The 71,271-nt window shown below is 34.6% G+C and overlaps 8 protein-coding genes across 9 annotated transcripts; 4 read left to right on the top strand and 4 right to left on the bottom strand.

Annotated features, from left to right (window-relative positions):
- Positions 1–781: 781 nt before the first annotated feature.
- On the top strand, positions 782–9,439 carry LOC143920667 (integrin alpha-PS3-like). The gene is made up of 20 exons (XM_077443593.1): positions 782–1,094; positions 1,261–1,379; positions 3,095–3,186; positions 3,269–3,398; positions 3,481–3,578; positions 3,694–3,818; positions 3,923–4,094; positions 4,235–4,432; positions 5,071–5,191; positions 5,300–5,491; positions 5,569–5,748; positions 5,844–5,986; positions 6,563–6,671; positions 6,755–6,893; positions 6,973–7,177; positions 7,277–7,446; positions 7,515–8,143; positions 8,221–8,429; positions 8,660–8,716; positions 8,804–9,439. Exons 1-20 carry the CDS (start codon positions 898–900, stop codon positions 8,897–8,899), a joined length of 3,381 nt encoding a protein of 1,126 aa, XP_077299719.1. The 5' UTR covers positions 782–897; the 3' UTR covers positions 8,900–9,439.
- Positions 9,440–25,398: 15,959 nt separating this feature from the next.
- On the bottom strand, positions 25,399–38,352 carry LOC143921051 (splicing regulator SDE2-like). Of its 2 annotated transcripts, XR_013261388.1 has the most exons (5): positions 38,173–38,290; positions 29,275–29,579; positions 29,041–29,202; positions 28,675–28,966; positions 25,399–27,387 (listed from the first exon to the last, which is right to left on the bottom strand). XR_013261388.1 is itself a non-coding variant. In XM_077444153.1 (4 exons), exons 1-4 carry the CDS (start codon positions 38,233–38,235, stop codon positions 28,813–28,815), a joined length of 684 nt encoding a protein of 227 aa, XP_077300279.1. In that variant the 5' UTR covers positions 38,236–38,352; the 3' UTR covers positions 28,509–28,812. The 2 variants fall into 2 exon arrangements, 1 of the variants encoding a protein (XP_077300279.1); XM_077444153.1 differs by lacking the exon at positions 25,399–27,387 and having other exon boundaries at positions 28,509–28,966; positions 38,173–38,352.
- An 831-nt stretch (positions 38,353–39,183) lies between these two features.
- Trax (Translin associated factor X) lies at positions 39,184–41,362 on the top strand. The gene is made up of 5 exons (XM_077443591.1): positions 39,184–39,378; positions 39,485–39,647; positions 39,724–39,973; positions 40,824–41,001; positions 41,078–41,362. The coding sequence occupies exons 1-5, from the start codon at positions 39,351–39,353 to the stop codon at positions 41,185–41,187; spliced, it is 729 nt and encodes a 242-aa protein (XP_077299717.1). The 5' UTR covers positions 39,184–39,350; the 3' UTR covers positions 41,188–41,362.
- ATPsynF (ATP synthase, subunit F) lies at positions 41,338–43,541 on the bottom strand. Its single transcript, XM_077443592.1, has 4 exons — positions 43,292–43,541; positions 41,829–41,927; positions 41,633–41,749; positions 41,338–41,548 (listed from the first exon to the last, which is right to left on the bottom strand). Exons 1-4 carry the CDS (start codon positions 43,368–43,370, stop codon positions 41,520–41,522), a joined length of 324 nt encoding a protein of 107 aa, XP_077299718.1. The 5' UTR covers positions 43,371–43,541; the 3' UTR covers positions 41,338–41,519.
- A 982-nt stretch (positions 43,542–44,523) lies between these two features.
- LOC143921337 (uncharacterized) lies at positions 44,524–48,435 on the top strand. The gene is made up of 9 exons (XM_077444586.1): positions 44,524–44,647; positions 44,732–45,757; positions 45,833–45,912; positions 46,011–46,202; positions 46,285–46,466; positions 46,550–46,695; positions 46,777–47,059; positions 47,951–48,099; positions 48,177–48,435. Exons 2-9 carry the CDS (start codon positions 44,755–44,757, stop codon positions 48,317–48,319), a joined length of 2,178 nt encoding a protein of 725 aa, XP_077300712.1. The 5' UTR covers positions 44,524–44,647; positions 44,732–44,754; the 3' UTR covers positions 48,320–48,435.
- Pngl (N-glycanase Pngl) lies at positions 48,312–51,068 on the bottom strand. Its single transcript, XM_077444588.1, has 9 exons — positions 50,820–51,068; positions 50,685–50,744; positions 50,436–50,601; positions 50,143–50,321; positions 49,887–50,069; positions 49,488–49,810; positions 49,057–49,334; positions 48,695–48,859; positions 48,312–48,617 (listed from the first exon to the last, which is right to left on the bottom strand). Exons 2-9 carry the CDS (start codon positions 50,730–50,732, stop codon positions 48,445–48,447), a joined length of 1,515 nt encoding a protein of 504 aa, XP_077300714.1. The 5' UTR covers positions 50,733–50,744; positions 50,820–51,068; the 3' UTR covers positions 48,312–48,444.
- Positions 51,069–52,521: 1,453 nt separating this feature from the next.
- Positions 52,522–54,132, top strand: LOC143921340 (deoxyribonuclease TATDN1). Its single transcript, XM_077444589.1, has 6 exons — positions 52,522–52,637; positions 52,820–52,999; positions 53,074–53,257; positions 53,333–53,536; positions 53,622–53,825; positions 53,901–54,132. The coding sequence occupies exons 1-6, from the start codon at positions 52,592–52,594 to the stop codon at positions 54,001–54,003; spliced, it is 921 nt and encodes a 306-aa protein (XP_077300715.1). The 5' UTR covers positions 52,522–52,591; the 3' UTR covers positions 54,004–54,132.
- On the bottom strand, positions 54,006–69,403 carry Tmem214 (Transmembrane protein 214). The gene is made up of 10 exons (XM_077444587.1): positions 69,164–69,403; positions 68,021–68,190; positions 67,604–67,856; positions 67,334–67,522; positions 65,508–65,734; positions 65,172–65,403; positions 64,952–65,094; positions 56,488–56,611; positions 54,849–55,239; positions 54,006–54,767 (listed from the first exon to the last, which is right to left on the bottom strand). Exons 1-10 carry the CDS (start codon positions 69,357–69,359, stop codon positions 54,644–54,646), a joined length of 2,049 nt encoding a protein of 682 aa, XP_077300713.1. The 5' UTR covers positions 69,360–69,403; the 3' UTR covers positions 54,006–54,643.
- Positions 69,404–71,271: the final 1,868 nt, after the last annotated feature.

Here is a 71,271-nt window from a genome sequence, read left to right as displayed (position 1 = left end):
GCGTCGGCGCAAGTGGATGATGGTAACATTGTTTGAATACTAATTGGCTAATAGTTTTAAAAAAGTTCTCAGAGCCTTTATAAACGATTGGACAGATGTTGCAGGTATAATTTTGATTCAAATTTATCACATAATCAGTGATCAAACCAACAGAAATGTTAAGAGTACACCTAGATATATAAAAATGTAGCAGGTTAACCGTTTTAAATAAATGCGGTTTCATATTATCAGCTATCTGATGTCATAGTGACGTGATAAAAACTCACATTGAAATTTTTGAAGGAGTTTTCATATACATAGGTATACAATTGGTCGTTTTTGCGGTTTCTTTTCCGGAGCTTGGTCAGTTATAATGTTAAATATTTATTATCGCATTAAAATATTGACACTATTTTATCTTAATATGTCACTTTTAGTTGAAGAAGATGAGTCATTGGTGTCATCATTATTGAACATATCGAATGGGAACTTCTTTATTGCTGTTATGCTTGAATTAAAATAATCGTAATACAATGTGTGAAAAAAAAGAAAATAGTGACTTGTTTTCGATTTTTTTATTAATATTTCTAATTGTCGCCGAGTTGGTCAGTTCCGAACCACTCGGCCAGTGATAGACCTCATTCTACTATTTGTAATTGCAGATAAATTTAGAGATAAAATGTTTCGTAGAGCAAAAATTAGGCCGCACCACAGCTACATAGGATAATTGTATATTATTCATTTAATTTCGAATACGAAATGGTCAAGTAATAAAGGCCCCAGGGGAAGTGCATAAACCGCAGATAAAAAAAGTAATAATAATATTCGTCGTGCCGATATGTTAAACGTTGTCGCGCAAGTTCTTCGTCGAACCTTTGCAAATAAATCAATCGAAAGTGTATTTGTCTGAAAGAGAAGATGGACACATCGACCATCTTTATCTTGGTGCGATTCATTTGCGCAACTTGGTGCCTTACGACATTACGGTGTGTAGAGTCTTTCACTCTGGATATGAACTTCCCTTTGGTTTATGAAGATCCACAAATCAAAGAAGCACAGAGACCTACTTATTTTGGGTACTCATTGTTGGCCTACTCGCGCGACGGTTATACATGGTGAGTTTAAAATTCGTTCAAAAATTATAATTCAACTTTCTCTTGTTTTTTTTTTTTTGACGATGGTTTTCATACATCTATTTTTAATTATATTTTTTTTATTCATTCTCTTTTATAAAATACATATATGTAGTAGAAATTATGAAATGTGAAACGCTTGTTTTAGGATACAAATAGCTGCACCGCGTGCTAATGACACCAAACATCCTAAAATTACAGAACCGGGTCTAATCTATCGATGCAGTTTAGGAGATCAATGTGAACCTTATGTCTTTGATCAAACTGGTATTTAACGTTTTTGTTCAAACATTTATTTTATTTTATTTTATCTTTAATTTATACCAGGAAGGCCTAACAGGTAGCCCCAATGCGCCTTCCTGGCCAGAAACATTGTACATTTGATACAAATTTATTTATTTATTTAAATAGGCACACATACAGAATAAAATATAAAAAGAAAGTTGTATAGTGAGACAAAAAATAATAATAAACACAAATATAATATTCCATTTACAGTGAGCACCACATGGTAATATAAAAAAGTAAAATAGTAAGTGAAACGTAAAGGAGGTATGTAATAATAATAAAAAAGAAACAGATAAAGTAAAAAAGAAAAGAAAGACAATGAAGGTGAAGAAGTAAATCAACCACAGATTATTTTCTTCACCTTCGTCCTAAAAATACTAAAAGAATCACTATAATATTATCAATATTATAAAAAGTACATAAATACATATCAATTAATATCCACAGAGACATCTATGGTCAAATTTGCAGCATGTTTAAACAATTCAGCGAAATTCAGTAAATACATAGCAATCATCCACAGAGACATTTATGGTCAAATTTGTAAATTTGCAGCATTTTATACAATTCAGCAAAATTCGAGATTGCTGAAAACTTGAGATTTTGCAAAAAAAATGGGTAAGGTTGTCAATTTGTTGGAACCGTTTCAATGAAAATCAGATAAATTCGCAAATTCTGATAGGAAACGATCGACTGGGAGTCACAAATCTCATTCTAATTCGGTAATTTTTTTTAAATTGAAAATAAATATACAGTCACATACTGTTACCGATTACTAATGATCGACGTTGTGAAGATGCGAGGTTCTCATTAATGTTATATTTTTACTTTAAAATTACAATGGCCGACATAAATAGTCCGATTACTCTAATCTCTCCCCTACCAATAAAAGGTTATCTAATAATCTTAAAATATCGCTGCAAGTTGGGAACCGTTTCTGCAAACTTATAAATTATACATAATTTTAGCCATAAAATAATTAAATTTTAAATTTCAAGTTAGTGTAAGGCAGGGAAGGTATGTTGACCGTATCCCGGCCTAACGAAACACATGTTGTGTAGTTTGTAAGAGGATCATTTATTTTTGTTCAATTGTTACAATGGTTATTGTATGTACGAAGAGGTTGAGCTTCGGAGAAGTGAGCTGGTTGACCTCCAGAGGTTCACTCTGGTGTTGGGAGCTGGTACATCGCTTTATATACGTTCTGGCTTGAAGCGTGCCGTGTGCAGATGCTTTGTCTTCGTTTCCAGGACACGTGTTGACCTGTTTTCGAGGCACGTGTCTTCGGTACACGTGTGGTTTATAGCTATGAGGTCAGCGCCAGGACGTCGTTCGTTTGAGAATGGGTTCGTGTGCCACGCGTAAACGACTTTTTAGGACACGTGTTACAGTTTCCTGATGACATCACTGTTGGGTTTCGTTCATTTTACGATCGAGCGATGAATTCTTTCTTCTGAAATGGTCGAAGGGGACGTTGCCCTTGAGTTATGCATGTTTGTACAGGAGCGACGATGATTGGTGTGAAATGTATGAGATCACAGGTTTTGATTCGTAATAGCACAAGTTGTGCTAGATTCCTACATTAGTTTAAAAACACATAAAGCTATCGAATTATTGGTAATTCCAAAAGCCATAACCGTTCATAATTTTCAACTGATCATTTTATTTTTTTGTATTAACCCTTGTGATTTCAGGAAATGAAGAAGCCTTTGAATATCGCGATAGAAAAGACAATGCTTGGTTGGGAGCCACGATGGTATTGCATCAAAAGGCTGATTTGTTAGCGGTTACTTTTTAATTTAATAGGTGTTTTATGGTTTTCTTATAATCTTTTACAAAATATCAATGATTTTTAAAATCACAAATAGGTTTGCGCGCCAAGATGGAAAAACACCAAAAGTTTATCAGAATGGATGATCCCAGGTGCATGCTACAGTGTTCCAGCAAGCAATAATGATCACAAATCAGGATCAGCTTATAAAATATTACCACTTTTAGGTAAATAGAAAATTAAAGCATTTTACGCTCGTTTTTTATATAAATATTATACCTAAAATAAATCCATCGAATACTTGCATAGGTTACGACACATATACCCAATTAAGTTGGGGTAACAAATCAGTGTATGACTACGCCATGGGTCAAGCTGGCATGTCAGCATGTTTTCCAGACGATAAGGTAGAATAGAATCAGCACATCTTTATAAAATCGTGCCAGTTTTTAATATTCAAAGTGAGATTTTTCAAGTTAGACACGTTTCCAACTCAACTTTCAATTAAAAATCTATCTTTAGGGGAAGGATCCAATTGAATTGGTACTGGGAGCTCCTGGTATTATGAATTGGATGGGCTCTACAATATTAATGAAAGACAATGGCCCTTTACCGGGTCTCGTCAATAGGCGTGCTGCTCCTGTTGGGTATATTACAATTCTTATAAGAAAACTAAATCAAGTGTTGTTGTATTATACCATAACTTGTACATACATAACGGCTTCAAACATTTAAAGTTTTGAACTTACAGAACCGGAATGATGAGCCAGGGTATAGTTCCAATGATGATAACAGGAGCAAAAAATGAGAAATTTAAAAGTGGTGACTATTTTGGATATGCTGTAGCTGCAGGTTACTTTTTCTCAACTACGAAAAGATTGTACGTGTCATCGGCGCCGCGCGCTAATAATTTTCGAGGAAGGGTAAATTAATGTTGCAATAATATTCAGACCTTAAAATAGTATACTGTGGCAACCCCCGATATTAGAGAATTTTTATCTCTACTAAGAGCAGCTGAACCTTGATTTGATATTCCAAATATTTTCAACCATTTTTGTTTTAGGTGATGTTGTATGAGTTTCCAACAAGGACAAGGGTAAACATCAATTTATTGCAGACTTTGAATGGTGATCGTGGTGCTGGTTATTTCGGTGCCACTATGACGGTAGCAGATCTGAACAATGACTCATTTGACGATCTCCTGGTATCATCACCTATGCTGAAAGAACCAAAAGTTCACATATTCGTTGGAAGTCGAAGGGTTTGTTTCTCTACGATCAAATAGTTATGTTGTATCCACGACACTCTCACAAAAGCTATCTACACATATACCCTCCTCTATTATAATTAAAATATATATTTATATATTCTCTGGCGATGCGATGCAAACGATCGACAAGCGCCTAGACAGACTGAACCACAGATTAACGACACGTGTACCTTATGCGTGCGCACTGCTCGCACTTACACTAAGCGAAATCTACCCGAATTCTCGACATACCTACCCTGTATACGTTCTGTGCTTCTGATACTTTAGTTCCGAATTTTGCCTTATTAAACTCACCAGAAAGATCCAACTCAATTTTAATAATTACCATTTTAATAATTGCATCTGTGCACATCGAAAGGTTACTCGTCATCTGATGTGCAATCTATCATTCGTGAAGTCGACAATTGCGTTTAAAGCAGCCATTCAGTTAATCTGTGGTTCAGTCTGTCTGGCGCTTGTCGATCGTTTGCACCAAACCCATTCTCTGGTTGATATTTGCTTTGACAATGTTACGAAAAATAACAAGTATAGAGGAAAGATACAAACAACTTCTAGTATTTAGATCATTTTTATTTACAAATGAAAACATTACATGGCTTATTGTTATTCAAGTTGATTATTTTCTCCAGGGATCACTCATTGCACCTACTTCAGGTTTGACTGAACTTGTGGGAAACTCCATAATGAAGGGCAACAGTCGTTTTGGATTAGCTTTGGTTGCAGCCGATCTAGATATTGATGGTTATAAGGGTACATGCATATGTATATTCACTAGGAAATTCAATGATTAGAGTCGATTATTTCGTGTGGGTTATGGTGTTATTTATACAAATAAAATCGTTGATAATTGAATTACAGAAGTACTGGTTGGTGCGCCATTCGCCGAAGAAGGACGTGGAGCAATTGCGATTTGGCGCGGAGGAGCAACGGGACTGAAAGGAACTGGAGCACCGGCTTTAATATTGCGTCCTTCCGACTTCAATCCAATGTTTCGTGGGTTCGGCATGTCCATTGCTCCTCCAGTGGACCTTGATGGAAATTATTTCCCTGGTGAGACTGTACTTCTAGCCTAGGTTAATTCAATTATTTTTGTCATTTCTTTTCCAAACTATCTATGACTTTTACAGAAGTGGTAATCGGTTCGTTCATGAGCTCTCACGCCATCGTTCTACGTGGTAGACCTGTAGCCAAATTGGGTGTAATTTTTGGTGGACCTGATGTCACCAGACTGGTGCAAACATCGACCTCTCTAGAAGTTCCAATGTGTTTGACTTATTCAGCTTACGCAGTAAAACTTACCCCAATAAGTAAATGCGAATATATATTTTAACTTTTACAATTTTAAACATTGGTGTAGATATTTATGTGTATAAAACGTGTAACATGAAATTCAAAATTTCAGATGTAATTATGGTTACTGTCATCGACAACACTTTCAAGAGAGCTTATCTGAAGGGTCAGCCACAAACTTCTCACGTTAATAAAGAAAAATTCTCATTGAGAGAAACGTCTAAGTGTGACAAAAAAATACAAATTGTATTAAAGGTATGAATTATGTAGATTCAAATATAATAATTTATGGTTGTGGCTATTTGCAGGTACTATATCTGCGACAGGCGCAAAGCCTTCTGCGCATGCGCATCCGATTATAATTTCTAATATTTAATGTATGCCAGACTTGTTTAATCAATCGTTCATTATACATGAGGCAAATAAATTTCGCACGTTATTATAATAGATTTATATAATTTAGCTAGTTCGCGGCTTGTACTTGTATGTAGGTATTATACGTTGTATATGATAATAATTTTCTAAAAATTAATAATATTAACTAATTTGAATTATATGTTTTACTCTACATCACTTTACGAGTTCGAACTAAATTGTAAGAGGCTTAAAACAAAATTTTAACAGAAAACACGCTGACAGTGACAGTTCACGCGCATGCGGAGAAGGCTTTGCGCTTGTCGCAGATATAGTATCTGCAAATAGCCAATAATTCTCAGATACAGTACCTGCAAATAGCCAATAATTTGCGGATATAGTACCTGCAAATTGCCACAACCATAATTTATAGCACAGGTTACAGGATTAATAGAACAAACTGATATATTATTACAGAAAGGAATAAAGAATTTCCTGGATCCAATAGAAATCACTGTGAATCTCACCATAGAAGATTACACAGCTGAAATGAAAATGATTTATATCACCAAAGACGGAATAGAAGGTAATATCTACATGTATTTATGAATATGTTTGGCAAAAAGGGAAATGTGTTTATACATAGCAACTATATTTTATGATTTATAGGACAGGATGGTTTCAACAAATTGTATCCTACAGCCGAGGTAGCATTCGCTAAACTCAATATACCCTTCGAAACAGATTGTGGAACTGACAATATTTGTAACGCCGACCTTAACATTGCAATCGCAACTGAAGGGCATTTGTTAGTAGACTAATGAGTTTTTAACCAATAAATTTAATACTATCCATCATATAAGAATGATTGCCTTCTCTATTGTTAGGAGCAAATTTGTGCTAGGTTCTTTGGACACGTTACGTTTGGAAATAGCTGTAGCTAATAAGGGAGAGCCAGCATATTTGACACAAATAAAATTGTACTTACAATCTCCTGCCACTTTAGCACGTTTACCACCAGCTTGCTTAGCTCAAGCGAACTCTTCTATTCTTTGCGATTTGGAAAATCCGCTAAGAGAGGGTATTCCAAAGGTTATTTATATATTTATTTCGAATTTTAATTAGACCATATTGATATTACTGGCCACGCCAATACGTCAATGAGATAAAGATAATTTATTATAATTATAGAGTTTGTGGATTGAAGTGGACATGCGCGATGTAAGTGCTACCTTTAAAGACAAAGATATTTTAATGTTTACTGCGCAAGCTTTAACTAAGAGTGTAGACATGAATGAGAATAATAATGAAGTTAATTTAACTTTGTCGTTGGCCATTGACGCTACTGTTGGAATCGTTGGGTATGTAATTATTGTTATAAAATATATTTATTACATATTTTGTTTGTAATGATTAATTTCGTCTGCAGAAAATCTTCTCAAGACAAATTTTCTTATGTGAAAACCGAAGAAGGTGCATCCAAAGATTTGGTAGTGTTCAAACATCTCTACGAAGTGCAAAAATTTGGCAACAGTCCTGTCGAACAAGCTCTAATTAAAGTGAAAATTCCTTATGCTTATAAAGCAAAAGAGGGCCCCATTAAATTTGTATCCATTTACTATCCCGAAGCTTATCAATCTGGTCAACCGTTTTCTTGTATACCGACTGACTTCTCTTTCGATTATGATACATCATCCGACGAAAGTATAGCGGAAGATTACACAGAAATAGAAGTTGCACAAAATCGTAGCAAAAGACATGCAAATAAACAGATCATCAGTGCAAAGAATGAATATTTTTACCCATTGTTCACGTCCACAGTGGATATAAACGAAATTCAAAGTAAAACAAGAGTCAAGCGATCTGATCAAAGCAATATTAGAAGTAATAAAAACAAGACTGAATCTGTTTTGCCATCCAATCGAACGGTCATAATTGATTGCGATCATAAAGATATTATTTGCGTAGATGTTCAATGCTTAGCAGGACCCTTTCGACGGACCCAAGTTGTCAGCCGTCTCCGTCTCACAATGAAAATTAATTTTTCAGTAATACAAGGTGCGATTTAATTTTTTGATTAGACGATCAAATTAAAATCTTAAGCCAACAATTATTATATGCAATATTTTTTTCAGATACCATTATGAAAAAGAAAGATATCTTAGTGTTGGATACTAAAGGGTCAGCAATGATAGTTGATTCTAACTATGATGAAGTTGTGGCTGTGGTCTCGTCGGTGTTTGTTAACTCTCCTGCGAATGAGTCGATTGCAATGTGGCTCATTATTCTTTCCGTAATACTCGGTTTGATACTATTGACGTTGATCGTTGTCGGACTCGTTAAGGTTTGTTTCACAAAATACTAAAAATCTATAATTTTTCACATTATCTATGAAAGTTGTCATTTTAAAAATGCATTCTCTTTTCTTCGAAATAATTTCGATAAAACTCGACAGAAACAGATTCAATATATGCTTTTAAAATGATAACTTTAAGAGCAAACTTGCTTTTACTATTAATGTCACAACAATCTATTACTATTATGTCTTATACATATATGTATGTAAACTTTCAGGCTGGATTTTTCGAACGTAAGAAAAAAGACGAATTGGAAAGGCTTAAGAATGCCGAAGTGAGTATTTATTGTGAAGTATATTTAAAATTATTTCGTATATTTCATAAATAAAATTCTTTTCATTCATTGGTAATTTGTTTCTAGTGTGTCGAACCAATTGATCCTGATGCCGACTTTTTTGAAGAGAATCTTCAATATGAAGATACTGATTTTGCTCTAGATGAAAAGGATCCCCGCTAATATTCTCATTAAAAAAATCAAATGCCACCCAATCATTATTTTAATTGAATTTTCCACAGAAGTATTGTTTGCTCTTTAATGTCGGTGAACTTTAGATAAAATGTGGTTGAACAGATGATAAATAATTACAAGAAGACAAGATTCTAGGAACAATACTTACAATACAATATTACTGCAGTGGTGTCACACTCCAATTTGGGAACAACGGTTTTTTTTTTGTCCAAGGCACTATTTATTACATCAAAGTTCATTAAATTTTCAAGATTTGTTTAAGTTTTGACAAAAATTATATGATTTTTTAGATAAAAATAACTGGGTTCCAGAACCCCATGGAAACCATTAGGGTGACACCACTGAATATCAGGCTCCATACTTAACCAATCTTGAAGTTTATTGAATGTTGCTGAGTTATGATAGATAAATATATTATAAAACCTAACAAATAGTTTGCCATCATTAATATCTATTTTTAGTAATACTATTTATTTTATGATGTTGATTCGAAAAATTGTTATGTGGAATAAAAATATATAATTATTTAAGTTTTTATTTATTGGAAAATGGAAAACATACATACATGACACCAGGGCCACCCGAGTTTTGGGCCTGTGACAAGTCTGTTCCCACCCCTACATTTTTTTTTTCTTTGTCAAATTTTTATTATTAGAAATAAAAAGTTTAATTTAAATTTGATTTGTTATATCTCCGACCAGAGCTGGCTCTAGAACTTTTGAGATACATGTTATCCATAGCCACAAATAGACTGCATAAAAAGTCTGATACATGATCACTCAGGCGGTAATTGTCAGTAAATTAAAATCAAAAAATAAACTCAAATGTAGATAACGTATTATTTATTTACACAAAAGAATTACATGGCTTTACAATATGTAACCAAGTAACCATATAAACAAACAAAATAAAAAAAATATTAAACGATTATATCATATATGTTTATATATATAATTATAGATTAAAATAAATAAAATCTACAATTTAATAATAATCCAACTACATAGATCAGCATATCAATGTATGCCAAGTCATGGACAAAAAAAGAGAACATTTAACAAAAAACTGTTTATTTTTTTACATACCTCCTTTACGTTTTTACAATTTTCATTATAATTGTGCCGGTTATTATTAAAGTGAAATAAGTCATTTAAGGTACCAAAAATACCATTATTTTACAAGGTAATCGTAAAATTCCACCAGTACAGGAAAGATTATATCCATAAGGCTAAGAATCATAATGTATACATATATTTTTATGTAATATCAAAATAATATTTAAAACAAATTTACGCAAATCTAAATATCTCAAACGAAATATTATGACTTCCATAATAACCGGAACATATGTACATACATAAGGAACATGAAAAGTGCCCTTAAAAATTAATCGTTGAATTTAATCATCTTCATTCTCACTCTTAATTTCATCATCTCTGTTGCTATATTTATCTACACTGCTAATTTGGTGCAAAAGTTTCAAATTTTCTTTTATTTCTTTATACAATTCGAACCATGAAATATTTTTGTAATTATATACTACGTTTAAAATACCTCGGACAGTGGAAATTTTCAACTCATTTCTTTCTTGTCCGCTGACTACTTTCTACATTGGCATTTTGGCCAGGTATTGCAAAAGCCACTCCATTCACGTTATATCTTGAGAAAATAGTATATATAGTACAGACTGCGTGAAATTGTCAAAATTGAAAAAGAGGACATTGTAGGTATAATATAAAAAAGATAGAGAGACCTGTTGCAAACCTAGTCACATTTAAAATGTATATTTAAGTTGGCAGGGGATGTAAAATTTCAATTCTGCAAGAATGTGAGGATTGTTCACCAAACCAACAAGCCGTTTATAGAAATACTACACGAGAAAGATTCATCGTCAATTTAGCAGTTCAAGGACGTTATTTTGGCCCTTCACTTACACCAATACCTAATTTGGGTGGAAGCTCTCAAAAAAAAAAAAAAAATCAGTCATTTAGAACTAGAAGTCATATTAGTGCTAAGGTAGCGTAATTAGTGATTCAAGGAACTCATTCTACCTAGATTCAAGGAACTCATTCATAGAATGGGTCGCAGCGGGCCGCCCTTCCACAGAAGAAGTTGCCGACCGACGTCGTCATGGTCGACATTTTTTTAAAAAAGCTCTGAAGGTGAACGAGGTCAGTCGTTTCATATCAGAATTTGTCAATTTTTCTGATTTGAAACGATTCCTGTGAAATTGGCATTATTATCCAATTTTCTGTTGCGAAAAAACCTAGAGTTAATATTATTATCTCCTAGGTTTCGCCAGATTTTCTCCATAGATGTCTCTGTGGATGATTATTGAGTATTGTTACATGAATAAGTTATTCATTGTTATTTATCGTACGATGTTTGTAATATCTGACCATACGATGTCAGATATTGTTCAGATTTACATGTATTAATCAATATGTGAACCAGGAAGGCGCATTTTGGGGTTTACCTGTTAAGCCTTCCTGGTATATGTTTGTATATATGTATGTATGTATGTCAACGCAACGCTAACCAAAGTGTTATGGATAAGATAGCTCTACATCAACTAAATAAAGACTTCAAGCAATTTTGGAATGCCACAAATGCTATTTTAGCAGTAAATAATAGTATTCCGGTACATATTAACGGAATTTACAACCATCGGAGTATTGCCAATATATTTAGCAAGCATTTCAAAGAGTGTGTTTCGGATTTGATGGGCATGGCTGATGTGGTTATGTCTAAATAAGAAGATTCGCTTTGTGTCATAACTGGCGATGAAGTTGAATCTGCGTTAAGGTCAATGTCTAGAGGGACAGCATCAGCACAGTCTCTCCGCCAACAAACTATTTGTTATAGTTTGACAGATTTATTTATATATTTGTAATATGTATGTTTAAAATGAATAAATTTCTTTAAAAAAAAAGAATTTCTTGAAAGGAAAGGAGAAAAGACTGCACATTCATATTAGCAAGAAAAAACATTGTTAACTAACAAAATGCTAGCATATAGTTCATTAGAAAACTTAATTTTAAATCGATGTGCAGTCCTACAATCTCTTCAATCTAATTCTACCAAATCAAGTATTCGAAACAATAGTTATTCGCCAAGAACACACACACAAGTCAGGGTTCGAATTCTAGAGCTATCCGAAAATTGTTTTGTACTTTCTGTCAAGACAACCATTACACAAATCAATGTGCAATGTTAATGCGACAAGTACCTTCCGAGAGAAAACGATTAGTAATCGCAAAGGGATTATGTTCAAATTGTCTAAAGCGCGGTCTAACAGGATTAACAGGTCTTTAGCAGGATTGATCGATTTGTAAATAATCTTCCCAGTCGTATAAAACTGTCAGACGAATCATGTCAAGTCTTTGATTTATTATTAGGTGCACAAATTGCATGGAGAGTAATAAGGTCTCACAAATTCGATTTGGGACAGAACCAACCGACACTCATTGAATCCGACTTCTTTGATCACGTTGCTGCATCCCTCAAACCACACCGTTCATAGGTTAAATGAACCGGTCTACCCTTATTCAAGAAATATACAGTCCACTTGCCATTGAAAACTACCCCCGAGCTTGACGAGCCCATGGAAGTCAGAGGAACGAAGGATCTGACCCTCCATCGACAGCCGGATTTTATCTGGTTCACTGCGACGCGGAGCTGTCTGTTCACGGAGTCCAGTGCGAGCCAGTGACGACAAAGAAGAAACCTCAAGATTCCACGTGGTCCAGCCAAAGCCGAAATTGCAGCGGCAGAGATGAGAGGAGCAAGGTGAAAAGGCCAGTCTATCAATTTCTAAAAATCTTTTCTTCCTTTCCTTTTCAGCTAAGCATAGATCAATTTCAAATTCATGTATTTTCAAGGTAAATTTGCGATCGACGCAACTGCGAAAATTGTTGCAAAAGTCGGTCGGAAGAAAAAACCGCGTTCGTGCATTGTCACAAATAAACTCAAAGGTGGGCGAATTAGCGGCGGTACATATATTCGCGCAACGCGTGTTTTATTATGCGATTACACGAAATATTTCAGTAATTAAAATAATAATTGAACATGAATCGATTATCAGCTACCTGGGTTTGATGCGCTTCATCACAGATTGAGAATCACGACGCGCAACTATTTTATATAGGACACATGCGGTCGCATTTTTTCCACTGTTTTTTAAATATATATTTTTAAATACATATAAATTCCTACGTCAACCGGAAACTCACCGGAATGTCATTTCTCCGGAGTCCATTTGAACGAGCAAGTCCAAGCGCTGTGGCAACTAGATGAAGTTCCCGTGCGGCTACATTGTTCACCGGAAGAAACGAAATGTGAAGAACACTTCGTAAAAAATGTAATAAAGCTAGAATCCGGAAAATTTTGCGTGGCGCTGCCATTCAAAACGAATCCAAACATCTTAGGCGCATCGGTCACCATGGCCGAAAGGCGATTTCATTACTTGGAAAAAAGATTCAACAAAAATCCTAAATTAAAAGAAGAATATTCAAAGGTGATGAACGAGTACTGCACCCTAGGACACATGGACAAATGTCAGCCACCAAGTTCGAATCAACTGCACTGCTATCTCCCGCATCATGCGGTCATTAAAGAATCGAGCCTCACTACAAAATGCAGAGTAGTCTTCGACGCTTCAGCTAAAACGTCAACTAGTACATCATTAAACGATGTACTTATGATCGGTCCGACTGTCCAATCGGACTTATTTTCGATTCTACTAAACTTTCGCTCTCATAGATAGCGGATATTGAGAAAATGTACCATCAATTCGTAATCTCGCCAAAGGACCGAGAATTCCAACGAATACTATGGAGAAATCACCCAACTGAACCATTGAAGCATTTTACCCTGAATACCGTCACCTTCGGAATGGCATCAATCCCTTTTCTAGCCACAAGATGTCTGATTAAATTGGCCGACGACAATCAAGAAACTCATCCCGAAGCATGTGAAGCGATTCGAAGACATTTCTACGTGGATGATCTTCTAACAGGGGCGAACTCAATAGAAAAATGCAAAAGCATCAAAAACCAAATAACTTAAATTCTGAAAAGCGCTGGTCTGTCACTGTCAAAATGGGCATCAAACCACGAAGATATCACTCCACAACCAGAACAGGAGCAGATAGCAGACTTCAACTTTGGGGTTGTTCTGGAAACCTAAATCGGATGTATTCTCTTTCCAGTTTCAATTAAAACCCAAATCTAATCCGTTTACGAAACGACAATTCTTGTCCGAAATCAGTCAGATTTTTGACCCTTTAGGGCTGCTCGCCCCACTATTGATAACGCATAAAATACTAATGCAAAAAATATGGAAACAAACGTTAGCATGGGACGACCCCATTCCGGGCACCATACAAACGGAATGGCATCAGCACATAAATAAATTAAACGACACTATTCCTTACGAAATTCCGCGGTGCACTGTAATCCACAATTCAGTCAGTCATCAACACACGGGTTCTGCGACGCCTCCGAGCAAGCATACGGAGCATGTGTTTATCTCAGATCTACAGATAGCATGGGAAGAGTAGTGTCAACTATTATGTTCACGATCCAAAGTCGCGCCTCTCAAGCATGTGACAATTCCAAGACTGGAATTATGCGCGGCACTGTTACTGGCCAAATTAATGCAGTACGTAAAAGAGAATCTGAATGTAAAAATCTCAGAAATCGTGTATTGGACCGATTCAACAATCGCGCTCCATTGGATCAAAGGCAATTCATGCCGGTGGACCACATTTGTGGCCAATAGAGTAGCAGAAATTCAAGATCACTCCATACCATCGGCATGGCATCACGTCGGGACAGCAGACAACCCCGCAGATTTAACCTCTCGCGGAATGGACCCAGACCAACTGGTCACCGAAAAATTATGGTGGAACGGTCCGGAACGGTTGGGATTAGAACAAGCAACCTGGCCCCACCAAACTTATAAAGATCCCGAGAACATACCTGAGATAAAAGTAAAATTGCTAACTAACCTAACTACGATTGTAACCAATCCGTGGTTCAATAAGTGGTCAAAAATTAAAAAGCAACAGTGAATTAAACATTTTAAAAAGGGGTGTAAATAAGAATGAAAATAATTTAAGTTATGCAAATGCACTTAAAAATAATAATAATTCAAGAAACGGACAAAACAAAAGAAGAGTGCAAAAATGTAATAAAACCCAAGGAACTAAAAATTCGCTGGTGTAAAAGTTTTACGAGGAACGATATCGCCACGAAATAGCATCACTAGATGGTGTCATCTATTTAATTAAAAGGTTGAACGACAAAGGATTATTCCGAAATCGCATCACTAGATGGTGTCATCTATTTAATCGGAGGGAAGAACGACAAAGGATTATTCCCAAATACAATGGAGGTATTCAATATGGAACGGAATAAATGGACGACCGCTCCGCCGATGACTGAGAAGAGAGCACGGTTTTCTGTAAGTATTGGCGATTTTTTTCTGAAATGATGTCTACATAACTAGTAGTACGATTTCAATACAAGAAGTTGGACCTTTTTAACGCATATGTTGGAGGAACGATATCGCCACGAAATAGCATCACTAGATGGTGTCATCTATTTAATTGGAAGGTTGAACGACAAAGGATTATTCCGAAATAGCATCACTAGATGGTGTCATCTATTTAATCGGAGGGAAGAACGACAAAGGATTATTCCCAAATACAATGGAGGTATTCAATATGGAACGGAATAAATGGACGACCGCTCCGCCGATGACTGAGAAGAGAGCACGGTTTTCTGTAAGTATTGGCGATTTTTTTTCTGAAATGATGTCTACATAACTAGTAGTACGATTTCAATACAAGAAGTTGGACCTTTTTAACGCATATGTTGGAGGAACGATATCGCCACGAAATAGCATCACTAGATGGTGTCATCTATTTAATTGGAAGGTTGAACGACAAAGGATTATTCCGAAATAGCATCACTAGATGGTGTCATCTATTTAATCGGAGGGAAGAACGACAAAGGATTATTCCCAAATACAATGGAGGTATTCAATATGGAACGGAATAAATGGACGACCGCTCCGCCGATGACTGAGAAGAGAGCACGGTTTTCTGTAAGTATTGGCGATTTTTTTCTGAAATGATGTCTACATAACTAGTAGTACGATTTCAATACAAGAAGTTGGACCTTTTTAACGCATATGTTGGAGGAACGATATCGCCACGAAATAGCATCACTAGATGGTGTCATCTATTTAATTGGAAGGTTGAACGACAAAGGATTATTCCGAAATAGCATCACTAGATGGTGTCATCTATTTAATCGGAGGGAAGAACGACAAAGGATTATTCCCAAATACAATGGAGGTATTCAATATGGAACGGAATAAATGGACGACCGCTCCGCCGATGACTGAGAAGAGAGCACGGTTTTCTGTAAGTATTGGCGATTTTTTTCTGAAATGATGTCTACATAACTAGTAGTACGATTTCAATACAAGAAGTTGGACCTTTTTAACGCATATGTTGGAGGAACGATATCGCCACGAAATAGCATCACTAGATGGTGTCATCTATTTAATTGGAAGGTTGAACGACAAAGGATTATTCCGAAATAGCATCACTAGATGGTGTCATCTATTTAATCGGAGGGAAGAACGACAAAGGATTATTCCCAAATACAATGGAGGTATTCAATATGGAACGGAATAAATGGACGACCGCTCCGCCGATGACTGAGAAGAGAGCACGGTTTTCTGTAAGTATTGGCGATTTTTTTCTGAAATGATGTCTACATAACTAGTAGTACGATTTCAATACAAGAAGTTGGACCTTTTTAACGCATATGTTGGAGGAACGATATCGCCACGAAATAGCATCACTAGATGGTGTCATCTATTTAATTGGAAGGTTGAACGACAAAGGATTATTCCGAAATAGCATCACTAGATGGTGTCATCTATTTAATCGGAGGGAAGAACGACAAAGGATTATTCCCAAATACAATGGAGGTATTCAATATGGAACGGAATAAATGGACGACCGCTCCGCCGATGACTGAGAAGAGAGCACGGTTTTCTGTAAGTATTGGCGATTTTTTTCTGAAATGATGTCTACATAACTAGTAGTACGATTTCAATACAAGAAGCTGGACCTTTTTAACGCATATGTTGGAGGAACGATATCGCCACGAAATAGCATCACTAGATGGTGTCATCTATTTAATCGGAGGGAAGAACGACAAAGGATTATTCCCAAATACAATGGAGGTATTCAATATGGAACCGAATAAATGGACGACCACTCCGCCGATGACTGAGAAGAGAGCATGGTTTTCTGTAAGTATTGGCGATTTTTTTCTGAAATGATGTCTACATAACTAGTAGTACGATTTCAATACAAGAAGCTGGACCTTTTTAACGCATATGTTGGAGGAACGATATCGCCACGAAATAGCATCACTAGATGGTGTCATCTATTTAATCGGAGGGAAGAACGACAAAGGATTATTCCCAAATACAATGGAGGTATTCAATATGGAACGGAATAAATGGACGACCGCTCCGCCGATGACTGAGAAGAGAGCACGGTTTTCTGTAAGTATTGGCGATTTTTTTCTGAAATGATGTCTACATAACTAGTAGTACGATTTCAATACAAGAAGCTGGACCTTTTTAACGCATATGTTGGAGGAACGATATCGCCACGAAATAGCATCACTAGATGGTGTCATCTATTTAATCGGAGGGAAGAACGACAAAGGATTATTCCCAAATACAATGGAGGTATTCAATATGGAACCGAATAAATGGACGACCACTCCGCCGATGACTGAGAAGAGAGCATGGTTTTCTGTAAGTATTGGCGATTTTTTTCTGAAATGATGTCTACATAACTAGTAGTACGATTTCAATACAAGAAGTTGGACCTTTTTAACGCATATGTTGGAGGAACGATATCGCCACGAAATAGCATCACTAGATGGTGTCATCTATTTAATTGGAAGGTTGAACGACAAAGGATTATTCCGAAATAGCATCACTAGATGGTGTCATCTATTTAATCGGAGGGAAGAACGACAAAGGATTATTCCCAAATACAATGGAGGTATTCAATATGGAACGGAATAAATGGACGACCGCTCCGCCGATGACTGAGAAGAGAGCACGGTTTTCTGTAAGTATTGGCGATTTTTTTCTGAAATGATGTCTACATAACTAGTAGTACGATTTCAATACAAGAAGCTGGACCTTTTTAACGCATATGTTGGAGGAACGATATCGCCACGAAATAGCATCACTAGATGGTGTCATCTATTTAATCGGAGGGAAGAACGACAAAGGATTATTCCCAAATACAATGGAGGTATTCAATATGGAACCGAATAAATGGACGACCACTCCGCCGATGACTGAGAAGAGAGCATGGTTTTCTGTAAGTATTGGCGATTTTTTTCTGAAATGATGTCTACATAACTAGTAGTACGATTTCAATACAAGAAGCTGGACCTTTTTAACGCATATGTTGGAGGAACGATATCGCCACGAAATAGCATCACTAGATGGTGTCATCTATTTAATCGGAGGGAAGAACGACAAAGGATTATTCCCAAATACAATGGAGGTATTCAATATGGAACGGAATAAATGGACGACCGCTCCGCCGATGACTGAGAAGAGAGCACGGTTTTCTGTAAGTATTGGCGATTTTTTTCTGAAATGATGTCTACATAACTAGTAGTACGATTTCAATACAAGAAGCTGGACCTTTTTAACGCATATGTTGGAGGAACGATATCGCCACGAAATAGCATCACTAGATGGTGTCATCTATTTAATCGGAGGGAAGAACGACAAAGGATTATTCCCAAATACAATGGAGGTATTCAATATGGAACCGAATAAATGGACGACCACTCCGCCGATGACTGAGAAGAGAGCATGGTTTTCTGTAAGTATTGGCGATTTTTTTCTGAAATGATGTCTACGTAACTAGTAGTACGATTTCAATACAAGAAGCTGGACCTTTTTAACGCATATGTTGGAGGAACGATATCGCCACGAAATAGCATCACTAGATGGTGTCATCTATTTAATCGGAGGGAAGAACGACAAAGGATTATTCCCAAATACAATGGAGGTATTCAATATGGAACCGAATAAATGGACGACCACTCCGCCGATGACTGAGAAGAGAGCATGGTTTTCTGTAAGTATTGGCGATTTTTTTCTGAAATGATGTCTACATAACTAGTAGTACGATTTCAATACAAGAAGCTGGACCTTTTTAACGCATATGTTGGAGGAACGATATCGCCACGAAATAGCATCACTAGATGGTGTCATCTATTTAATCGGAGGGAAGAACGACAAAGGATTATTCCCAAATACAATGGAGGTATTCAATATGGAACCGAATAAATGGACGACCACTCCGCCGATGACTGAAAAGAGAGCATGGTTTTCTGTAAGTATTGGCGATTTTTTTCTGAAATGATGTCTACATAACTAGTAGTACGATTTCAATACAAGTTGGACCTTTTTAACGCATATGTTGGAGGAACGATATCGCCACGAAATAGCATCACTAGATGGTGTCATCTATTTAATCGGAGGGAAGAACGACAAAGGATTATTCCCAAATACAATGGAAGTATTCAATATGGAACGGAATAAATGGAAGACCGCTCCGCCGATGACTGAGAAGAGAGCACGGTTTTCTGTAAGTATAGGCGATTTTTTTCTGAAATGATGTCTACATAACTAGTTTTAACTTTTCATTCGCGTTTCGGTGTTTTCCGTGCGTGGGTGTCTATAGTGTTGGTGCTGGTTGTGGTTGGTGCTGGTTGTGGTTGGTGCTGGTGGCTGGCGGCTGGTTTTGATTGATCCTGTGCCTTTTCTGGTGCTGGTGTCAATTTCGCAAGCTGTGTTGTTATTTATTTTATTTTTTTATCTATTTTTCGATCTACAAGTGATGGTCGCTTATCTGTGAGTATTGTTGTAATTTATTATCGTCGGTGCGAGACCGTCGTTTAACTGCGGTATTGTTTCTTTTCATTTATATACATATATGTATATATTGTTTATTCATTTTTTTTTACATTACTTATTGCTATTGATGTTGATCTTTTGACGGGCTGTTGTTTGTTTGTTTTTGTTAAAATAAATTTTTGGTCAATGGAGAAATCGGTCTCCGTTGATCTTGATGGACTCCTGGTCGCCACTCACAGGGCATTGAATGAAATTTCTGTTGGGTTATGGACCGCTAAGCTGAACAATGAATTCAGAGAGAAGGTGATTGCTTCCTCGACTATCGTCAGGGATGCGATTTCTCGCCTTGCGTTGCGTGCGTCCAGATGCGATGCTTTGGAGCGCGAGTGTGCCGAATTGCGCTCTCGCGTAAATAATGCGAGTGTTGAGGGTGCGCGCTCGTTCGCCAGGGTCGCTGCTGGTCCTCCTCCAATATCTAGGCCAGGAGTTAGCGATCGGAGTTTGCCTGCGAGACCACCTAGACCTGCTGTATTGGTATACCCTAAGGAGACAACTTCGCCTTCGAGTTCCGAAGTTACCAAGAGTTTGTTAACCTCTGCGGTCAATTTGACCAATGAGGGTATAGGCGTTTGGTCAGTGCGTCCGATCAAAAGCGCTGGCATCGCGGTTTATCCACGTACGGCTCTAGAAGCCTCTAAAATGGCTTCTTCGATCACCTCAAATAGCAATTTGCGGTAAAAGGCCTCGGTACCTTCCGCCAGGAAGCCGCGTATCGAGATATTGGAGGTTCCAGGTGATATGTCTGACGGCGACTTGGTCTCGGAGTTGTTGAGGGTTAACGCTGTTGACTTCAGTGGCTCTGATGTCAGAGTCGTTAGAAGGGTAAAGCCTGGTACCAGAGGCACTGGTAGAGCGATACTGGAAGTTGTTCCTGCGTTGCGACATTTGCTGATCGCCGCCAAACGCATATTTTTGGGTTGGTCTTCTTGCCGTGTTAGGGACCATATAAGAGACTTTAGATGCTACAAGTGTCACGCATATGGCCATTTTTCTGCAAGATGCACTGAGAAAACCTGTACCTGTTCTCATTGCGCCAATACTGGACACGAGAGAAAAGATTGTCCTAAACTAGCTGATAAACCGACTTGTGCCTCTTGTACGCGTCTCAAACGTGAATCCAAACATAGGACTGGTGGATCGGATTGTCCTCTGTTCCGACGCTTTATGGATATGGAGAATGCTCGTACTGACTATGGCGCATAATTACAATTTTCGTTTCGGGCAAATAAACTTGCGAAGATCTCGTGCAGCTACAGCTCTTATCTCGCAGGTGTGTTTGGATCATCATATTGATATTTTGCTCATCCAGGAGCCTTATTCTACTGAGGGTAATATTCGTGGTCTGGGGCGACACGTTCGTGTTGTCACTGGACACAAATCTACGGAGTACCCTTGGGCAGCTGTTGCTTTGTTTTCTCCTAATATCTCTGTTCTCTCTTTAGACCACCTGTCTGGATCACATTGTGTTTGTGTAGAGCTGTCTCTCAATGGTTCTTCTTTTTATTCTATTTCGTCTTATTTCCAACCATCCATCCCTGTTGATATCCATATTCAGACATTAGATAATATTTTGTGTCATCTGCGGCCTACTTCTAAAAAGATCATCATTGGTGGTGATCTTAATTCTTACTCCCCACTTTGGGATCCTTGCCCCACAAATAATAGGAGGAGATGCGTTTGGGGTAGCGCCCTTGAAGACTTTATCTGTCAAAACGATCTATATATCCACAACAACAGAGATGATATTCCGACGTTTGAAAGTCCTGCTGGCTCTTCTTATATTGATGTCACTTTGTCTTTGGGTTTAGATGCAGGTGATATGAAAGATTGGAGGGTTCATTCGGGAGAAACTCTGAGTGACCATAGCTTAATTACTTTCGATGTAAACTTTGATAGTCCTATTAATTTTGTGTCTGGTTTGCCCTTACCTTTTCGTAACGGCACCAATCTATCTTGGATAAATTTCAAAACTCGTCTCTGTAATTTCTTTGACATATATTCTGCTGCAAACAGTTGCCCTGATTTTTGTGCTCCCGATTTGTGTGCTTCTGCAATTAACCTTGCCACTATTAATATAGCACAAGATGTCTTTGGTAGAGTTGGTGCTGTAGGTAGGCGCTCTACTCCTTGGTGGAATGACTACCTGGCATCCCTTAAATCCTTAGTCAAAAGGGCTATACGTAAATTACGCTCGGCTAAGCGTCGTGGTGTTGGTCCAGATTTGTTAATGCCCCTTGGTATCGAGGTTAGAAGAGCTTCTGCACTTTTTAAGAGTCAAATTTTGGTGTCCAAAAAAAAGTCTTGGGAGAATTTTGTTAGCTCGCAAGCAGGGTCAGGACCTTGGGGACCAGCTTATAAGGCCATCACTAGGGACCCCGCTTTTATTATGTGTGGAGTTCGTAGTCCTCTTGATGGTCACCTTGCTTTATCTAGTAGTGAAGCGGTTAATAATCTTGTGAATGCACTTATCCCTGTTGATCGTTTTGACAATGATCTACCTGCTCACGTTCTTATACGTAATATTGCTTCTTATGTTACTGAACTTAGTTGCTATGAAGACCTTCCGACTTCGGAGGAAGTTAGTGCGATTTTTAATAACCTGGCTAGGGGTAAGGCTCCTGGAGTTGATATGATAGGCGGAGATATTGCCAGAGTTGTTTGGTCGGTGGGTAATTTTGAACTTCTCAATGTTTATAGAAATTGTTTTAAATTTGGAACCTTCCCTAGTTGCTGGAAGGTTGGAAAATTGTTTGTCATTAAAAAGCACAATACTGATAGACTGGCTAGTGACCCTAAGGCTTATCGCCCTATCAGTTTGTTGCATATTCTTGGGAAGGTCCTAGAGAGGTTAATTTCGAGTCGGCTCAATAGTTTCCTTGACGATAACTCTGTTTTATCCGGTGGTCAATTTGGATTTAGATCGGGAAAGTCTACTGTTGATGCAATTCGCTGTGTCTTGAGGGAGTCTTCGGACTCTCCATCCAATTATGTAGTTGCTGTTTTGTTGGACGTTGCTGGAGCGTTTGATAATGCCTGGTGGCCCATGCTATTGATCAAGTTGCGTCTGCTGGGACTGCATCCGAATTTACTATGCTTACTGCAGAGCTACTTGTCGGATAGGAAATTGGTTTTCGAACTCGGAGGACAGGTTGGTTTCAGGGATCTCTCTATTGGATGTCTACAGGGCTCCGTTTTGGGACCTATCCTTTGGAACATTCTCGTCAATGACCTCTTTACAATCAATTTGCCGGAGGGTTGCAGGTTGGTTGCGTATGCTGATGACATCGTGTTGTTAACGCACGCAAAGTCCCGTGTTGAGATGGAATGTAGAGCTACTACGGCACTTCACCTTCTAGACGATTGGGCCATAATTAACAAACTTTCTTTCTCGCCCTCTAAGTCCAAGTGCTTACTATTAAAAGGTTCTCTTGTTAGAGCCCCTAATATCAAACTCGGAGACTGTAAGATCAAATTCGTCAACGAGTACACGTATTTAGGTGTTGTTCTCGATGTCGGGCTTACATTCAATGGTCATATTAGGAAAGCATTAGATAAAGCTAAGGTTTCCTTTGGTCGTATTGGTCGCCTTTGTGGTCGCTCTTGGGGTTTGGGTTTCCATGAAAAACGCTTGGTATACGATGCTGCGTTTGTGAACTCTTTGACGTATGCATCTAGCATTTGGGGTCATCGTGTCGAATTAAAGACGGTCCGTCGTACATTAAATAGTGGTCAGCGTTTTCCTCTGATCGCTCTTACCCAGGCTTATCGCACTGCGTCTACTGACTCACTACAGATTCTTGCGGGTACATTGCCACTTGACTTGGTCGTCCAAATAAGAGCTGCTCGAGAAAAACTTCGTGGTGGGTTAGATGCTTCCGTCTCAGGCGTCCTTTCCCGTGCTCCTAATCAGTCACAGTGCGATGATCCTCGATTCTGGCAAAGTTTGAAGTCTGTTATTTTAAATTGTGCTATTTCGGCTTGGCAACTTAGATGGGATTGTTCCTCTAAAGGTAGACAAACCTATTTGTTTTTTCCGAGGGTCACTTCGCGCCTTGAGCGTGATTGGCTGTCGCCTAGTTTTTGGACCAGTCAATTTTTAACTGGTCATGGCCACTTTAACGGCAAGCTCGCATCTATGGGCTTGGTATCTGAATCCTTTTGTCCGTGTTCTTTTCCGGAGCAGGATGCAGATCATATTCTGTGGTCCTGTCCTGGGATGGAGGCTGAGAGGAGGGTTCTGCTGGACAGCGTCAGGGGTTCTCTCATTGGCCCCCTACATCATGGGGATCTAATAATGAGTAAAGCATCGTTTAGAGCCTTCGAAAAGTTCGCGGAATGCTTTGGGAAGCTGTGTTCCCCTGGATGCTACTACTCCACTTAATTGCAAAAGCATTTATGTGTTGATTTATTATTATTATTTTTTTTTTATATTATATTCTGTGAATGTGTGTGTGTGTGAGTGTGCGTTTGCTTTTTAGGTGAGTGTATGTATTTGTGGTTTATGTGTGTGTGTGTATGTGTGTGTGTGTATATATATGTGTGTGTGTGTATGTGTGTGTGTGTGTGTGCGTGCGTGCTTATGCACGCATAATCATGCGTACATGTATGTTTACTTGAGGTGTGCGTGCATTCGCACGGCACATCTCAGGTTTTGTTTCCTACCGCATGCGCGCTTTATGTGTTCATGCGTTGTTGTTAATTTTGTACTTGGCTATGTACAGTGTGGTTTTTTTTTTTTTTTATTAGAACAGTGATGTGCGGTTGTTCTTGTGCGATATTCATGAACAACCGTCTCGTTCTCCGAAGAAAGGGTCTCTTGGACTGTATTCGTCGGGGGGGTGGTGGCCTCATGTTGAGGGCTTTAAGGGTCAAATTCCGTGACCTTTAAAGCGGGCTTAGAAAAGTGTCAACTATTATGTTCACGATCCAGAGTCGCGCCTCTCAAGCATGTGACAATTCCTAGACTGGAATTATGCGCGGCACTGTTACTGGCCAAATTAATGCAGTGCGTAAAAGAGAATCTGAATGTAAAAATCTCAGAAATCGTGTATTGGACCGATTCAACAATCGCGCTCCATTGGATCAAAGGCAATTCATGCCGGTGGACCACATTTGTGGCCAACAGAGTAGCAGAAATTCAAGATCACTCCATACCATCGGCATGGCATCACGTCCGCTCCGACCGCTCCGCCGATGACTGAGAAGAGAGCATGGTTTTCTGTAAGTATTGGCGATTTTTTTCTGAAATGATGTCTACATAACTAGTAGTACGATTTCAATACAAGATCTTGGACTTTTTTAACGCATATGTTGGAGGAACGATATCGCCACGAAATAACATCACAATGGAGGTATTCGATATGGAACGGAATAAATGGACGACCGCTCCGCCGATGACTGAGAAGAGAGCATGGTTTTCTGTAAGTAATGGCGATTTTTTTCTGAAATGATGTCTACATAACTAGTAGACATATATGATTGACCATCTCACACCAGTGATTTTAACACTGTATCTTTAAAGAATGTAAGCGTAGAGCTATCGCATATATGCAAGCTATTTAATTTATCTGATTTAAATGATGTAAGCAATATTTATGGCGGTAAGCTTGATTTGGTGTTGTCTAATATTGGTTGCAATTCTAGTAGAAGTTCCTCTTTCATTGTACCTGAAGATAAATATCACCCCACGCTCAATATTGAATTTAACGCTATATGTACTTATTCAATCTTAAATAATTCTGAGCGCAATAATAATCATAATTTTAATAATTCTTATAATTTTGTTAATTCTGATATGTATGGTTGGATAATTGGTAATGTTGATTTTGCCGGCCTAAATTCGGTTTTGTTTGAATCTGAGTGGTATGGTCTTTTTGAGTGCTTGGACGTAATTACTGCTGTTGATATATTTAATAAAATTGTGCATTCGTCTTTTGATAAATGCTTCAAGAAAAAACGTCCTAAATTCGGAAGAATTTATCCCAATTTGTTCTCAACAGAATTAATCAGAATCATTAATCGTAAATATTACTTACATAAACACTGGAAGTTCACTCGCGTAAATGTTACTTACAGTAAATTATCCCAAAGATATAATTTACCGAGACTTAGCTTTAAAACTAGAATAAATGCTCTTTGTGATCTGTAAGTAGGGACCAGGGAAACTTACCCATAACTCAGAGACGTATTAAATAAGGTGACAGTTCACATGAAAAGCTTGGAATCGTTAGGTAACCAAAGGGAGATAGTAGATCCGTGGTTAGTATGTTTAGTTCTTAGAAAGCTACCAATACAATTGGTGAAAGAATGGGAAACCTCTTTGACTTTAAGAGAGATGCCTCCTTATGCAAATTTAGAAGCATTTCTACAAAATCGATGCAATGTGTTACAGTCCACTGCCCCACTAAACCAAGTCAAAGAAAGTTCGTCCAGTCGAGCGCCACAGTGTCTACACACATGAAATCACAACTTCACCCTATGAGTGGCAAAGAGTCCCTATTCTCAAAAACAATAAAATAATGAGACCATCTCCCACCCCTTCACCCGATAAAACTGACGCAAAATAATTTGCTGCCTTAACTAACAACGTGGATCCGGAAACTCAAATAAGAGAGTAGCAAAACCACCACTTATCATTCCTTATGGTATCGAAAGTCGTAGTCGAAATCAGTAAAGTAACAGAAATGATTTTCTTTAGATTGACTTCCTTTTTCGTTAGTTAATTTTATTTAATTATTAACTTTCTTTTAATTACAGCAATAAACAGAGGAAACCCGCAAAACCTGGAAGAGCTGGCATGGATCTGATTCAATCCTCGTGGAAGCAATACACCGTAGAGGGTTATCCCGAGGGAGTGAGGTGAGTTGGGGGAGTTTTTTATTCAGCAAATATCCGACACTTCCCTCTGCGGACTTGAAGGAGTCTTTTTGAAGATTTTCTCCTCCACCGTATGAAAAAAAGTTCTATCTGGACGACGAGAAAAAGTAGAAAAAGGAGAAATCATAAAATCTACTGTTCAAATGACGATGCAAAAATTGCCTGTGCGAACTGCAATATGTAGAAATATATTGCCTACTGTAAAAAGCATCCAGGTAAACCAAGTGGTTTGTTATACTGGCAATGTATTATAGACGACTTTTTTTCATTCACTTAAATTTTAACAAAAAAAAAACTTAATGAAAAATTGAGATGAATCTTTCCAATGTAATAGTAAAGACAAGCAAAGCTTTTTCAAAGTTCTAATTAAAATGTGATCAAAGAACGGTTTTTATAATTTTTAATCAATAAACATACTTGTTTCGTTTTCATCAAAAGACCCAAGTGTTATATTAATAACAATATTATTAAAACCTATTATTTTGACCTTCACCATTACAATACTTCAAATACTACCGAAGTAGTATCCTGCTGAATTATCGAAGCAAATGTGCCTTATCTGTTAAATTGCAAGTTGACTCAATTTACACTGATTTCAGTAAAGCATTTGACAAAGTTGATATTGAGATTTTATTATATAAACTAAACAGTATCGGAATCAGCGGTGTATTACTAAACTGGTTTCGGAGCTATTTGTCCAATAGATCATTATTAGTTAAAATCGGCCATTCTAAATCTTACTCCTTCAATCCAACTAGTGGCGTTCCCCAAGGATCTCACATGGGACCAGTCCTATTCAATATTTTTATAAATGATATTATAAATATATTTAATGATGTTAAAGTGCTCTTATTTGCAGACGATTTAAAAATATTTAAATGTATAAAAGACACTAACGATTGTGCTACTTTACAAACTAATTTAAACTCATTAAACGATTGGTGTTCTTTTAATAAATTATATTTAAACATTAAGAAGTGTTCTGTTGTCAGGTTCAGTAGGTCAAATAACAAAATTATTTATAATTATCATATAAATAATGAATCATTACCATCATCATCGCTAATTAAAGATCTAGGAGTTATTTTTGACGACAAATTAACTTTTAATTCTCATATAAATTTTATCACAAAAAATGCCATCAAAACACTTGGTTTCTTAATAAGAAATAGTACTCACTTCAAAAATGTAAATACGATTAAAATTTTATACACCACTCTGGTTAGAAACCAATTAGAGTACAATTCTACCATTTGGTCTCCTTATTTAATGAAACAAATTAACATAATAGAGTCAGTGCAAATAAAGTTCACTAGATTCATCAAATTTAAATTTTTTAAAAGTCATAATCACTATGTCAGTAACGTTATTATTTATAGGAAACTTAATTTGCTAAAATTATATGACAGAAGGAAAATTAACGATATTTCAGTTCTGTGTGGTCTTCTTAATGGCACTATTAAATGCTCTTGACTTGGTGAGTTTAGTATGCTTCCATGTGCCGGGTAGATCAATTAGATGTAACCATCTTTTTGATATGCCCAGGTTTACCACTAATTACTCATTGAACTCAGCTATGTTGAGACTGCACAGAGTTGGAAACGAATTATCCATGGTCGATTTATTCATTGTTAGTAAATATAACATGAAATCTATTTTATTTAAATATTTTTTTAATATAATGTAATTTATTTTGTAGTATATGAATGTATGTGTATTTTTCTTTTATATTTCATTTTAATTTTTTTTTCTTTTTCTTTCTCTATTTCCAACATGTAAAATGGTCAATTTTTTCTTGACCGTAAAATAAAATAAAATAAAATAAAATAAAATAAAAATGCAACCAGAAATCTAGACTTCGAAATGTAACCAAAAACATTCCAAAACGAGAGAGATACCCATTCCAAGGATAACAAAAACCTTCGAGTATTTCTTTTATAAATACCGTATTTGTGGATTCAACCCAAATTGTATTAAATTTAAGTAGATATCGAAAAGTCTCCTGTAATGGATTCTTCGATTCGACGATGCTTATTCACAGGTTCATCATCGCTGACTGGATCCCCAGAACTTGTTTTACAATCTTCATCATCAGATTCACTATTCGACAAATCAGACAGCTCGTCGTCGATCCTTTCAAATAAATAAAAAAAAGTTAGACATTGACACCTCTTCAAGTATTCTTAAATAAACATGTATACAACTACCATAGCTTAGGTGTTTTGCGCTTGGGTGCAGTTTTAGCTCCAGATGTGGACGGGCCTGCACGACAACCCTGCTCGACAGCTTCATCCACGGCTTCCTCCAGTCCACTACGTGACTTTTCATATTTCTCATCGCGAAATTCATATTTCGGTGTAGCGCACAACCTGAAAGACAATACAGCTATAAATAATTCACATAACATGGTATTCAAATGATAAATACAAATTATATTAAACCTTTTAAGACGTTCTTCTTTGCGTTGACGTGCTTCTTCGTCACGTTGAGGTTGTGAAGCAGCCCAGTCGATCAGTCGACGTTCCTCGCGAATGTCGCGTAGCCGACGACCAGATAGATCTCTGCAAGCTTCTCGGTTGGTTGTCTTCTCGATTTGAGCTCCGATTGCCCGAAGCATAGAGCCAAAGCCACCTTTGCCTCCGACGAGCCTCACAGCCCATCGTAAAGGTATACCTTTGACAATTTCCTTGTCCAAACTTATTTTTTTTCCATTTTGAGTACAGTACAAGTCTTCGACGGGAATCCCCTGAAAATAAATCACAAACATACCATCATAAGTACAGGTTTCTACATGTAGGAATATAGCACAGTTTGTATGATCCCGAATCGAGGTCGATGATCTCATCTATTTCGCCATAAAACGCGAGTCCCACGATTGCATCATCGCGTTCCTGTACAAGCATACAGAGTCGACCTTGACTGACATATCTTCACGCAGACACAATTCGACTCGCTTCACATAAACATAGCCAGCAGCATAGCTCTGTTGTTAAACTTCTGCTTAGCGTCGTGAGGTGCCGGGTTCGATCCCAGGCCGGGCCTCGAGTGAAAATGAATTTTTCAGAGTATGCTGCTGGTTAGACCTGGATTTGTGACTCCAGGTTGATCGTTTCCTATCAGAGTTTGCCAATTTTCTCTGATTTCATTGTTGAAACGGTTCCCGGTAAAAAGTTGGCCAAAAATCCTTCCTATATATACAATATGTCACCAATAATTTGTGTTTGATTAATGTGCAATAAATAAGTTTGCGTAAGATTTGATAGATGTCTCATTGATTTGCGAGTTTTTCAGTGTCTCGTAATTCAGTTACTTATATAATGAAAAATGCTGCAATATTTGTAATTGGCCAGGAAGGCGCATTGGGGTTGCCTGTAATGCTATTTTTTATGGTATGTATTGTCATAAAAAATAAAATAAAAAATAAACAACGTCGAGCCCAAAGGAACTTCTGAGAGCATAATCTCATTATACAGCTACGCACCAAACAACCTGGAGCCTGTAGAAATCCCAACCAACAACAACCAGCATTGCACAACCAACCATGATCTCACCAGCCCCAGACGCCAGTGAGCCTCTGGAGTTCAGCCTGCCCAATCCTCCGAAATCGAGCAACTATCTCCTTCGCCGTACATACAAAAAGACGCTATTAAAAACTCAACCGAGTTTCTATAGGCCGCAACACGATCGAAACATAATAAAATTGACATACTGGTGGCGATTAACTTGAGCAATGCTCGCGAGCACATTGTCAAAAAGTACCTTCATGCTTTATTGCAACAATAAATTTTTAGCCAAAGAATATTTTTATTGCGCGACGGAAACCATAGAAAGTGACTGATTATTTGGTCGCAAATAAGCCCAGTCGTACTTAAAACTGTAGTGTTATATTTTGTGATCGCGTGACAAAAAAAACGCAAGTGCGTATAGGCGGTACGTGACGATTGGGCGCCCAGGACGATTGGGCGATCAGTGTTACTCGCCACTGCGACAATTGGACGACGAGACTGGCGGACACTGCGTCAATTGGGCCCTGCGTCAATTGGGCGCCCATCGCACTGGGCGATCATCGACTGGCCGACGGCGACCGGGCGACCAGGGCGCGTGGGCGACCACCGACACGGCCCGCTGGTGAAGTGGTCGCCAAGCTTACGTAAACTCTGCGTTTTGCAAGGAACGACCGCGAACGGAGCGTTATAGGAATTTCCGATGCACTGACAAATATTCTACCTACATACATATGCTTTATACCGCTTTATTTTTCGTTTCAGTTTTACCAATTTTTCGTAACAACACGAATCATACTATTAATTTTTTTCGCTATATTATATTACATTTGCTGGAATTTTATATTAAACGTACTTTTATAAATACATGTGTAGCACCTTTTCACAAAAAATAATTGTAAGATGACAAATCATATGTACCTACATATTCTCCAAAATAATATAAAAGAAAAATGATCGATTGAATCTTTCGCGCAGGGCTTTTAGTTTTTTTTCAAATGGACACACTTTTTTTTCTTTTAAATGTTATATTTCAGTTTTATCAATTGGATAAATTCACACTCTATTCTCAATTTTCTCAACACTGTATTAGTTATACATAATAACAAAATATTTTCTAATAGCGATTCTCAAAGTTTTCAAGATTATATTTTTTTTCAATGATGAAATACGTTTACGAAAAAAAAGCGCATACTTAAATTCGTTCGCGGAGCTCGAATAATTTTTTTCGGCTTTTCCCATAATTAAATTATTACATCGTTTACGATTCGCAGAGGCAATTCTCGAAAAAAATAGCTTTTTAAAGTAATTTTAAACATCTCCCGTTCTATGGTTATTGTTGAAAATTACATTGAGCCACAAAAAATCACGTTTTTTAGTTACCAGAGCGGAGACTAACCAATCTTTACTAACTTTGACCCACTGAATTCGAATATGATATTGATTTTTGCTGGTTGGTGATCGTTTACGTGATATGAGCGTTTAAAAAAATGCGCGATTTTTACAGTTTTTTGGCTTTTGCGGTCTTTAACTCAAAACCTAGTATTGCTGTGCTCAAAGTGAGTATTGAAATCAATAGTCAGATGTTTTTCCTATTGATTGTGATATTGCATTGCTTTAAAATACTTATAATTAATTGTCTAGCGAATTTTAAAAGTCAAAAAAATATTTTTTTTACGGATTTTTTCTCCGTGCTATTTTACATTTATTTGGCAATTTTTTTATTTCACCTCGTTTATAAGGATTGGTTTTCTATTTCAATATTTTTTATTTTTATCTAAACGTACTAACTCGAGCGGTAATTCCAATTTAAATGCTTTCGTTTTTGTTGCTCAGTGTTATTATAGTCACATTAAAATCTATATGATAGTTTATAGTAATTAAGGCTCATTTCGTTTATCAATAATTTAATAAGGTATATTTTTACTAATTAATATCTTTCGCTTTTGTAAATTCGAAACATACATACATATGTATAACGAATTATGTTTACATCTATAACTGTCATCCAGCGCTCATCTGTTCATCTAATGTATAATTTCTTTAATAATATTTTATGCGTATAAAATATTACAAAGACCTTACAAGAAATTATATATTTTCAAATATTTGGACCGAATGAACGAACTCATTCAAAACGTTTTTTTTTTACTATGAGTGGCAGTTTTATTGCCTAAAGATAAATAATACCGCGTCTCATAGGCTAGGCTAGAGATGCTCTGCAAGTCATTTTGATAAAAGAGTTCTCAAAACGACTTTTGACAACTGTTTCTCGAACTACTTTTTTTCTTGATTGTTTTACATGACATGTTATACATACATACATATGTAAGGTTTTTCAACGGGTTTTTGCGGTATCATAAATTCATGGCCCTCAAATTTGGTTTAAAATAATGCAATGACGTAAATGATTTTATACCCTTTATCCTTTTATTAAATTCAAATTATTCTGAAATGGTTTTCATCGTTTTTTCAAAACCTCTCCGATAAAATAAACGTTTTTTATTCCAAAAAAAATGGCAAAGTTTCAAAGCGATCGGAAAAGTTTTAGGAGGTTTGTCCAAAACTAAGATAAACCTTGTAATTTTCAAATGTTATAATTAGCATGGAAATAATTTTTTCAATGTATGTATGTGTGTGTTGTATGAATGTACATACATATGTACATATGTTATTTTGAAAATACGGTTACTGAAATTCTCAACCGGAAGTGGCAGCTTACTCTAGTTCGACCTCTTAAACATGTGTGTTCTTCACAAAAAAAATTCAAGTATAATTATCGTATTAATGTGATGAAAATAAAAAAAATCATCAAATTTAATAAACCGGAAGTGGGATTTTGTGCCCACTACTCTTTTCACACCCCTGAACGTATCAAACTGAAAATTGTATTTTTCATTTCCTTGGTTTTAATGTATTTTTCATTTTCTTGGTGTTTGTGTGTATTTCATTTTTTTCGTTTTATTGCATTTTTAATTTTCATGTTTTGTTGTTTTGATGTATCGTTATTTTCTTGGTTTTGGTGTCTTTTTCATTTTCTTTGTTTAATTGTATTTGTCATTTTCTTGGTTTATGTATTTTTCATTAATATATTAATATTTTTAATGAATTTATCGTTTCATTTAATTTTTATTAATATGTATACCTATACTGCATTCATGGTAGAAAAAGTTTCTTCGCAGAGGTAAGTAGAACCGAAAAAATTCTTAAATATGCCGCAAAACTCCACAAACATGGATATTTTTCATCACAGAGTAAATTCCAATAACTATTTTGAGGGAAGGTCTTGATTTCAAAAATATTTCGCATTTTAATTTAAGTATTTCATCCTCAACTAGTATTTGGTCTACATCCAAAAATTATTTTAATTTGATTGATATTTCTTCTATTTGTATTTCATCATTGAATGGGAATGACATGAATAATATTATATCCTCTATTTTTGAAAAATCTTTAAATCTATCAAACACATTTCGTAACTTATTAGCATATTGATTATATTCATGTGAGCTTCTATCGTAGATATGGCAGCCATATTTTCGAATTTGCATATTTGAGCTGGGCTCGTAAAAACTGACTTTCGACATTGTATTTTTGGTGATCAATTTAATATTCTCTATTTCTTCACCTTAATTTTTTCATTATAATCATCTGCTTCCTTTTTTTACCATTCATTTGACTAAAAAAATAACTGAACTTAAATAAATTATACAGTTAACATTAAAAAAGGAAAATAAATACAAAACGTGTTTAAAGTATTGTCTAACATTCGAGAGTTTTTTTTTATAACTTTCTATTGTAGGGAGATATTTTCGTATCACATTTGAGCATTGAAGTAGATACTTCAATGAATTTGAGTCTTAAATGGTCAGTTTATTGTTCTCAAAAACATACCCAACTAACACCAAACATTCGAGCGAGAATTAACCTACGTAATTATTTTTTTTCCTGTATAACTGTAATCAATTCGGCTGCGATTTGTGTTTTTTAATTATTATTTAGTCGATCAATAGAGCGACTATCATCGGTTTGTTTGTTAAAAAATGTGGATCAACCGTAATAAATGCTTATTCCTAATCTTACGAAATTCCAAAATATGTAAAATTTGTATTCAAAGACATTTATTTATTTACATTAAATTAATTTTAGAATTGCTGGTATGTAGTCAATTCTAGAAACTCATAAATCGACCCGTTTTATTCGACCTTTTTAATTTATTCCAATATTATTTTTTCAATATCGTATTCAAATTATTATTAATATTATTAATATATCACTGATCAAGTGATTTACTTTTACAATTTCTTGCTGGAAATTTGAAATCTGAACCGCTGTATTAGATAAACAGATGAGTGCTGGATGACCGTTATACATATGTACATATGTAGATGTAAACATGATTCGTTATACACGTACATATGTACATATGTATGTATGTATGTTGCTACTTTACAAAAGCAATAGATATTAAAAACCATGTGAACTGTATAATAGGTAAGTAAATACGAAATGAGCCTTAAATAATTTTGCAATCAATCCGTCGATTTTCATTCAGTATTTTTTTTTCTTCTCGAAGCAGGTTTTACGATTACCTACCAAAACAATGAAATAAATGGTCGGTCCCAAAATTGCAAACATTTTTCAAATGGACACACTTTTTTCTCTTTTAAATGTTATATTTCAGTTTTATCAATTGGATAAATTCACACCCTATTCTCAATTTTGTACTACACTGTAATAGTTATACATAATTACAAAATATTTTCTAACAGTGATTCATTCAACATTAGATGATATTTTGGACCGATCCCTTCAGGTACCGATCCTTCGACAAAAAAAAGGGGAAGAACATAATATTTGATATTTTTACGATACAATCGTCTTAATGCAATACAATGCCTCTTTGGCCCTTCTGCGAACAAATTCTCTCATTGCCCCGAAAATATAAAAATCGATATTCGTACAAATTTACGTAAAAAATATTCGTACAAATTAAATGTTCAAAAATAAAAATATAAATACTTATATAATAGCGCGAATTGCATCGGCTTTCGATGATCTTAAAAAATATGGGATCAACCGTGTGATTGGTGCTTATTTTTAATCTTACGAAAATCCAAAACGTGTAAAATTTGTAACTCTCAACATTAGATCAATTCTAGAATCGCCAGTATTTAGTATATTCATCAAATCATAGTATTAATAAAGTTTTTTGATTTACTTTTCATTGATGAATAATGAAAATAAATATTAAATTGAAAATTTTCAAAATAACATATGTACATATGTATGTACATTCATACAACACACACATACATACATTGAAAAAATTATTTCCATGCTAATTATAACATTTGAAAATTACAAGGTTTATCTTAGTTTTGGACAAACCTCCTAAAACTTTTCCGATCGCTTTGAAACTTTGCCATTTTTTTTGGAATAAAAAACGTTTATTTTATCGGAGAGGTTTTGAAAAAACGATGAAAACCATTTCAGAATAATTTGAATTTAATAAAAGGATAAAGGGTATAAAATCATTTACGTCATTGCATTATTTTAAACCAAATTTGAGGGCCATGAATTTATGATACCGCAAAAACCCGTTGAAAAACCTTACATATGTATGTATGTATAACATGTCATGTAAAACAATCAAGAAAAAAAGTAGTTCGAGAAACAGTTGTCAAAAGTCGTTTTGAGAACTCTTTTATCAAAATGACTTGCAGAGCATCTCTAGCCTAGCCTATGAGACGCGGTATTATTTATCTTTAGGCAATAAAACTGCCACTCATAGTAAAAAAAAAACGTTTTGAATGAGTTCGTTCATTCGGTCCAAATATTTGAAAATATATAATTTCTTGTAAGGTCTTTGTAATATTTTATACGCATAAAATATTATTAAAGAAATTATACATTAGATGAACAGATGAGCGCTGGATGACAGTTATAGATGTAAACATAATTCGTTATACATATGTATGTATGTTTCGAATTTACAAAAGCGAAAGATATTAATTAGTAAAAATATACCTTATTAAATTATTGATAAACGAAATGAGCCTTAATTACTATAAACTATCATATAGATTTTAATGTGACTATAATAACACTGAGCAACAAAAACGAAAGCATTTAAATTGGAATTACCGCTCGAGTTAGTACGTTTAGATAAAAATAAAAAATATTGAAATAGAAAACCAATCCTTATAAACGAGGTGAAATAAAAAAATTGCCAAATAAATGTAAAATAGCACGGAGAAAAAATCCGTAAAAAAAATATTTTTTTGACTTTTAAAATTCGCTAGACAATTAATTATAAGTATTTTAAAGCAATGCAATATCACAATCAATAGGAAAAACATCTGACTATTGATTTCAATACTCACTTTGAGCACAGCAATACTAGGTTTTGAGTTAAAGACCGCAAAAGCCAAAAAACTGTAAAAATCGCGCATTTTTTTAAACGCTCATATCACGTAAACGATCACCAACCAGCAAAAATCAATATCATATTCGAATTCAGTGGGTCAAAGTTAGTAAAGATTGGTTAGTCTCCGCTCTGGTAACTAAAAAACGTGATTTTTTGTGGCTCAATGTAATTTTCAACAATAACCATAGAACGGGAGATGTTTAAAATTACTTTAAAAAGCTATTTTTTTCGAGAATTGCCTCTGCGAATCGTAAACGATGTAATAATTTAATTATGGGAAAAGCCGAAAAAAATTATTCGAGCTCCGCGAACGAATTTAAGTATGCGCTTTTTTTTCGTAAACGTATTTCATCATTGAAAAAAAATATAATCTTGAAAACTTTGAGAATCGCTATTAGAAAATATTTTGTTATTATGTATAACTAATACAGTGTTGAGAAAATTGAGAATAGAGTGTGAATTTATCCAATTGATAAAACTGAAATATAACATTTAAAAGAAAAAAAAGTGTGTCCATTTGAAAAAAAACTAAAAGCCCTGCGCGAAAGATTCAATCGATCATTTTTCTTTTATATTATTTTGGAGAATATGTAGGTACATATGATTTGTCATCTTACAATTATTTTTTGTGAAAAGGTGCTACACATGTATTTATAAAAGTACGTTTAATATAAAATTCCAGCAAATGTAATATAATATAGCGAAAAAAATTAATAGTATGATTCGTGTTGTTACGAAAAATTGGTAAAACTGAAACGAAAAATAAAGCGGTATAAAGCATATGTATGTAGGTAGAATATTTGTCAGTGCATCGGAAATTCCTATAACGCTCCGTTCGCGGTCGTTCCTTGCAAAACGCAGAGTTTACGTAAGCTTGGCGACCACTTCACCAGCGGGCCGTGTCGGTGGTCGCCCACGCGCCCTGGTCGCCCGGTCGCCGTCGGCCAGTCGATGATCGCCCAGTGCGATGGGCGCCCAATTGACGCAGGGCCCAATTGACGCAGTGTCCGCCAGTCTCGTCGTCCAATTGTCGCAGTGGCGAGTAACACTGATCGCCCAATCGTCCTGGGCGCCCAATCGACCGTGTCCCGCGTATAGGGCCTTAGTATTCTTTGGCTAAAAATTTATTGTTACAAAAAAATATGAAGGTACTTTTTGCCAATGTGCTCACGAACATTGCTCGAGTCAGTCGCCGCCATAAAAGAAACGGTCAATGTTGAATTGCACAATGCCTTTGATACGTATTGACATTGTCGAAAATCATTGGGTTAATTTTGCGGGTAAATCTTGGAACATAATTTAGACACCATCCGTATATATTTCTTATACACATGTATGTATATCGATGGTACAAGTACAAATGCATACACAAACGTAATGGGCGAAACATGTCAATAAATACTCACAGTCACAGCATTAGTTTCCTGTAGAAAAGTATTAACACTCGCGTAAGAACGAGGACACGCCATCTTCAGTGATTTCAGCCACTGACTTTTACCGACACACCAAACCAATGAAACTCCCGATGGCAAATGTCCCACTGCGGATTATCCAGTATTCCTATCCCCACCCAACGTTACAGCTCTAGTTGCTGATTGGTTGAATTTTCTAAGCAACTATCGGCCAACAAATTTCACACTGCACAGCCAGTGCAATTAGCGTTCATTTATAGCACTCGACCGCGTTCAATCGACCTCGTTTTTCTCGACGCACATTTTGTACACTATTTCTTGTCTGCTTGGATAGGAGTTTTTATGTATAAAAAATTGCATTATATTTGTGTAGGGAAGGCTACGTCGACACTACCGATATCTACATCCGATATTTACGAATTTTTCCATAACCAGTTCCTAAATAGTAACCACAGGTTGCAATATGGGAACTGGATATGGAAAATTCGAAAATATCGGGTGTAGATATCGGTAATGTGGACGTAGCCAATCATCATTCACCAATCATCCATCATACATATGTACAAATGCTTGTCCGGAGACACGGCTTTCGAACGAATTTGACCCGCCTGACAATGATCGCATGGAATAAGTGCTTTCCATAAAAGAAAAGGACGACAACCCCTATGCACAAGATGTTTGCTTTGGTTAGCAAAGTTCCTATTCAACCACTAATCATAATCGATCCAGAGAGTTCCGAGAAAAAGTCGAGCTACCAACTCGCGCTACGTTTCTTCACTCAACTCATTTTGAAGGTCAACCTGTGTTATATTTGGCAGCCGGGGAAGAAGTGGCGTAGCGACGAAACAATAATGGTGACCGAAACTTGACCATATCGTAGAACCGTCACAACTTCATTGACCTTTAAAATATTGCTATAATGCTATCAGCTATTAGTGAACCGAATATTCATTATCGAAAAAGTCTATGTAATGTAATGTCACAGGATTCATGTTTTTTAACTTTAAAATTAAGTGACCAGACGATTATACGGTTGTGTACATTTTTTTAACCTGACTAGAAACTACAAATAAGAGCATCAGGAAATAGTTGATATTTTTGGCTATAGTAGAAATAGTTCATGTTTAGGCCACACGTGTCATGTTTGTATCTGCGTTCGTGATTGTTGAACTATGAAGGGAGAAAAAACTATTTTGAACGGTTTTGTATCATTCTGCTATTTAAAAACTTTGTTTTAATCATTTGTGAAGTTGTAAACTTATATTATATTTCACTTTCAATATTAAAATTATTTTAATTTTCATAGATGACCCTGAAACTAAAAGTCAACAATCGCCTATACTGGATGCATTTAAACTGTATGCTGCTGAATTGACCGCTCGCCACGACAGGCACGAACGTCTTGTCAGAATAAGTCGAGATGTCACAACGGAGAGCAAGAGATCTATTTTTCATCTACATTCGCTCAAGTAACAATTCTACGTAAATCTTTCATCATAGTATGATCGATATACTTTCATAAATTAAAATTTTTCGTATGCACAGGCCTGAAGATTACGAAGTCGGTATCCCAACGGTCGAGAAACGTTTAAAAGTACTAGCTGATATACCATTGAAGAAAGCAGCCAGCGAATTGCAAACTGGCACAATGTTGAATATACCCATTGTACGTGTTTTAACACCGGCCGTGGAAGAAATGGCGGAAGCGTTTTGTTTTTTACATTACCTTAAAACATCATCAACAACAGAGATGCCAACTTGGAATGATTTGCAGAATATGTTAACATATAATGAGGTTGTACTCTTGGATAAATATACATTTTATTTTAGTATATAGTATTTTATTTGGTTGTTGTGTAGTTTTTCGCTCTAAATTAACTGGTTTTTCTCCAAATTTTCTTCCACTAATACCTTCAAACGCTTCAAACATTTATTTTTCACTCTTTCTCGAGATCAAACCCTCAGTAGGAATATCGGGACATTTTTTTATCTATATGCGACACAATTTATCCACCAAGTTTATTTTGTGCTCAAATGCATATATTGCCTAGTAAATTTTAATTGTGTATTAGGAAATGGGAATCCATAGTTTTTCTCTTTCCTGCATTTATCACTTGGTCCTTGCGCAAACGATATATCGAGAATTCACTATCATTTATTTCAAATATAAAATAAAATATATAGGATTTGGATTTCGAATTTCGAAGAATACATACTATGCAAAATTCAGTGTGACACATATGTATGATGGATGACTGATAGAATAAGAAGTGGGTGAGAAATACAATATGTACATATATCGCAAGCAACAGATGTATCTAGTTTAGCTAAATGAACTAAAGAAATAGCTAAAGCAGCAAAAACGATGGTATCCAAGAGGATGTAGAAGAAATAAGAAAGGCTACGATAAGTGAATGAATGAGCATGTGGCAAATAAGTTTTTTTTTTTTGATGATACATTTTCTAATAGACAAAACATTTTACACATATTATACATACGTGATCGTTATTGGTGTAGGGATTAGTGCTTTTTTATAAGGTTATTTTCTTGTTTTTGTCTTCTTCAGTTAGCAAAATGTTCGATTGCGAGGTTCATTTATGACTTATGTAATGTTGTGCGATGGTGTATTTAATTAAACTTATAGAAAGAAGACTCTGAAACATCACCATCATTGATTATCAGACCACTCGATTTCATGCTAGGAGTATTGGACTACACGGGTGAATTAATGCGGATGTGCATCAACAAGTCTTCTTCATCCGATACTGAAATATGTTTTACTATAAGAACTGTTATGCAACAGTTATATTTAGGCTTTTTAGGTATTAAAAATATTAACTGTGATATTTAATTCAATGTGCTTTAAGTTTTCTTTCAATTTTTTTCTTATGTTTCTAGGTTTGCGCTACCATAGAGAGTTGAATAAAAAAATGCCCACTTTTAAACAGAGCTTGCAAAAAGTCGAAGATACATGTTACGATTTAAAGTTGAGAAATCATCGGGGATGAGAATACATCAAATGGTGTATCTACAACTAAATTTCATTAAATTTATTTAACGTGGTGTTAAAAATTGTTTTTCAACACAATAAAATTACATTACCAGTAGTGATTATCAAATTATATTTGACTTCGGTTGATATATTAAAATAATACAAATCTGCACAATGAATTTTATTACTATAATAACATTTTATTTTTTTAAATACAAGAAAACATTGTACATGGAACCGGTGTTAACAAAATAGCAAGAAAAAATCTATATAATAAACATGGTCTAGATGGGAAATAAACATGATGCATAGCACACGGTCCACCTAAAATGTTCACAGGTGAAGTTCTTAGTGGTATTTAGCGTTTTTGTGTTGTTCTGTGAAAGAAATTGAAATACTATTTTCAAATATCATAACTAAATGAATGCACTGAGCAAAGAAACCACAATGGTGATACTTACGAATTCTTCCGTAATTGATTACATAGAAGAAGCCCATTCCGGCAACGACGAGTTGATAGAATGGTGCCATCGTGTTACGCTTTGGCAACATATATTTGTGTTGCCACCTCCAAAAGGCTGAAATTGACATTTTGAATAATATTAAAGAAATAATATTCAGAGTGAAAAGATTTCATGAACATGTTCGTATAATAACCTCGACTGCAAGCGCCTGAAAAAGCCTGAGGTGACTTGTTACGACGAGAAAACCATGAGCCAACTTCGTTCAATTTCAATTGAGCAAAAGGTGTATCAACTGAAAACAACATCAATTAAGTATTGAACACATTAAATATGTCTTGAAAGTCAGTAAAGGGATTCACATTTTAAATTTCTTACGTATTTCTAGTTTTCACTAGTGCTTACCAGATATTTAATAATTAAAAAATTTCATTCATAGCTGATATATGTTTGTTATATTAAATTTTTTTATTTAAATAGAAAATAACACCAATTTTGAATATACATACATATACGTATATAATTTGTAACAATTTGATCGGAATTAAATTTTTTTTACTCTTGCTATATTTTTCGTTCATTCAGCAGGCTGCAAAAATGATATATCGGATTGCAAATTTTGCACCGCTACTATAAATTTACTATAACTTTGAAAACAACAGTACTCACTATTGTCCAATTTGGATATGTAACTTTTAAAGCTGCATTTTGTTAATTGAATTGCCACCGTGTAACCTGTACTAGAATTAAAATCTAATACTTATTTTCTGCATGTGTTCTTTTGATAAGAGTAATGTGAAAATTTACAAGTAGAATAATGATCGGCAACCTTTTGAGTGATGATAATGAAAATTTTTTATAGTTAGTATGCACAATTTTATTTCCCAACTCAAATGTCTATAAAATAAATGTAAAAAATACATAATAAAATGCTACTGAGGAAAAACACATTATCAAGCTTGGTTACGGTTTACCGACGGTTAATAAATGTTAATCGATAAGGAAAATGTATATTTGCTAGTGATAGCTCCACAATTATGCATAGTATTATAGTCATCATCATCATTTACAGCCACTCACCATTCAATACCTATCCAACACGCTTCCATTTGTCTCTGATTAGCGAAACTTTCATCCACCCATCTTCCTATCACGCTTTTACATTCTCTCGGATACTATTACGGTACATATTTTGTCCATTCTTCTAGTTATGTGACCGCTTATTGCTATTTCAATCTCTTCACTCTTTCCATTATATCAACTACCCTCATACATCTCACCCATGTGTTCCGTTTCCTACCTCTCCTCGTAAACCGTTCCATACATTGGCGTTCAATGTCCAAGTTTCACATCCATACATCGCCACTGACAAGACGTCTTGAATTAAGATGACCTTGAAATGATTTAAGACTAGGCAGATAGGAGATTTTACAAAATTGAAGGCATATCAATTAGCAAATAGCAGATTCAGGTGACAATTTAACCGTCGGTACATATTGACATTAGTGGTCGGAAGCACACTTGCAGCGAAACATGGATCGATAACCTGGATTGGTGTAATACGTCAAATACTATAGGGCAGAAACGAAAGTTACATAATGCGAGAATTGAAACATCGGAGGCAGGGGTGGGGGTAGGGGGTGGGGTGGGGTGGGGCACCTTTGCCGTAGAATCGGGCCGGATCGTAAGGGCCGTGCACTGCGGGGTTGTACTCCTTGGGATAGTCGCCGAAACCCATGACGGAACGTGGATCTGATGAATACGAGTACGACCTATCGCAGCCACTAGCCGATCGTCACTACACCACTAAGCACGCCTACCAATTGCCCGCCCTAGTAATAACCACATGTACCACTCAGCAAAGGCAATTTCACACGAGCACGTAGAGGGGAAAGAGCTTATAAACAGTAATTGGCCACTCGACGGTCATATGCAACTTGCACATTAACGTCAAAATAATGAGAGCTAGTCCCCGTATGTCTGTAAAATGTAAGTGGAAGTGTTTCAAAATCAGCTCAAAAATATTATCGGTGTGACACACGGTCAGTAAAACTAATAAAAAGCTGAATTTTGTGATGTAGGAATATAGCACGACTTGTGCTATTACGAATTAAAACCAGTGATCCCATACATTTCACACCAATTGTCTTTTGGGCGAACGCAATGTGCGTAATAATCCAATTACCGATTAATACAAGTGTTATTGTATTTAAGGTGACGTAGTTGCTTCGATGGAGTGAACCAGATCGAACTCCTGAAGCTCACTGGCATCTGGGGACGATGCGCTGGTTTATATAGTCGTTGATTGTGCAACGCGTAGCTCTGCTGGTGAGATCACGTTCTGGAAGATTCCTACGAGTTTGGTGCGTAGTTAGTTAGTTGGCTCCGTGGGGGGTTCCCGTGTACTCCTGTGTGTTCCCGTGGGTTTTGATGTTGGGTAAGCTGTGTATGAAAAAATAATTTTTCGAAAGCGTAATTAAAAAAATCGTATCTAACCGCTTAGACGCCCAGCCGACGCGCTGAGCGTATAATACATAGATACGGCTGTTTGCGCCTTAAGGCGCTTTGGGCAGCTAAGCGGCTAAAGAGCAGTGTCGAATTAATGTATAAATAATAATAAAACTAGTTTTAAATAATATCACTTTTTTAAATTTTTCATACACAGCACACCTAACATCAACACTCACCGTACGCCACTGATGGAAATAAAACTTTTTTTTTTTAGAGTGAAAGATGGGCTGAAGAATTCACATAATAATAAGTGGATATTCATAAAATTTAGAATAAAAATGTTTTAAAACAATCCACCATTCTGTAATGTTTACTATACTTTTGATAAACTGATAATTTCGCTTTCGGAAAAGCGATCTAAAAATCTAACCAGAAGTGTTGATTAATGCCTGTTGTGCTATCCCATATGGCCATTAACGTCACTTTACACGTGCGCTTGCTTTTTGTATTCTAAAATCTAACGTATTCGAACTACGAATCTTTTTCATGCCAAGATAGTCTCAAGTATGTATTATATTTAATAATTAATAGTGAATTATATTTAGTCATTTTTTATATTATAATATAACACTATTTTTTTTAATCTAGCATTAACTCATCAACCATTTAACATGGAGGAAAAGATTAAATCTAAAAAGGGCACCAAGAGAAAACGAGAAGATGTACAAACTCAATATGTTGTCAAAAAAGAAAAAAAACCCAAATTAAGTATTGAAATAAAAAACGAAAGTAAAGCAAAGAAACAAAAAATTGATGAAGGTCTTAACGAATTTCAAAAAGAAAATATTTTTTTATCAAAAAGCAATGAAAAACACAATGTAGATAATTCAAATAAAAATATGAATTTCGTGAAAAAAGAAAAGACCCCAAAAAAGAAAGTACATGAAAACATCGAAATCGAAAATTTAAAAAATGGAAATACTTCTAAGGACAATATACGTTTGAAAAATGAAAAGGAAATTGACCATGTGGATAAAGTAAACAAAAATGCGAAGTTACAAAAAAAGAAGATTTTGAATTTAGATTTTACCAAAGAATTGTATTTAGAAAATAGTTTGCATACCAGAATGGGAAATGTAAATGATAATTCATCAATGAATAAAGAATGTGAAAATAATTCACCAGACAACACTAGAATCATTAAACATCAAATGGAGTCGAAGCATTTAAAGAACTCAAAGTGTGAAAAAATCTTAAAAGTTTGTGTGACTAGATATTCTGAATTAGAACTGCAAAACTACATCAATACATCTGTAGATCGCGATGCAGTGATCAAAAGTAGTGATAAAGAAAAGAAGCATAAACGAAAACTTAAAAGTATTGAGAATTCAAGTGAACTATCATTGAACACTACTAATAACATAAACAATGTGCATAGTAATAACTGTGAAGAAAATGTTGACATAAATAAAATTAAAAGATCGCCAAAGAAGGTAAACCAAAATTTCAATAAACCCACGATGGAAGAGTTTGAAAAAAATATTCAAAATATAAAAATAAATTCTCATAAGACAGCAGAGCTCACATCTCAAAGTGAAGAAGATGACATTGCTTCAACTTCGGAGGCTTATAAATTAGATGGCCATGACGATGAACAAGAACAGGACGAAATAGGTATTCATATTTAATCACAATAAGGCCTAAGAAATAAATAAAGGCTTATTAATAAATGACTTATCCATTTTGTAGATGTAACGTCTGGAAAGGGCAATGAAACTATCTTCGATGAATTTAAAGATTATTATGATTTAAATATTGATTTTTTTGAGGTTTGTTTGTCTAATTTTATAATATCTAGGACATAAATATACGTATATTTAGTTGTGAAATTTTGTTGTAAGTATATTCATTTTTTTTTCTTAAACAGAGATTAGAAAATGAAAATCTACAAGTTTATTGGAATATGCCCAAACTTCACACAATCACAAAACAACTTATACGATTGCCTGGAAAGGATGTAAAGCAAGAAATTAAAAAACAAAATCTTCCATTGAGAGAGGGCCATTTTAATTCTGATGAAGATAAAAGAATTGCCAAAAATTGGGAACGACTTTGTGAGGTTTGTCTTTAAATATATCATTTGATTTTTTGGTAATTCATTGTCAATTGTTTAGTTTGAATATTTATAGTTTTTATTTTAGAAATACAATTTACCCGACACTCCAGATGTGTTTGCGAATTGGAGAAATGGCAATCGTAACAGCCAATGTGCTCGAATAAGACAATATATAATATTATGGCTGTCACGTAAACTACCCGATAGGTTGCCCTCACAAGTTTATCATCGCTTTTTACATAATATGGGTAATACTTCTAAAGGAAGGTACACATAAATATAGTATACATCTTTTTATGTTATAAATACTGTACTCTCATTTACGCTTATTGTTTTTGTATTTTGTTTAGATTTTCAGAAACAGAAACGGATATAATTCAAACATTCATGTCAATGGATTCAAATAAACGCTTTACTCAACAATATCTTGGTGCAATATTAGGAAGAGATGAGGTATCAATCTGGCGTCGTATCAAACTGTTGAAGAGGCAAAATAGTATAAAAACATATACATATGCATGTATGATATATTATATACAACATTAAAATATCAATATTGTATTATATATATTTTTAGATGAAGGTTCTCGAAAAATCAAGTGGAATTTAGATATGTGCGAAAATCTTATTTTTGCTATACTATCAATTATATTTGAAGGGGAAAAAAATACATCAAATATAGAAAATATAATGAAATTGCGAGACAGACCTATAATATGGAATGAGTGGCTCAAAATAGGAGAAAAAATATCAGTGCCACCACTCAGTGCAAAGATTGTATGGAATCAAAAATTGTATATACAATTATTTTCAACAGAGCCTATTTTTAAGAGAAATATCATCTGCAAATTATTGCACAGGTATGTATCATTTTGTTAGGCCTAAGTGCTTACGGTTGATTTTTTAGCAAGTATACCAGATTCAGGCTACGATTTTTAATAGTCTGAACCTTTTTGGATTCACATACCATCAAAGTAGACAGCAGGTCTCTTTCGCTTTGTTTAAAATCCAAGTTATTCGACAGTTCACCGCTCATAAAAAATATTCTATCCATGATTAGTATGTGATCACAGACCTGCGGCAGTTTTAACGTGTGCTGAACCATTAAATAACAGACTTTCAGCTTCAACAGACATCCACATAATTTCGTTATATATATCAAGATCTTACGTGGAGGTTGTTAGTGGCAATCCTGAATAGGATAGTCCTTTGAAATGTGGTGTTACCGGAGGATGTTAAAGATCTCATGGAAGAAGCATGTGAGAAACGAAACGGTCCTGTAACTTCTTCATAAAAATAGAGAGCTTCTTGACACGGTAAATCGCCGTGAGATGGAATGTTCTGGCCACGTTATTCGCGGTATGATGCTAACACTTTTTTTGTTCTGGGCGCGAAAGCTTAAAATTCGTTTTTCTCTAAATCGGTGATTGTTGAATTCGCTTTTTGTATCCGCAACGCCTCATATGTACAAATACATATGTTGTATTTACAGATTTCATGCATATTATGTACATGTTACAGTCAATGTGTTAAATCTGGTTATTATTAATAATAACTGGTTAATGGAATTTCAATTTTTTAATGGAACGTAACCCAAAATAATCTAACCCTAACCCTTTCCTAATTTGATTTAATAAAATTAACCGTTTATTATTACTAATAATCATTTTATCACATTGACCATGACACAAAGTATGTGATTCAGTCAATCTTTATTTTTGTTCTAAATATGGTCAATTTTTATTTTATAGGTTTCATGAAATGCAATATAAAGATTGGAAAATAATTGATTGGAAATTAATGACATCAGAGTTTCCTATTTTTACTACAACATTTGTGTTTAAAATTTTCTATTTTTTCGCTTTAAAAGAATGCGAAAATTTAATGAAAAATTTTCGAGGTAAGATAACATCCACTTTATATGCATTGAATCTAAAATAAATATTATATAACTAAATTCTTGCTTTGAAATTTTAGAAATGATTGAATTTTTGTATAATAAATACATCGTCCAAAAATCTCCAATCAAAAATTTGAAGCTCAAAAGATTGATTTTGAACGATGAGAAAAAATTAACCTTTCATCCGCAAGATGTCAAAGAAAAGAAGGCGTCTGTCTAATTGTCAATAGAACAATTTATTTTTTTCACAAATATACACATATGGAATGTCTTATCTCCAGTAAATGATGAATATACACATAAAATATAATGCCACCAATTGACTTTTTAATTATTAATGGGTATTTATGAAGAATTTCGCAGTCTGATTGTTATTTCCATAGGATAATCCAGCGAATCCGTGCCTTGTCTTAATATTTGCGAGTGTTGCCACGCTGTTCTTCCTTCACCGCCACTTAAGTATGCAGTGAGAGTGAATTCTGTCACTGTGTTCAAATTCTCTAATGTAAAATGCTTTTCTAAAAATAAAATTTACAGTTCAAAATGTATACTACCATTAATTGGCACATATTACACCATTCTGATTAAAACTTACCCGATTCCTTGGGAATTTTCGTACAATTATCATCATAGCAAAGTATCCATTCAATTTTTCCCGATTGATATGCTTGAGATGAAACTCTGATGTTAATTCGATCTATCACTTTGTTATTGTTATCCACTTTAAACTTCCAAGAAATTTTGGCGTTCTCTGATCCTTCTAAAAATACAATTAAAAAATATGATTACAACATGTCAAACTGTGGCTATAGCGATATATTTACAACAGATAGGCCAACTACTATAACCGTCTGTTTAGAAAACAAATATAAATTGAACTGAAATCACTGAGTGATTACTGAACTGTCACTATTACAATAGCCTTGTGAATTTCATAAATTAACTGCATATAGTTACCCGTTCTTGCCAAATACGTCATTTTCCAATCTGTTTCTTCTTTCCTGAAAATGTCTTTCATTTCGTAGATAGCATTTTCCCAAGATTTTTTGCTTTTAACTGTTGTGCCATCCAATAAGGCAATTTCGTAAGTATTGGTGGACGTTCTATATTTGATGCTAACTTCTTGGTGTTCTCCGACATTCCAAACGTATGGCTTCCAAGAAGTTTCCATCCGTTGTAAACGCCAGTCTAATGAGCCAGAAGAGCGACCACTTTTTTCGTTTTCATTCGGTTCTCTAATTATAAACATAATAATGAGTCATTGCAAATAACAAAAAAGTACTCAAATAATACCCAAAAGATGGTAGAATGAAGGATGTTGGAGATGGAAATATATTGATTTCAGCAGATAGAGCAATGATACTTATCAAATGTCATAATATTATCACCTTTCTTTCATCATGTCGACCAATTCAGTGCAAAGCCTTTTTCGAATGAATTTTTTCCTTTCAAGTGACAAAATTTCCCAACGTTTGTCTCTCATCGCTATCAATGTAGTAATAAGTTCATTTTCAGTGCACATATTCCTTCTTGTCAACAGGTCCCTATGATTACTACTGTATTTCCACGTAATATCTTGAACCTCATCTTTCGAGTATGCAATTATGTAGTCTAATTTTTTCCCCCAACCGGCTTCATACATCAGTGGCGCATCAATTACATTCTCGCATGGATCACAGTGTAACCATCTTTTGAGAATCGGTGAGTAAATCTGAATATCAAAATTATGCAAAAGGATGTAGACGGAAGTTAAGTTTTCATTGTGTTTCATCGTGGAAATAACTCACCTCTGTCCATACATGATCGGTATTATCAACCACTAGTCGTGTATCATATTTCATTGCTCGACAAAATAGCATGAAACATTTGGCCCATTCGCCACATCGACCTTTACGAGTTATCAATAGCGTGGCAAGATCATTGTATCTTGGAAATTCGGTTTCAGTATCACACAATGTACATTTAAAAATCTAGACAAATTAAAGGAAAAAGTTACCAACAATATTAATGGTATTAAAAATATAAAATCTAACCAAAACATACTTCGACTCTTATAGTAACTTTGGCATCACGTTTTTCAGTATTGAACGAGTGTTTTGTGGCTCCGGAACAAAAATGACATGGAGGACAATCAACCCAACTGAAAAAGCTAGTCTTGAACCACTTCACCAATTCAATCAGAATCGCTTCTTCAAGATGCATTTCTGGAGCATCTAATGAACCTAGAAAATGAGAATATAAATTAGTACATTGTAATATTAGTTAACCTCCCAGAAGCAAAATCAGTGATTCGTGAAATGTATTGGTATGGAAAATGTACGCATGCAATTATCTACCAGTCTTGATATCTTTTTGCAGACTTCTCATTCTTTCTATGGCACACATTTGGATTTTCGCTACGGGCACATACGATATCGCCACCTCCAACAGTTTATCATCTTCATATTCCATTACATTTTGAAAATGATTGTGGACACTCTGAAGGAATGCATTTTGTGAAATCTGAAACATTAAATTTTAAATAATACATTTTGAAATAGGATAAGAATGGAATCGTTTCAAATAATAATGTAGGAAATAATAACGGTCGATCTGGACGTCGATGGAAATGAAAACTCCACACTGGCAGCCATTGCGTTCTAATACTATAAAAATAGATAATTAAAATTTAATCGGTCGGATTATATGATTATATCTATGTTTTATGATTGTAGACTTACTGATGGTCGATGTTGATTGTTAATATTGTTTAGGCATTTGGGATTAATTTACTACAATTATATTGAATATATATACATACTCAAAATATTAAAATATCAATAAACATTTATTTTAACGCGCACAATTACACTATGAATATAATTTGTCAACTACGTCCATTGGTTAATGACACAAGGAAAATTGTGCTGATTATTTCATAATGTAGTTATTTGGCCATAGCAGCATTTATCAATGACTCAAATGAAAGGAAAAATATAAAAAAGCAAAATAATGCATATATGTATATATTGCAAAATGTAAATAGCTAGTTTTAATAATTTTTATTATTTTAGCAAGAAAACAAAAGTCCGTGTGATGTGACTTCTTCTGGTGATCCCCATTGTATTGTATGGAGTTGAGATATGGGTACTAAAAAAGTTTTTTAAAAACATACCTTGGAAAATTTTGTAATTGAGTAATAATGACTCCTTTCTTGGCGGGTTTACTTTCCTTTATTACAAGAAATAGAAGAGGGACTGCCGGCTGGTGTATGGTGATTGGCACATCACCTATTGAATGTTTAACTGATACTAATTATTGAATGAACGCAGTGCACCGTCGGTAGCCCTCTGTTTATACATTTATATTAAATATTAGGTGGGGAGCGACCATAACAACATGAAGATTGTCCATACCTCTTCTTTAATTTGTATATAAAATTATTATTTTGAATAAAAATACCAATAATTTTATTTTGCTACCGCCATCTATGTTTAAAGGGTTCGGTGATTACTAGTCAAATGTGAACCAGTCACAGGACAACCGGTCGCTCTAGATCGGTCACACGTGATCACCCGTCACACTAAAACTGGTCACGAGAAAACTGGTCACTGTTCATACAACGACACATTGCAGATCCAGCAGCCATCACGACACCAAGTCAACAGCCAATAGCCGCTTCGAGAAAACTTCCTCAAATATTCTAATACACTTGTACAATATTTAGGCAAACAATAAAACAACTTAAAACAAGCACAACAGTGTTTCGTTAGGCTGGGATACGGTCAACACTTCCTACCCCGCCTACAGCGTCTTACACGATATTTTTGCACCATCGTATTGGCGAAGGTTATCCATTTACTTATATTGATGACCAAAATGAGCAATATGGCAAAGTATGAAAACGATCGGATAAGAGGCAATTTTTTTCCTGAATTATAATCGTAAGTGAAACGTAAAGGAGATATGTAATATGTAATAATAATAAAAAGAGAAAGGAGCATGCTAGATGCTATTGAAATATGGTGTTGGAAATTGATGGTGCGCATTCCATAAACTGTAAGACGAACAGACGTCTTCATTCTCAAAAAACTGGCAATTTCAGATAGACTCCACAGCATGTAGAAAAATTAATTTTTCCTACTTTTCAAATATTGCCAAGAAAAAATGAAGTCTTAAGAAGCTGGTATTTACCAGAAAACCAGAGGGAGTGCAAGCGAAATAACAATCTTTAGTAAGATGATCAGATCAAATTAAAGAACTGACGGTATCGTCACTGCTGCTTTTAATTTGGCACAGGATCAGGTGGAGTAGAGACAGATCGTTCACCGGAATACAGATGATAGATATGACCACGACGTTCAGCATCAAGCAAACGAGAAAGAAGAAGATTATTTTAACGAAATTACAATTATGATTACGAAAAAAAAAAATACAAATTTTACATGGCAAGTATAAAAAGTGACAGCTGACGTGCTGTCAATTTCTGAGGTTACATTCTAAAGTAGTTCGCATGTTGAGCAGAGTTTTGAAGATGGTTTCAATTAAAAAATTTATCGGTATGTATTTATTTATACCCTAATTTATGTATGGGTTACCAGACTTCTTTTTAAAGGTTGTCTGGCAGAATTTTTAGTATCTTCGGTATTTTTTAGAAAATTCAAAAAAGTGTAGCTATGAATTTTAATAGGCTAATCATATGTATGTATATCTTGTTTTTGACGGGGAACTCCTGTTTCAGACATCGGTGCCAATCTTACTGATGATATGTATCAAGGATCGTATCATGGTTCCAAAAAGCATGACTCAGATTTAGATCTTGTCTTGAAGCGATGTTGGGATGGAGGAATGGAAAAGATGATCATTACTGGAGGCAGCCTTGCAGATTGTGAATCTGCTTTGAAACTGGCAAATACTGATGGTCCGTGTTTTGATAATTATTTATAAATTTTCTGTTAATATAAATATCTACATACATGCTTTAAACATCCTCAGATAGGTTGTATACAACTGTTGGATGTCACCCAACAAGATGTAAGGATTTTGAGGCAAATCCTTCTCAGTATTTAGAAAGTTTGAAGAGTTTATACATTTTGAATGCGAAGAAAGTGATGGCAATCGGAGAGTGCGGTTTAGACTATGATAGGCTCCATTTTTGCGAAAAAGATGTTCAAAAAAAGTTTGTGATGGATGGTCTTTGGATATTTAAAATACGTATAGATAATTTTATTTATTAATTTCTTTTTATATTCAGATATTTTGAATATCAACTGCAGCTGTGCGAAGAGATTAAACTGCCATTATTTTTACACTGTCGAGCGGCTTGGGGTGACTTCTTCGAAATTTTGTCTCGTAATCGTACTAAAACTGCAGGTGGCGTCGTACACTCGTTCGATGGATCACTGGATAATATGAAGAAAGCTGTAGATATGGGATTCTACATCGGAATAAATGGCTGGTATTGGAAATATTTTGTTTCAATGAAATTCATATAATAATTTCAGTGTATCATATGTAATTAAAAAATTGTTCCGTGTTTCAAGCTCATTGAAGACAGCTGATAATTTAGCTGTGGCTGCGCAAATTCCATCTGATCGCCTTCTATTAGAAACTGACTGTCCCTGGTGCGAAGTAAAAGCTTCTCATGCTGGATTCAAGTATATCAAAACCCAACGGCCTTCGGTGAAAAAGGAAAAATTTGTCAATGGTACAATGGTGAAAGGCAGAAATGAACCGGTGAACATTACGTATGTATATAAACTGATAATAAATTAACAATGAAAGAAAAAGTTCTTACCTTTTAATGCGAAAATTTATTTTAGGCAAGTACTAGAAATATTGGCAGGAGTAAGGAATGAAAATGAAGAGGAATTGTGCACAAACATTCTTGATAATACAAATCGTCTATTTTTTAAAAACAATTAATAGAAATAAAACCAATGTATTAATTTATTTTTGTTTTATTTATTTAACGAAAGATGGGGAAATGAGACAACCAAGATTTTGTATCACATGAAAAATAAAGTAATAACCTAAGTTCGCAGTGTCTTCGAGAACAATGTCAGATATTTTTCATTTAAAAATTAATTTAATTACAATTATTTGATTTGTCCTAACATTCAACACAACTCACATTTTGTAACATCGCATATATTCCAAACATACCTCAAGATTCGAATGATACCAATGAGTATCAATTTATACATATAACAAATTCATACTCTTTATAATTCATAATTGATAAAAGAACAAGTTAGAAAAGAAAATATGTATACAAATCAATGTACAAAACATGAATAAATTACAAGTGTATGTATATAGGTTTAAAATATAGATTTTTGTAGATTAAATAAAAAAAATAAATGCATAGCAATATCAGATCATAGTTTGGAATACTTTTCGAAATAAAACTATCGAAAAGCATATGAAACATTAAATAAGTTATACAAATATAAATTCTTTAAAAAATTGCAGTCAACTCAGGAATGACAGCCAAAAGGCTTGGGAAAGTTGTTATTTTTTTACAATTTCATTTAGTAAAAATTTTAAACTAACAATAATATTTTTATAATTTCGAATAATGATCAACATTCTTGTGGAAACGACTATAATATTCAAGAGCATATAACTGCGTCGTATTCAATGCTTGTAATGTTTTTGCATGGAGAACATCAGGTGCCCAATTGTCTCTGAAATACCAAATTAACAATAAAAATCAAAATTTTAATAAAACGATAAGAAGTTGAAGAAAGCCATCCAAAAACACTTACACAAATACTTTGGTTGAGAAATATGTAGCAACAACATTGTAGTAATAAGTACAGAAAACTTTCGTTCCTTCCCATGCTTGCGATATATAATAAGAAGTCGCATCGAGTGCACCCGGAGCATAGTGATCGACCGTCGAATAAACGACGGGCCACTTGGTGACGGCGTACTCTTTCACATTTCCGACTAACTCTTTGGCCTGATTTGAAATTACCAGACTCATGTCAGAGGCTAGCTCAACGTACGGCTTACTGAAGTCGGCAACGGTGGTATAATAATATGGAGTGTTCTTCTCCATCCAGAGAAACCCTCTAGCCGAAGCTGCCAAGCTTCTATGCCAAGCATAACTACCGTATTCTAAGGCATTTTTGGTAACGAACGCAGTGTGGCTCTCTGGAAAAAAAATAAAAAATTATTACTAGTGTTTTTACCTGGCTGCGCTCGGTATTTTTAATATAAACCGCTTAAACATGGCCAATCTAACAGTAATCATTTTATTAATTTTTTTTATTTTATTTAAATTTTAATATTCATCCGTTTTTTATTAAATTAAACGTCACGGATTCTACGACCCAAACAATCAAACATACATACAAAGTTTCTTTCGAAACTAGATTTACAAAAACAGAACATTTGAAGTTGAAATACGTTCACGGTTGTTATTGAAATTACTTCATTCCAATACAGGTGACAAAAATCGAGTCTTAAAAGTGTTCTTCGATACATATACCAAGTGTCAAGTTCAAAAGGCTATCAGTAATCAATTTACTCACACTATCATTATCTTTTTATGGCCAATATCCACTTCAGTCATAAATTGAACAAAAAATTATCACACTGGTTTCTTATTTTACATTCTCTTCAAGCAACCGTTAAAACACTAATTTTATTTAAATGAACGAACGAACGATTTACACTATCCACTCTAACACTCCAAACCATAAGTTGCGTCAATATTTTCATTCTTATATTATAATTATACATATATATGATAATAATTATTTCTACAATTTCTATGTTTGACTTAATTAATATTAATGCTATACAAACTAGAGTGATTATTGCAAATTTGTTTTTCGATGATTAATTTTATTGAAAATTTACGATTGTGATTATGAATTTTTATTTTGATGTATTTCTTTTGTCTTTTTGTTTTTTGTTATTTATTATATTATTTTTATTATTTCATAATTTTTATCATATTATTATTCTTATTATTTTGATATTTTTATTATACTGTTATTTCTATTTTTTTCTTTTTGTTTTCTCTAAATATCTTACTCTATTATCATTTTTGTTTCTTATTTTAAATGTTTAAGCTTTTCTTTTTTTACCTATATGTGAAAATTATTAATGGTTTACTTAACATAATTATGTTTTTTTACTATCAATCTATGTAACTTATTAAACTGTAAATTTTCCAAATAAATAAATAATATCTGTTAAAGCCTTCAAAGTCATAACTACATTAAAATTTTCCCGAATATTATAATATTTTGTTATAACAAACTTCCAGGAACCCATTGAATTGTTTCATTTTTCTGAATGTGTTATAATGGAAATAGAAACTATATGTACCATTTAAATATAAATGATTATTTTTACATTAAAAAAATGATCAAATAAAAGTAAATTGCTTACTGTCGTATGAGCTGGCAGTTTGAATGTCATACGTCACTGCGGCACCACATATTGCTATGAGGAGTACGAAACATCCAGTGATCCATGGGAAACCTTTAGACACTGAAGATTTCTTTTCAATATTCTAAAAAAGTAAACAATTATTTATTACACTAAGAAGAATAATATAATGTATGTATATACATATATTTAATAATATTTTGCAGAAGTTATGTTCGGTGTAATTGTACAATTTTTTGTCACGCCAATATGCATCACATGCTTTTCATTTGAGAGTGAACAAAGACTTGCAAATTGGCGCATCATGGAACCATTATCAAATTTAATTAATTGTCATAAGATATCAATACATGAAATTTATTCCTTCGTCAAAAAGTATTGGTAAAAATGAAAACACGAAGATCTTTATCTTCGTGTTTTCATTTTTTTTTTGCAACATTTGAAGAATTATACTTTGCGTTGTTATCAAAATTTATTTACTACATGAAATATTTGTAAATTGTGGATGACTGCAACATTACATTTCTGATATAAAAATGCTGAATAATCATAATGTGATTAAACCTGATACAAAAAAACTAAACAGCATACATAAAGTGTGTGTTCATTAGATTTGTTTGATATTCCACTATAATATATTTCGCCCCCTTCAACGTACTGTGTCCAGTTTTCTTTAACGTGATTATTAATCTTAGAAAACACTTTTTTTAAGACTTTGTAGATCGAATTATTATGTATGGCCATAACGATAGGTATTTTAGCCGTGTGAACAATTATTTAATACTACATTATTTTTTATTTTCATTTGTTTTTATTATTCATTCATTTTTTACAATTTGAAATAGGATTTATTACTTCTGCATTTATTATTGTACATTCAATGTATATTCTATTATTTATAAAACTAATACGATATAATATAAGGAATATGATAACTATTTGAAACTTCTATCTTTATATAAAATAACATGTTAGCAGTGTGAAAATACTGGAGAGCATGACAAGAGAAGTAAGATTGTTAATAAACGAAAGAAATAAATTTTTACGAAAATATCATATGACTTGCTATAAATAACTTGAACCGTGGATAGATGTCATCTTTTTTTTAAATATTTTTTGACATGTCCTGTGTGGTGATTTGTTTTTGTATAAAAACAAAATAATAAAATTGAATTATGGAAACAATTTGTATGTATATTATTGCTGCAGTTGTAAGATCAATAATTAGTCAAAAATGTAGACCAAGCAATGACACACTGGTTATAAAAGATATAAAACTCAAAGCATTATGTACATATTAACGCTTGAAAATAATATGCATATAATGTGTTAAAAAAAAAAATGATAAAAAAGCTATTTGGATTCAAGTGAAAAAAAAAACTTATTGGAAATATGTATATCTATATAAGTAAATTTATTTTTTTGTAGAATTATAATAGTGTAAATACATATGTATCAACAAACAATTTGAATTGTTTGTCATGTTTTTAAAAATCACGTTAAGGGGGTGGGGTGGGAGAGCTCTGGATAAATTTTGCACGAGGGTCCGAAATTTCTAGCTCAGGCGCTGACATTACTTCAACAAAAACAATTACATGAAGCTATTTGGGAAGACCAAGGTCGTTTTTCATTGCAGTATAAAACCTATACAGCAGTGGTCAATAACCTTCTTGATGAGTAGACAAATTTTGACTGAATATTTTTTAAATATGGACCTGCCAGACAGAAAATAAAGAAATTCACACATTATAAAAAATAATTTACTCCGATTTGTTCGCGTTAGTGTATGTGTGTGTTACAATTGTAATATATTTCGTATAACCCACGTAAATTGATTCCTATGGCGAATTACATTGCAACTGGTCAAAATATATTACAACTGAAAATACAGTTCAACTAAAAGTTGGTACCGGGTAAGATGGAGACGTTAGATTCTCGTGAAAGTGTCACTCGACTAGTAAATTGATTTGCAAAGCCACATTTTTATTTTGAACACATTCTTAGTACTCATTACCTTTATTCGCAACACCTAGCAAATATGAACGCATTATTGAATTCCAAAGCATTCGTAAAACGACCAGAGCTGTCAAAACTCGACTGTTACATGACAACTGGCGCACATTGTTGAAAGTGTATCTGCACGCTTATAGAGATATAATTTACCAGTTGAATTGTATTCGAATATGAACGACCTAAAACGCCAATTGGAATATATTACAATTGAAAATACACTTGGACAGTAACATGTAATGCTCATACGAACAATCCGAGATTTGCGCAACTTGAAAGTAAATATACAAATTCCGCACAATTGCATCACTTGGGATTAAAGCGTAGTCGCAATTAGGAACGAAACCACACGATTCGATAACGGCATCGTTTCCCGTCGACACGACGACAACCCTCGCACTATTCGAATCGCGAAGCAAAATCACACACACACACACCAGTACAAGTGACACGAGTCAACCGCGCACGTATGCAGAATGAGCACGAGAAACTCGTGAAAGCAAAAAAAGTTGTCCTAGTGCAATTTCCCCATTTTCTCTATCGTGGTGTGTGAGAGAGAGAGAGAGAGAGAGGTGCGACAGGTGATAACGCGAACGGGAGAGCGGAAGATCGTGACGTAGCGAGTCGTGGCAGAAGAGACCGGTCGTCGCACCTCTTTCCAGGTCATGTTGATGGGTGAAGGGCGACAACTGATGAATGGCGATCTACACGTGCGTGCGTTTTATTGTCACGGGAGCGGTTCGACGGCGAGTGACGAGTGACGAGTGACGAGTGGCGAATGGCGAACGGCGAGCGGGGTAGAGGGTGCGTAGAGGGTGAGTGTGGGGTGGGGTGTGGTGGGGTGGGATGGGTGGGCGTACGCGCATGTGCGAACCTTCGTCTTGGCGTTCCTGTTGTCGCCGTGTTTCCCGCTGTGCTTGTTGTTGCGTCGCTCGGACGCTGATCCACTCATCTTGCGCGAGATCGGGACCGACGGAGACACGCGATTCCACTCGACCTGTCAAAAGATCGGATCGCGTATCGACAGCACAGCCGCCGCCGTTGCACTGTCCTACTCTCGTACTACTACAGTGCGGCGGTGGAGGGGGAAGTGCCAACCGTCAGGCGGGGGGAGGGGTGGGGGGCGGGGGTGGGACGCGTTGTCTTTTGGCCGAAAGCGCGGCGGCCACGGCCACGGCTGTGCACTCGCGAGCGCAACCCCGCGACGACCGACTATCGACTATGTACTTTCTAATAACGGGATTGAAAAGACCGGCCCGACCGAAATTTTCGTTTTATTCGACACAATGCTTGCACTTCGTCTGATATGTTTGTGGCGAGCCAGAATGTTAAATTACAGAAAACACAAATATCGGAAGGCAAAGATCGAAAATCGAAAGATCTTAACCCTTTGACTGCTACAACAACGATAAATCGTTGTTTTGAAATCGGCGAAGATTGCTACGACGATCGTTGTTGTCGTCATTAATTGTCGTATTTCAATACTTTCTTTGAGCCACCAGCGCATCAGTGGCACGAAACATTTTTTTTATATACGTATTTATATTTATTTTTCAATCGAGCTTTATAAATATTTATCAATTTTTTAAATAAAAGCTCTTCAATTTCGGGTTCATCATCAAAGTAAATTTCGGGTTCGTTGTCAATGTCATATAAGGAGTTATTACTTGGGAATTGATTATTGTCGATAAATTCATTTTCAGAATCAGTAGAGCTGCTGATTTGTCGAGTTCCTCGGCGAGGAGCTATTATTTCGCTTTCATCGCTTTCACTGTCCGATATCATTTTGCAGAGTTAAAATAAATGGCAAAAAACAATAGAAATCCGCTTTCAATTATATAGGTCACGAGACGTCACGAATTCGTGCAATCAATCAAATGCATCTGAAATGCATACAAAATGTTTATGATACATGTTGAAAAATTATTTGATTATTAGAAACTTCGCATCCTTGTGTGTCTCGCTCACACGTACACAATTAAAACCAAGAAAGAAAGAGAGAAAGACCGCTACCTGTTTCGAATATATCACATGTTGTAAGGATACATCGATGTCTAAAAATAGATTATTGAAAAAAATAAAGCGTTGGAAAACAATCGTCAAAACTTATTTAGTCTATATATGTAGGTATCTCTTTCGCACGCACGCATGTAAAAGCAAGACAGAAAGAGAGAGCACGAGTCCACAACTGCTTCTTAAAAAATGTATATAAAGTATTATAAAAATTACGAGCGTTCGGCGAAGTAAGTATGTAAAAAAATATATTATATTTTTTTTTTTTCAAAATAATTACAAATGTTAGCATTTTTCGCTTGGACATTGAAAAACCTCGTAGCAGCCAAAGGGTTAAGTCGAAAGATCAAAAAAAAAAAAAAAGGGTGCATGGTAAACGGTACATACTCACTTAATTTGCGCGAGCAGGGTACAACACTCACTTAATCTGCGCGCGCAAAATTAATACGGGAGGAAAAGCCTGTTCCTCTTGTTCCTGTTGTAGCCTTCTCGCGCAAATTTAGTGAGTATGTACCGTTTACCATGCACCCTTTTTTTATCTTTCGACTTAAGATCTTTCGATTTTCGATCTTTGCCTTCCGATATTTGTGTTTTCTGTATTTTAACATTCTGGCTCGTCACGGAGACCGGTTTGTGGCGCATTAGGTTCTTCCTGTAATGCCACAATGGTCCAAAACTATAAATGAATAAATGGATATTATCTATCGTTGCAGTCGTTATGCGTTTATGCGAGAGGGTCCCGTAAAATTATAATATGAATTATCTGCAGTTCTAGAATCTTCGACTGATGCACATCATCAGACCTAATTACTGATGATGTGCATCCTAATTACTTTCACCGAAACATAATATAAATAGTTTTTCGATCATATTTTATTGTTTATAAAAAAACGAGCGACATTCTTAACTTAAATCGAACAGGCAGAAATATTTACTCGGATTTACTGATCTAAAAAATATTGAAACTCAGCTTATTAAAATAAAAAATAATAAAAAATCACGGCAATTGGCCAATCTAGTACAGTGGCGGCTTGTGCGTAGGAGGTGCGGTGCTACAGCACCCCCAGAATATATTATTAAAATAAAAAAAATATTAAATATTTAACATATTCAACATTTTATTTTATTTATTTATTTGTTTTTATTTTTTTTTTATTTATATGAAGAATGTGTGCCAAATATCTAAATTCAAGTCATAAATGTGATTTTTTTTGTAATTTTTCTGGGGGTGCTGCAATGCGCAGCTCCTATGCACGAGCCGCCACTGATCTATGTAGAATCTAATGACCCGTTACACTAGATTCTAAAATAATAGGTCACTAAAAATTACAAACACGAGTAAAAACTTTTACATCCATGATGTTACTTTAGTTGCATATTGATCATTAGCAATATTTGACTTTATTTTAAACGACGAAAATATAACGACTATATAGTCATCTATATTCAGCAAGTAACTAAAAATATTATATATTACATTATTACTAAATACAAATGTAAATTTTATGATAAAACAGTTGAATAGAAAGCTTTCTTAAAAATAAATTCAGAAACATTAAATTATATGCGTACAGAGAAATAAAAGTATCACTGTGGGCAATTAGCATATAAAACGAAATAAAAATTCAAATGAATTATAATGCAGATTCCAAAATGCAGGTCAATCAAGAACTTTCCTTTTTTTTTTTTTTTCTTCCAAATGAAAAACACGTCAAAAGCGCCTAAATAGCGATACACGTACAATTTCCATTAAGGTCATTGCTCCAAATCAACATTTTTAACTATGCGAATAAACTAAACGCCGGCAGCTAGACGGTCAATATCAATGTCGAGGCCATCAGCTATGACCATTTCGAGCGATAACTGGTTATTTTTCCAATACGGCAACTATGCGTATATCTAAATCTATGTAGAGCGTACGCACGCACAGACACCTGATTTTTATCAGTACTTTATTAATTTAAGTAATTAATAAAGTACGTGGACAATATAAACATATGTACGTATGAGTAGAACGGTCATATTGGATAACATTTGAACTGTGTAAATTATGATACAATATGGGTTTCGGTCGGTTACTGATAAAAAAAAAAACAGCTTTGCAAATAATTGCACAATCATCGATTTATCAAATGTAGACAGACCATGCGGCACTATCATAGCTGCAAAATATTAAATTTATATTTACATATAAATCGATTACAATGTTCTCTATTTTAGTACTCGAATTTTTGCAAAGTATAATAGATACTGGTTACTAAATGGAAAATAAGCAAAGTGAAGTATATGTAGAAGAGCCTTGTAAGAATGAATATAAATACATATTTATCTAATTATATTAATAAAATAACCGGCTTTACAAAGGCAAACTTAAATATAGTTTTGAAATTTTTAATACTTCAAGCAAAAACCCCAATCAAAAGATAATCTGAATACATTAATATTAAGCGATTAAAAAGCTAATTATGTACCAGTACAATTGTACATTGTACATGATAACTAGAGGTAGGATAGTCACAGTGCTATCCATTGTTCCATTGTTGTAAATCCTTTGTAAAAAAGGTTCGGCAAACCTTTAACAATGCATTTACAACCTTTGAACAATACGCGGCACCTTCTGGATCCGGTGACTAATGATAACAAACGGTTTATTTCTTCGAACGATCTTCCTTATTCATTGGAGCTACAAAAACTACAAAAAATAACCCCCCCCCCCCTCAAATTAATTATTTTCAATATCGTATCGTATATAATAAAAACAATGTGTCGTTAAATATGTATGTATGTCAGACGACGGGAGCAGTATGGGGAACCAATCACAGCCGAGTATTCGAGACGCCGGGATGCGTGGTAGTGGGGAAGTGAGTGAAGGGGGGGGGGGGGGGTATTGAGCGTCCTCCGGCCGCGGGTTTATATATTTCAATATATATTTCAAACACGGATATCAGGTTTGCAGATTATCCGTGTTTGAAATATATATTTTTTTAATATAATTATTTTTGAATGAGAATAAGTAATAATGAGTAGATTTGGAGCCTTAGTTGATTATTGGGATTACGTATCAGATACGTATGTTCAGCAATTTATTTAATTACTTTTTGCATTCAATTATAATTTCTTACAAACACGCAAAATTTTCAGATCTACTCTACAAAAATTCAGAAGGTACTAACGTTAAATGAGAGATTTTAAAATGGGGAATCCACATTAAAGCTCGCCGAAGAATATGGAATATCAATCTGTTCGAGATATAGTGCATGTAAATACATATGTAGTATAAAGTTTTCATCATACGAAGATTTAAATTCAGATTTAAAAAAGCAAAAACACTTAAATTATTTAAGGTGGCAGAAATAAAAATCTTCCTGTTGATTATTATAACAAACAAAAAGGAGCATTGATGGATAGAGAGATCTTCGAAGATTGGTTCAAAACTAAATGGGATCCTGAAGTAAGAGATTTTTACAAGGATCTTTTATATTTTTTAAATATTAAAGGGTTGCTACAGAAAACAGCATTGTTAATAGATAATGTTCCTTATCATCCGAATGAAATTGTATTAAAAACATCAATGAAACGGCTTTATCGTGCTGATCTTCTCAAAACTCTTGCTGAAGATGATGACTTGATCAATTTTTCGAAAAAAATGAATACATATTAACGGAATAGCAAAATTTAAGTTGAAAGTAAAACCAATAACAATAGTTTGATTACGGAGAGAAATTTTTCCTAACGTGGAAATGGATTTATCGGATTGTGAAGAGATTGAAGCAAGTGATATATGTACATATGTATGTATCTGAAATATGCAGATTACAGGAACATTTAAAATGATTTGAAAATGTTGAATTGGGAAAACATCGAAAAGTGGTTTGATTGTGAAACACTCACTCGAATAATAGAAACGATATCAAAAATTGATAGTTCGGATTATCTGTGTTTTTCAATTATCCGGCCCTGTACTAGCCAGCATTATTGTCATAATTGTCATAAGATTTAACTTTAATTTCAAATCACGTATCAATTCCTTTTCAAAACCACCCATTTAAATGTCAACAGGTAAAACAGTATATATGTACATATTATTGAAATAAAAAAATATATTACGTAAAAAATTGATAAAAAAGCAAAGTAGCATTGGTATACACATTTTATACAATATTATATCATATTAAAAAGAAACTGTATAAGAGAAACGTCTTTGGGTTGCTGTTGGACAGTGTTTGGGAATTGTTCAATTGAATTTTGATTTATCACTAAACATCTTGTACCCAAGACATTGCTCTTGTCCTCTACTAACTGATAGCAATTCCCAATAATGTCGCAGAGTTCTAACAATATTTTTGATTTTAAAAACATAAATGGTCAGTAACTGGTTACAGCTGTAGCGTTTCCCTTACCAGAGTATGGAAATTCAATATATGTATTATACAATTCATACCTGGCAGCTCTGTAGAATCACTTCAATGTCAACATCTCCCTTATTAGTTTTAATAATTTTTTGATATGCCACTTTCAAAGACGTAACAGTGTCGAAAAACGGCTTACTATTTAGTAAGGCCGAAACACGATCCCAAATACGTTCTAAAATATAATTTAAGATATAATTTGTCCCGTTTAATATATAGCGCGTTTCTCTGAATTATTTTGTTCTTACTTACCAATGAAATTTAAAACATGCGAAGATTGTTTTATATATTTGATATGTAAACTCTTCCATTCGCTGTGAACAGATTCACCATTGCTCAAAGCGCTGAGCACACTTTTCAAAATATCTTCAGTCCTTAAATCATACATTTGATTTTTTTTATAATATGAATCGGGCAGTTCGTTGAATAATTTTTCCAAAAATTTTGAGTGTTTCCGAGAATCTGATTTTTCAAAACAAAGCGTCTAAAATTTTGTCGCCATGATATTATAATGAAAATAAACAAAAGGAAAATTAATAAAAACAAAATTTAAAAAAAAATTAAATCATAAACAAAACAAAAACTTACCCGTAAAACTGTGGATTGATCTAACAAAGATTTTTCTAAATGTTTGGGAAAATGTTTTCTTTTTGTGTGAATAAATGAAAATATATCCATAAAAACTTCAGGTTTAATCAACACCTTTTTGGCATTACTATCTAAAGAATGTATTCGAAGCAACATAATTAAATAATCAACGACGTATTTAAAATAATGTTTCATTTCAATTGTAGGTAGCATTGTTTCTTTCCAAACTAAAATAATACGAAAATTCAACTTAATTAAAAAAAAAATAATATGAATGTGGTGGGTAAAAAAATACTATATAAAAAAAGTTTAAGCTTTTCTTGATCTTAAAACTAAATATCAAATGTAGGTAGTTCTGTCCAAAGGTCCAACACACATGAGTGGTTTTTTTAACATTTGCAACTTCCATAAAAAGAAATTTATAAAATTCCATAAATTTATAAAATAAAAAGTTTATCATCATTCAATGTTATGAATCAGAAAATTGAATGACAGTGAACTCATAACGTATGCGTTACTTTATATATTTAAAAGGCTTAAAAATAGAGAAGAAAATTTTAAGAGAACTAACATTTCTAGTTGATTAACAAAATTTAATGTTAATCAAATTTGAAATGGTAAATAGATTATTGCGCAAATTGCGATCGCGCGCACGGAATACGGAATATCTGGTCCTCGAGTTCTCGTTAATACAATATTTCGCGTGTGCAGCTTTCGATTGATGGAGTTTCTGGGTGCCAGATGTTCCGTGATCGAGATTTTTGCGGAATAATCACTGAACCATATATAAAAATATATATATATATATATATATATATATATATATATATATATATATATATATATATATATATATATATATATGCGCACCCACATACATATTTATCTCATGAATTCATATTCTATATATATACGTATATCAAGATTTGTACCATGTATAAAAGGGACATATTTTTTCCTTTAAAAAGTCTTTACAAATGTACTCACTAATAGATATAAAATATAATTATAGGTAATATTGGTTAATACATACAATTTCAATGTATGCACATGTTTTCGTACGTTTAAAACGTGCTCAATACAATTTTTAAGAAATATCTTTGTGAAATGAAAACAGTGTACTAACAATTTTTAACACACACAATTTTTTTAAACCACGAAAACGTGGTTTAAAAAAAAAAAAATCAGGAATCGATACTTGATATTCTTAAAGCTTGATAAAGCTTGATATTCGCATGTAGTACATAGATAAAGTAAAAGTTGTGAGAGTTGCATGTATGCAGTGCCGACGAGGGGGGAAGGAGAGAGCCGGGTAAATTCCAGGGCCCGGACTACTCGAAGAGCCCCGTGACGGGACGTCCGATTAACCGATATTGATAATTTATATTATTATACATAAAAATACATGTATTTATTTAATGCTAAATGTTTATTATTTTTCAATCCATGCATTATTTGTGTCCATGTGAAATCATACCTGTTATATCATACTTTCTTATTCAATTATTTTAAAAAATAGCAACCAACATATTTGTATTGTTTTAATAGTTCTGATAGATTTTTCGCATATTTAAAATATATCTATAAGATATTTTTTTCTTAGTTTGTCATAGGGGCCGTAATAAATTTTTCCCAGGGCCCTGCGTAAATGTATGAATCAAAAAATGATTCATGTGCGTTGAGTTCTGTTGGCACAACCATTTCCAAACAATATTTTCACTCAAGAGAGTCTAAATAAATAAAACACTTTGTTTGTGAACATTGGAAACATAATCTAAAATTATACATTTACTTTACAGTAATGTACCTTGTATACTGTACTGTACCTTGAATTCCAACATCGAAATTCTTGAGACCGCCTTGACCTACAGCCCAAAGGAGTGACAAACCAATGGGTGGACGATTCTGGTAAGAGCTCATAAGGTTGTTTAATTTAGATGTACACTTGGTGAAGTGTGTTGGATCTACTTCGGCGATAGCCTGCACCATCAGCTTGTAACCGATGACAGGAAGATCTAAGGATTGAAAAGTATTGCATTAAATTCGATTTGTTTTTGCAGTTGTACTATTAAACGCTTCACTAAATAACTGGTTACCTTTCACCATATCGTTTCCGATTGACAACAGACAAAATTCAATGCAATTGTGCAAACTAAAGAGGTGAGATTTAGTTTTGATTGCCTTTATGATCATATCTTTGATTTTCAAAGGCACAATAGACATGGGATAGTCGGGCGTTTGGAAAAATAATTCATTATTGTGATGAACAAATAGTTTATAATTTAAATATCGAGCCATGTCTGTTAAGGATTTAGTGTCACATGCTTCTTGCAATTCTGTCATTGACATCTAAAATGATAAATGTATGTATATATATTTATAAAATAATACAATTGTTACAAACTACTGCAGTATATTATATTTTACTACAATCTATGTAGTAAAATAGATATCTACATATACGTATCTTAAAATGACTTATTTAAATAAAACGAAGTTTTTTAGTATTTTACCATGGAAAAAGCCTGTTCCAAATTTTTCGGTTGTTTCATTTTTTTCGTATCAGTTGATTTTTTCGTATCGTTAGATTTTTTCGTCTGCGGTTTTTTCGCTTTCTCCGCATTTGGCATTTTTTCATTTTCTTTAGATGCAACTGGATGACTCGGCGTTTCTTTAACTTTCACTGAAAATAAGTAAAGCAACAATAATAAAAAAAGTATTATTACAACAATATGCACAGCTTATTCAAACGACGCAAACTATTTTTTTTCATAGTGGCTTCACTTCTAATTTTATGAGTCCAATATGAACTAAGAATTTATTAGTTACAAAATAAATTTTTTTATAGATTATAATTTTGGAAACATTGGAACCTCATCAAATCTATTCACATGGGATTTTAAGATTTGTAAATAGGTTTTTGAGCTCTTTTTCCTATTACGCTGTACATATTAACATTATAATAATATAATACTATGATTACTAACAAAATTAATTTAAAATTGTAAAATAGAAAATGATCAGTAGATCAGTAGCTATTAAAATAGATATAAGCTGAACATAATTTAGTAATAATAAAAAGATTTAGGGTTATTTTTTAAGTTCAAAGCAAACATATATACATTATAAATGTACATATTTTTCATGAGTTTGTTTTTAAATTTGATAATAAAAGACACGTGAAGTTCTTTATATTATGTTTGATTTTTAAACGTATCTTTTTATTATTACTAAATTATATTCACAATGTATCTTATATCTATTTTAATAGCTATTGATCTACTGATCATTTTCTATTTTACAATATTATTTTATTTTTGTTAGTAATTATAATATTATATTATTCTAATGTAAATGTACAGCATAATAGGAAAAATTGTTCATTTATTATATTATATAAAACATCGCCACCATATTAGCTATACGATAAATTCAAATTGTTAATTATCATATACATTTATGAATCAATTGAAAAATGTTTTCATTCACTACGGTAAGAAATATACCTTTTCGATTGATTTAGAAAAAAAAATGCAAATGTAGACAATCAATCTGTTACTATTTTACAATTAAAATTAATATCAGGATTATAAAAAATATACGGATGTATATTATTAGCGATAACACGTATGCATACGTGGCATGGATTTGGGTACCTTTGACAGTAGGGGCGATGGGGATTTCTTCCTTGTTTTGACGACGCTCCTTTTTGTTTCGTGACACCACTTCCCATCCCTCACCTCCACTATTCACGACATTTGATTCTACTGCCATTTTACACCTGAAAACTGTCAACGGACAACTGACAACTACACCAGCTGACACACGACAGAACGAATGCGAAACCGGCATATATAACCGAAAGTATGCTGATGCCGGTTGACAAACATTATCAGTACTACACCACTACTACAAAATATTTTTCTTCGTCTCAGCAACCAAGAGTATTCTATTTGGGTACATATCAGTCGAATAACTAGATACAAGATTAATTGGTCTGATTTTAGTCCCCTAAAGATGCACTTTTCTACATGCGATTTCTCTCAGGGGAAACATTATAGTCGATTACTTGAGTGATTCCAAATGTTGTTTGTCACTTAATTTATCCATCTTTCGTGATTTTTCATATATGACATATTTCTTCTAGTAAAAAAATAAGACTTTCCTTTAATTTCGGAAGGCAATGACGACCTATTCGGTATATCTCCGGATGTACGGACATCCAGTCATCAATACATATTTACAGTAGAAAGGGGAAATTGGAATGACGGGGCTCCTTCCTCGAACCGCATTGTTATAGCGATAATATAGGATAAGATAGGACATTCATTTAGACGTACGAGCCTTTTGAATAATTATACTAGTGGCCTGGTTCACACATTTGTAAATTCTGAGGAGGAAAACTGGGACGAAAGGGTCACTAAAATCTAGATCACGGAGCATCTGGCACCCGAAAACTCCATAAATCGTGTACTAACGTCACGCGAAATATTGTACTAACGAGAACTCGAGTGCCAGATATTTAGTATTCGTGATTCGCAACGATTGTCGTGCACGCGATTGCAATTTGCGCAATAATCCGCTAACCATTTCAGAAACCGTATCGGTAAAAAATTTACGAGACTTGCTCGGCATTATAGAACCCGAATGATAAAATTAGTTTAAGAAATGTAACGCGAATCGCGAGTATTATAGCTACAGCGGCTTTTCTTCTACTGTCCATTTTGAAGGCTCAAACAAGGAAAATACGAGTGTCTACAAACTAGAATAGTGGTAGTTCAAAACCCTCCGTCAATATTTATTTATTTATTTATACAGGTACAAACCCATTTAAGAAAATTACATAATAAAACCGGTCTCCGCGACGAGTCGGAATGTGAAATGCCGGAAAACGCAAATATCTGAAGGCAAAGATCGAAAATCGAAAGATCTTAAGTCGAAAGATAAAAAAAGGGTGAATGGTAAACGGTAAGATCTTTCGATTTTCGATCTTTGCCTTCCGATATTTGCGTTTTCCGGCATTTCACATTCCGGCCCGTGAGGTAGACCCAATAAAAACATACATATGATGAAATCTTATAATATAAAAATAACAATAAAAGAAAAAATAGTAAAATATCCATTTAAGTAAATTACATAATATAATATACATATCGTATAATAACACTGTGGTACTATGTAGGACTGTTATAGTATTGACTGTGCATGGGGCATGCGCCAATGGTCGACTTTCGGTGTTCTAGGACGGTGGCTGTTAATTGCGCCAAATATCTCTCGGCTTGGGGTTGTAACGGCAAATGGCTGCCGTCCTCTGTCCCAATTTGGTAGTCAGGATGAGCGAAGATCCCGCTTGATATGCCTCTGCCTCCGTCTCCGAGTCGGAGGCCGGTCTGGTGGTCGAGACGAGACGAGAGGAGCAGAGCTGAGCTGAGCTGAGCTGAGCTGAGCTGAGCTGAGCTGAGCTGAGCTGAGCTTTCCCCGCCTGAGTAGTCGCATCTGATGGATCTACATCATCCTACCTCCATCTAGATTCTGGAGGATGCGGGCTCGAGCTGGCCGGAGCAACACGTGTGCTGGTTCGCATTACATCACATAACCTCATCCACGGGACGGAGCGTCCTCTTGTGCTGGTTGGTGACCCATACCATTGCTCCCCCCACCCCCCTATAAATAAAAGCAAACTTGCTTTCATTGTCTTATTATCTCATTCAGTTCCATACACGAGGAGAGCGCAACGCGACCTCTATACACCGCTGCGACTTGT

Source organism: Arctopsyche grandis, chromosome 13 (genome assembly GCF_051622035.1).
Source record: "Arctopsyche grandis isolate Sample6627 chromosome 13, ASM5162203v2, whole genome shotgun sequence".
Lineage (NCBI taxonomy): Eukaryota > Metazoa > Arthropoda > Insecta > Trichoptera > Hydropsychidae > Arctopsyche > Arctopsyche grandis.
This window is presented reverse-complemented; position numbering and strand designations above follow the sequence as displayed.

Excerpts from the sequence above, each read along its gene's own strand:
- Trax (XM_077443591.1), top strand. The coding sequence starts at position 39,351 with ATGAAGGGAGAAAAAACTATTTTGAACG. Across the intron at positions 39,648-39,723 it reads TTTCATCTACATTCGCTCAA|GCCTGAAGATTACGAAGTCG; the intron begins GTAACAATTCTA and ends TCGTATGCACAG. Across the intron at positions 41,002-41,077 it reads GTTATATTTAGGCTTTTTAG|GTTTGCGCTACCATAGAGAG; the intron begins GTATTAAAAATA and ends TTATGTTTCTAG.
- LOC143920667 (XM_077443593.1), top strand. The coding sequence starts at position 898 with ATGGACACATCGACCATCTTTATCTTGGTGCGATTCATTTGCGCAACT. Across the intron at positions 5,987-6,562 it reads AAATACAAATTGTATTAAAG|AAAGGAATAAAGAATTTCCT; the intron begins GTATGAATTATG and ends ATATTATTACAG. Across the intron at positions 8,430-8,659 it reads TCGTTGTCGGACTCGTTAAG|GCTGGATTTTTCGAACGTAA; the intron begins GTTTGTTTCACA and ends GTAAACTTTCAG.
- ATPsynF (XM_077443592.1), bottom strand. The coding sequence starts at position 43,370 with ATGGGTTTCGGCGACTATCCCAAGGAGTACAACCCCGCAGTGCACGGC. Across the intron at positions 41,928-43,291 it reads GGCCCGATTCTACGGCAAAG|TTGATACACCTTTTGCTCAA; the intron begins GTGCCCCACCCC and ends TGTTGTTTTCAG. Across the intron at positions 41,549-41,632 it reads AATCAATTACGGAAGAATTC|AACAACACAAAAACGCTAAA; the intron begins GTAAGTATCACC and ends TTTCTTTCACAG.
- LOC143921051 (XM_077444153.1), bottom strand. The coding sequence starts at position 38,235 with ATGGCGTGTCCTCGTTCTTACGCGAGTGTTAATACTTTTCTACAGGAA. Across the intron at positions 29,203-29,274 it reads AAAGAAGAACGTCTTAAAAG|GTTGTGCGCTACACCGAAAT; the intron begins GTTTAATATAAT and ends ATTGTCTTTCAG. Across the intron at positions 28,967-29,040 it reads CGCAAAACACCTAAGCTATG|GATCGACGACGAGCTGTCTG; the intron begins GTAGTTGTATAC and ends TTTATTTGAAAG.
- Pngl (XM_077444588.1), bottom strand. The coding sequence starts at position 50,732 with ATGGCTGCCAGTGTGGAGTTTTCATTTCCATCGACGTCCAGATCGACC. Across the intron at positions 50,070-50,142 it reads AAGTTACTATAAGAGTCGAA|ATTTTTAAATGTACATTGTG; the intron begins GTATGTTTTGGT and ends TAATTTGTCTAG. Across the intron at positions 49,335-49,487 it reads GTCGACATGATGAAAGAAAG|AGAACCGAATGAAAACGAAA; the intron begins GTGATAATATTA and ends GTTTATAATTAG.
- LOC143921337 (XM_077444586.1), top strand. The coding sequence starts at position 44,755 with ATGGAGGAAAAGATTAAATCTAAAAAGGGCACCAAGAGAAAACGAGAA. Across the intron at positions 46,696-46,776 it reads ACTGTTGAAGAGGCAAAATA|ATGAAGGTTCTCGAAAAATC; the intron begins GTATAAAAACAT and ends ATATATTTTTAG. Across the intron at positions 48,100-48,176 it reads TTTAATGAAAAATTTTCGAG|AAATGATTGAATTTTTGTAT; the intron begins GTAAGATAACAT and ends TTGAAATTTTAG.
- Tmem214 (XM_077444587.1), bottom strand. The coding sequence starts at position 69,359 with ATGCCGGTTTCGCATTCGTTCTGTCGTGTGTCAGCTGGTGTAGTTGTC. Across the intron at positions 67,857-68,020 it reads TGGAACAGGCTTTTTCCATG|ATGTCAATGACAGAATTGCA; the intron begins GTAAAATACTAA and ends TTATCATTTTAG. Across the intron at positions 65,404-65,507 it reads ATCAATCCACAGTTTTACGG|ACGCTTTGTTTTGAAAAATC; the intron begins GTAAGTTTTTGT and ends ACAAAATTTTAG.
- LOC143921340 (XM_077444589.1), top strand. The coding sequence starts at position 52,592 with ATGTTGAGCAGAGTTTTGAAGATGGTTTCAATTAAAAAATTTATCG. Across the intron at positions 52,638-52,819 it reads TTCAATTAAAAAATTTATCG|ACATCGGTGCCAATCTTACT; the intron begins GTATGTATTTAT and ends CTCCTGTTTCAG. Across the intron at positions 53,000-53,073 it reads GAAACTGGCAAATACTGATG|ATAGGTTGTATACAACTGTT; the intron begins GTCCGTGTTTTG and ends AAACATCCTCAG.